This window comes from Prionailurus bengalensis, chromosome D1 (assembly GCF_016509475.1).
Source record: "Prionailurus bengalensis isolate Pbe53 chromosome D1, Fcat_Pben_1.1_paternal_pri, whole genome shotgun sequence".
In the NCBI taxonomy this organism is placed as follows: domain Eukaryota; kingdom Metazoa; phylum Chordata; class Mammalia; order Carnivora; family Felidae; genus Prionailurus; species Prionailurus bengalensis.
In genome coordinates this window covers 91,181,169-91,253,257 of record NC_057346.1, presented here as the reverse complement: position 1 = coordinate 91,253,257, position 72,089 = coordinate 91,181,169, and positions in this window count along the sequence as shown.

Genomic DNA, 72,089 nt, shown 5'->3' with positions numbered 1-72,089 from the left:
ATGCAAGTTATTCCCAATAAAGTTATCTCTATTTACACTGTGATTTTGTATATTTTACACAATACACTTCTATTCTCTGAAAATTTATGCTGTAATTCACTATGGAGTATTTTATATCTACTCATCACTGAATCTTCTTCTCGGAGTTTCAAAATGTAGCATACCTACAAAGAGATTAATAAGAGTATCAAAAATAGTTGTGGCCCTAAATTATCAGACTGTAAAATCTAGGTTAGGTAAAACAGGTTACCGTTATATCATATACTATTATGTGGGGCAGAAGGAAATAATAGGAATGAGGAGAGCTAGGCTTATGACTCCACCCCAAAGAGCGGAGGAATGCCAGAAAGAAAAACCGAAGGAGTATATTCTCAATAACACCAAGGAATAGAACTCTAGGGTAAAAGCTGCTTCAGAAAGATAACAGCAATAAGTAGAGAGAGGCCTCTCCCAAAACAAGGGGAAACATCCAAGTGATTTCAAAACATGTCTCCTTAATAATAAAGAATATATGAATTTCAATCCTAAGTTCAATATTAAAACCATCTGCATTTAAATTGTTGAGCAAATAGTAATCGAAAAAAAAATTTATTCAAGCTTTTAAAAGACATTTTCCCTTATAAGTTTTTCTTTTAATTCTTTGTCATCTTATTTTATGTATTATTTTTAATATATAAGCGAACTTATTTATTAACATCTTAAATGATTTTTAAATTATTTTTATATAATTATACTAGGTCATCGCTTTTTTAATGCCAAAAGATTTTGGGGAATGAAACCATCTATTCCCACATACGACTTGGAAACTAAGGAGCAAAACTACCTCCTCTCACAGAGCTGTCTACATTAACATGACTTTATTATTCCCATGTCTTCATTAGCATAAATTTATTATTCTATAAGTCTCTTGCCCAGGCAAATAACTTGGCTGCTAATTACAGAAACTTCCTGAAATATCCATCTACTCTTCCATAGAATACATTAATAGACAGTTATGCCCTAAGAATCTTCTGAACCTCTTGCCTTTAAATCGTTGCCTTCAAGTTTCTACCAATTCCAAATTGTTATATCATGGTACTTACTCAGTTCTAATTAAGCCTTCCTCATCCCCCCCAATGCTAACATCGAAAGACACACCTTAGCCTCCAATTATCAATAAATTCCAACCCTTCATTCTCCCCTGAGACACTACCAAAGCTTTGGAAGTTTTGTTTCCTCTTACCAAGAACAGCAAAACTCAGTTTTGCCTTATCAACAGGCTGTGATTATTTATAAGATGACATTCAATGATACTTCGGCTTAAATGACTAGAATTCCCATGCTATGAATGAAAACTTGAGCTCCAGAGCAGAGACAGGCTGCATCTCAAGGGGTCATGTTCCATCCGGCCACCAGATTGCTTCCAAAGGAGACATAAGTAGTGTTCCTGTCTAGCCACTGTTTTTGTCTCCCCAACAAATTCTTTCTTCCTCCCTTCTTCTCATAACAGAACACATTTTCTTATGAGAAACCCATCCCATAGAGTTTGGCTGAGATTCTCCCCTCTCTCATTAGTGCATGTGTGGCCCATGATGCCAACCTAGATAATCAGAGCACTGCAAGCCACAACAGTCCCAAAAGGACCAAATCAGAGGCCTTCCCATGATCATCTATTTTGGAAAAGGGATGTTGTCTTCTCTGGAATGTCAAATTATGTGACTGATTTACATTTAGAGTTGTCAGGGGCCATCTTTCCTACCATATGGTGAGAATTTGTTTGAGAAGGAAACCAGCACAAGGATAAGAAGACCCAGGGGTTAGGGGTGGGGAACAGACATGATCTCTGATGACTTGAAAATTCCTGGATCTAGTCATTACTGAAATATTGCCTTTGAATGTCTGTGTGAATAACTTCAGCTGTTAAAAAGTCAATAAATCCTTTTAGTTCAACTTAAGGAGGAAGGGTTTCTGACATTCGTAATCAAAGTTCCTTCTGTAATGGAAAGAAGAACAATGCTAATGGACTGGTCCCACTGAAACAAAAAGTATAATCCCAGATGAAGGCTATCCATGTTGCCATGAGTTATTATAAAGTTCACACGAGTTGCTCTGTGAGCACACCCACATGCTTCTGCTAATGTTGGCCGAGCTTCAGTCATACCTGAAGCTCCTTGGACTTGACTATCAGTTAAGAGTCAAATGAAAATGTTTCTGTTTTTATGAACAGGAAAACCTCTTCTCACATCCTGCCACTGAAAGTTTTATTCACAGCTTACAGATATGTATGCTCAGTGATCACCTCCTTTGTATAACTAGTAAGTAGCTTTTGATACTCATTCTTGGTATTTGTTCTCCTCACTTTGTCTAAGAACACTAGACCCACTATGCTGAAGAAATACATTTTGCTTTTCTTTCTTCCACCATACTTAAATAACTGTAACTTCTCTAAACCAGGATGTTCATAACATAAAAGAAAATAAAAAGGAGTAACTGGAAAATTATAAGGCAAAAAGTATCATTTAGTTTCAGGGAAAGAAAAGGTAATTTTGACTAAATTTTCAGATCTGAAAAAAGGAAAATATTTATTCTGGATTCCAAAAACATTTCACCCAATTTTGATTATGTGTATTACTTTATGTACTCCCCCTAAAGATAACTTATTTAATTGGTATACAATAGTTACTGTCAGGTATCGTAGATTCTGGGTCTAGAGTTCTTTCTTGTCCAGCAAGAAAGCAGGATGCAGGATTAAAATGTCCAGGAGAAGACAAGAGCCCCAATTAAGGGTCCTTGCTCTGTTTTATTAGGATCAGAAGGCTTACAAAAATGGTGATGGACGTGCACAAAGAGACAATGAAACTGTGAACATTAACTCATGGGCCTGAGGGAAAGGGGGTTTTGAAAATATGTGGTGTTAGGGGTTTGGATTAATACAAAACAAAATCTTAGTGCTGGCTGAAAGGTTGTTTACAGCAGGCATGAGGCACCACCTCTGTTTACCTAAACTGGTCTAGGGGACAAGAAAGACAGAGACTACCTCAGGGTCAACAAGGCATCTTTCTTTTGCAAATTAGCTCCGCTCTGGGCCACTTAGTCCCACAGGGGTCTTTAGCCCTATATACTTGTTTACCTAATTTGGCCCTTCCTTCCTGTGAAAGTAGCCTTTTGCTACAGTACTAAATTGGGGGGCGTTTCCACCCTAAAAACCTAATCTTGTTTACCTCATATACCTTTGTTCTATACTGGGGACTTTGCCCAGCCCTCTCTATACCTATTTACCTACTCTTGTTTACCCAAATTTGGGAGTGAACATTCTATGGCTTTCTAATTCTTTATGTCTTGTTAACCCATCAGTGCAGGGTCAGGGAATTCCTAAGCTTATTCCCCACACTAGGGCACCTGGCTGGCTCAGTGGGTTAAGTGTCCAACTCTTGGTTTCAGCTCAGGTCATAATACCACCATTTGTAAGTTCAAGCCCTACATCAGGCTCTGCACTGACAGTGTGGAGCCTGCTTGGTGTTCTCTCTCTCCCCTTCCTTTTACCCCTCCCCAGCTCTCTCTCTCTCTCTCTCTCTCTCTCTCTCTCTCTCTGAATATAAATAAACTTAAAAAAATAGTTTTTGTCAAATAAGTTTGCCTTTACTTCCCCTCAAATCTCCCTAAGTACAGTAAACAGCATAAGCTAGGTTATGCTATGATAATAAATATCCCCAATTTCAGTAGCATACAACAAAGGCTTATTCTTTACTGAAACCTTCTTGGGGCATCTTAACTCTGGGACTGATACTGACAAACCAGCCTCTAGGTGGAACATTACAGGTTATTGTGGCAGAACTTGGTAACACACACACTGGGAATAAAAGCTGCCACTCCCATGTTGTTAACCAAGCCTAATATCAATGTGGTAAGGACAGCATAATCCTTCCCCCCAAAAAAGCAGCAAATATTCCATTACAGTAATCTTGTCTACTCTACACATACTGATATATGGGAAACTGAATTTTTAAAAAATCAGAGATGTTGTTGGAAGCCCATCACCTAATCTGAAATGACTTTTAAAACTCAAGAAAAACATGCTTTAAGACATTGATTACAGATCTGATAAAAATTCATTAGGAATCTGTGACAAGCATTTTCATACCTATACTAGCTAAGGAGATATTTGCCCCCTGTTCTAGTAACTGAAAGATAGCAGAATATGCCACCACAAAATACACCTCTTTGGCATAAGAATTATTTTGAGCTGATAGCGACTGAGAAGAAGCAGATACAAGAAAAGCTCTCTGCTCTCCTCTTATTTGCCTAAAAGCAGAAGATAAATTTTCAGAAGTATCCCCACCCCCTCTCCACCAGGAGGAACAAAAGGTAGAAGACAAATTTTCAAAAGTATCCCTACTCCCCTCTCTACCAGGAGGAACAAAAGTTAATGACTAGACACAACTTTAGACCCTATCAGCTTGAAGAAGGCACTAAAGGAATCTATTTAACAAACTTTACTTAGAAACCTAAACTGCTTTCCTTTGTTTTGTCATTTCTCTACAAATTTTATTGTTCTTAATCAAAGATACTCTATAATCTGGAGTTCTAAGCCACTGCTTTGAGTTATTCATTTACCCTGGATATCTCCCAAGTATACAAGAAGCTAATAAACTTCTATTTGTTTTTCTCATGTTAATCTGTCTTTTATTATAGGATACTCAGCCAAGTACTCAGAAGAGTAGAGCGAAAATTACTATTCCCCTCCTAAAAACTCAATAGGAAGCTAAGAGAAAAATAAACCCAACATTATCAGTTCAAGGAAGATCTAGCCTGATAGCCAAGAAATTTTAACGAGCAATAAATTCTTCTATGCCCACCCTTACTTTGTTAAAGCACACAGCAACAAATATTTATTGGTTAAAAAGACACCATCAGTAACGCATACAGAAAACTTCTGAATTACAAACAGCTCCACTGACATCCATGTAGCACTCCTCCTAGGACTTTTCTAATGCTGAGGAGTTGATGCTTGCAGATGATAAAAAGTTATTATTGTTTTGTGCATTATCAATATACGATAGAAAAGATGATTTTCTTGTTCCTTAATATAATACTTTGTCTGAGGGAAATGGAGAAGAGAGAAAAATACCTCCTCTGTTGGTCAGATTTTTTTTACAAGAAAAAATATCTAATAAAAACGAAATAATTGCATTCACCTTGTTTTGACATTTTTAAAAAAAGGTTAGTACAAATTTCTCAGTTTCCATTGTTTTGTTAATATGGAGAAAGCTTATAAAATAACAATGGTCTTCCTTAGGAAAAATCAAATTACTTCAGTAATAAAGAGTTTCATTTATAAAACCCAAAGGAGGTAATAAAATATTAGAAAAGCACTTGATCCAGGGTTTTCGGTACTCTTAGTAGTTAGATTGATAACACGGTCAAACTAACCCCCTGGACAGAACCAGTCATTAAGATGCCAAAAACCACTGATTCAGGGACCATGAAAAAGTGACAGTACTGATATGGAGTGTTATTAGGTTTCTTGGTATATTTTGCAGCCAATCTGTTCACACACAGATTTCTATATAGACTTATTCCATAAAACTCACATCAGAATTCTACTTGGCATATAGTCTATTCCTACTTTCAAACATGCCAGGTTTGTCTTTGGAAAATTCAAATAAAATGTTTTAGTGGGGGAAAAAAATAAAAGAATTTGCACTAAAGATCCTAATGCATTACCGGAGGAAAAAGAGGATCCCTGAGACACATTAGGGGCCATTAGTTTTACTTAGTGCAGAAGTACATTTTAGTTGTTCCCTTTGAAATGACTATAAATACGAGAATTTATTTGGAAAGGGTCAAATAAACTGAGATTGGACAAATAAAATTGATATGGTAATTACTCTTACACACGGCTCATCATACCGACAAACATCATAAACACGGTAGCATGATGAATTACAAGTATTCAATCATAGGGAAGCTGGCTATATTAGCTTCATGGGCTTATTTAGAATGTGTTGCACTAATAAAATCGAAAGGAATAAGTGAATAAAAATTCTCCCCAGAAGCCATCATAAATAATTCATGTAAAATATTTCTTAAATTGGCACAAATTTCAATGTAAACTGGGTACAAATTTTTCCCACTATACCTCCAATTATTTAGCCTCTATTGTGAGACCAGGACAGGTATCCTGAGGTCTAGAAGTCAGTAATACATTGCTATTTCTATTAACAAAAGGCATTCATTCATTCATTTATTCATTCATTCATCATGGAGAGTATTCCTTTTAGTTTCCAAAATTTAATATCAATAGGGGTGGGAAGTCTTATTCTATGCCTTCATTGTTAAAATGGAAATAGTGCTCTACTGAGAAAGTCTCCTGATCCCAGCACATCCTACCATCCCACACCCCTAATCCATTTCTGGATTGAAACCCTAAGTTATGCCTGTCTAAGATTTAGAAGAACTCAGTGCACTTCTAATCCAGTCATGCACATTGAGTCAGTCGCTTAAAACTGTCAGGGTCTCGCTTCCTTCACACAATAAGAGGAATGGTATCCTCAGTGCTGGCAAGCTACAATTAATATTGTAAATAAAATTCAGATATCTTTGCAGACATAGTGAAGATAATTTGTTGTAGACAGAATTATAATCCATTGAAGTTTCCCATTCCCATTCACCAAAGTGTCTAGACAACTCTGTTGGGAGGAAAAGCTTTTTCCTCTTTCAACCTAGGTCTAGAACTTGGGGGTCTACAGATTAACTGAAAATAGACACATAAACAAAAGGAAAGAATAGTTTTATGTACACACGCACAAGAGAGTTGCTCTGAAATAAATAATTTGTGAAATAGCTCTAAGTAAAAGCTTATATATATCGCCTTAACAAAAGAGGGGTTTTTAGGACTTCAAAAGGAGGTTATGGAAGATTCTATTGGGTTTTCTGGGTATTCATGGTAATGAGCAGTCTGAATTTTCAGGAAATTCCCTGGGATGGGGGATTAAGGGTAGTTGTATTTATGGAGACTCTACTTCAGTCAGATAAGTGTTCTTCCTGAATATTCTGTAGTTCAAATGTTTCCACTTCAAAATAATCTTTATATATCAACTGCAGATTCCTAGGATTCAATCCTAGCTTCAGATTCCTAGGATCCAATCCTGTCTTTACTTTCTTTTCTAGAAAAATACTGACCATAAACAGGGTCTACTGATGGAAGAAAGATTTTAAAAATAAAGGGCCTTTTGCTTGGACTTTCATTTGCATTTGAAAGAGAGACCAACTAGGCTGTGCATGTGATTTGAAGATAATTACACAGCATGTGGCCACATTAAATTTTGAGGACTTGTTTTAAGTTACTTTTAGAAAAAGAAACAGTCTTGAGGCTTTCTTCTTTTTGTTTGTTTCTTATTAAAAGTTTTGTAGTCTTTATGTAATTATTTGTCTAGGAAAAAATTTAAATATATTTATAAATTGATTTTGCCTTTTTCATCATATTTAATTTTTCTCAGTAATATTTTAGGTTTTATCCCTATTTCTGAAAGATTAGGGATCTTGCCAATTAGGGCTTATTCTTAGGTCACTCTATAACTTAAAGAGCATCAAAGCTTTTCTGTTTTTCTTTTTCCCATTCCATTTTTCATTCCTGTAGCCCATAGATGAAGTTTCTACATCTTTTAATACATAAGGCATTTGTTTTCATACAAATCAAAGCTACTACTATCTTTTTAATCAAATAGTTGATATATGAAGCCACTACAGTCTTGTGCAATGATGCAGGAATCTGAGAAACTGAAAGACAAAAATACAAAAAGCAGGCTGCAAAACAAAAGGCAAATTAAAATAATGAGATTCTTAACTTTCAGGAATTTAGACCTTAAACGGATGCTAGTACTTCAATTTTTCTTGAAATCATGGGAAAGAGCTGATTTAAGCCTGAAGAGTAGCAGAATAGCTACCCTAAAATATGCCTCTTTGGTATAAGGATTATTTTGAGCTGTTTATTCTTAAGAAACTGCAGACACAGGAGGAGCTCTGAAAACATATTACTCTTTTGTAAGGGAAATATACATTTACAAAGGAAATCTCCATTTGTAAGGGTGTCTCCCAGCCTGTACCGGGAAGAGAAGGATGACTCTAAATCACAAGAAACTCTCATCAAAGGAGAAGGCACAGACTTGAATCTGCATAACAAACCTTACCATTGTTTACAGTACTTTTGCCGATAATCTCCCATAACTACACTCCCACCCCCAATCCCCGACATTTATTTTCTCTTTAGCTAAAGCCGGTATTTAAGGCAGTGGTTTGGGCCAATCTTATACGGAGTATTACTGTTCTCCTGGGTATCTCACCTGCATCACGAGGTATATATATTATTGAGTTTCTGTTTTGTTGTTGTGGTTGTTTCTCATATTAATCTGTCTTTTATTACAGGGGGTTTCAACTACAGAACCTAGAATGGTGGAGCAAAAATTATTTTTCTTCCTTTATAGTCTTCTGCTCAGATGGCTTCTTATTCAGAATTACTGCTAAGTTTTGGCCCTAAAGGTTAAAAGAAATGTTTAATACAATATTCCAAACAATGGAACATTTTTTTATGAGGTCAGTTCTCAAACAGGGGCAATTCTGGTCCCTGAAGACAATTAACACCTGGAGAATTTTTGGTATTCTACTGAGATTTACCAACTGGTGAAGTTTTAGGTGATGGTGAGGTGGTCCAGAGTCTATGGCCAAGAAAGAATTCTTGAAGACATCTTTGGTTCAAAAAGCTGATCTTATTAAAGCATGGGGACAGGACCTTTGGGCAGGAACAACTGCACTGGGGTCATAATAGGTAACTGATTATATGTCCTCAGGTTGGGAGGGGGTTAGGGATAGAGTAAGTCTCTAAGGAATTTTGGAAGCAAGGTATCCAGGACCTTGAGAGTTTAGGTGTTGTTAGGAAAATGCCATTTATTCCTGTTTACTAAAATCTCAGTCATGAAATCCTTCAGATGTATATCAGAGGGCAATAAGCCTAGAGTATAATTGCCAGCATGTATCTTGGGGCAGTGGAGATAAAGAAAGTTTCCAAAGTATTTTTATATGTTAGTGTAGACTTAGAGGATCCTCAAGGTTGCAATAATGTTAAGGTAAGATTCTCTTTTGCCCCTAGCAAAGTGTCATTATCATGGAAGCAGCCGAGTTCCTAGAAGGGGTCACTCTGCTGTTTTCAAAGACTTGTCAATGGGCTGTAGGCAGTAAGAGAATTTAATTTTTCATTTGTCTTTGTTTCCCACATCATCATGGCAAACACTTAAATCCCTTTCCTTTGTTCTTGGGTAGCCAGGAGTGTCTGAGGAATATCACACATACTCCATTGGGGAAGGGGGTACTATTAGACTGTATTTTGCCCTCATCAGGGACCAGGGATGCTGTTTAACATCCTACAACACAGGACCTCCCCTACAACAAAGAACTAACTGGCTCAAGATGGTCTACCACAGGTTGAGAAACCCAGTGATACCTTGAGAATATAAGGCTTGCTCTACAGACCCACACAAAATGGATGCTATCTTGAACTCTAGGGGAAAAATGTGTTTTCATAGATTCAAGTTATGAGGAATTTGGGATGTATAATTTTTTGTTTTGTTTTTTATTGCTTTTTTCTTGGAAAGTATAAACAAAAACTTTTGAGATTAACCACATGGTTTCAGATCTGAATTCATCTATGTATTGGGCCAAATGCTTACTGCTCCCCAGCTGGTAATTTAAATCCTGGACCTCCCATCTGTGATAAAAAAAAAAAAGAAAACAATTAAAGCTGGCATCTTATCTTAATCTAGAAAAGTGTATTTTGAAAAATGTATTATCGATGCTACATAATGATTTCTATCCGTATGAAGCAAAATGATTCTTCAAGAGAAAAACACAGCTAACAGTACCAAACTTACATCAAAGGGCACATGAGAAATTATGAACTTGATTATGCATCTGAAGATTCTAAAATCATAACTATAAATAAATAAACAATTCAGGGCATTAATTGAAGAACACCTCCGCCTAAACAAAATTTTATAATAGGTATAGTCACTTTCATAAGGAAAAGTATGAGGTACTATCTTCTTTTTTTTATCTTAATTTTTTTAACTACTTTTTTTTTTGAGAGAGAGAGCATGCTCACTTTCAGGGGGGAGTGGGAGAGAGAGAGGGAGAGAGAGAATCCCAAGCAGGCTCTGTGCTGTCAGCACAGAGCAGGATGCGAGGCTCTATCATGAACTAAGCCGAAATCAAGAGTCATACGCCCCTAGATTTGTATTTTAGAAAGATAGTTCCTTAAAAAATTTTTAATAAAAAAGAAAGGGGTTCTCTCTTGGGGTTCTCCCTCTCCCTCTCTCTCTTTTTCCCTCCCCAACTTACACAGGAGTGCACGCTCTCCCTCAAAATAAAAAATAAACATTAAAAAATTAAAAAATACAAATATAAAAATGATACTTCTCTAATATAGAAATCCATACTGTCTCCCTGCCTAAAAGGCCCTTTACAAAATAATTCAAATAACTTCTCCTGACTTAAATCTCTGTCTTTTTTCTCTTGTTTATGTCCTAATCACAATGTCCAATCAAAAAATACCAAATTTTTTTGTTCCTTAGTCCTTTACTAGAAAGGAGGCAAAGTTTTATCTCTATCCTCTTAGAGTCTTTGGCTGGGTCTGAGAACTTAATTGACATACAGCAAATTAATAGGAGAAAAAAACAGAGTTATTTAATAAGTGCTTTTATATTGAATTAAACAACCAGAGGCAGTTGTCTCAAAGTAGCTAAACTGTGTGGGGAGGGTAAAGGAAGTTAAGAATTATTTTGACAACATCTGTTTGTACAGATTCCTCTTGGCTTCACCATTCTGCTCATAGTGATGAGAATATTTCTTCCTTCCTGGCATAAGCATGACATCTTCCATATTGGAAGTCTTATCTCCTGCTTTGAAGAAGAAAAGGGGGAAGGGTCACAGTGCCCTTTCTTAAGTGCCCTTAGCTCAAAATAACTTTTATGTCCAAGTGGCATACTTTGGGTGACATATTTTGTCATCAATTGTCTTATGCCTTGTCAATATTTCCTGCTTTTCCACATTTTGAACTAAATTTCTTCTTGTCCTGAGACAATTTTGGACTCTTTTTCTGCTCACACATCCTCAGCTTCAGCAAGTCTTCCAAAGCTAACTCTGCCATTTCCCTTCCCAATTGTACTGGGTCATGTTTTCTTTGAGTGTTTAAACCTGGTTCAGTTGACTTTCCTCTCAAATTAGCACTGTAAGTATTTATAACTGTTTATGCACATATTCTTGACAGATCTATACGTAACTACTACATATAGTGACACCAAATATGCTATATTTGCAAATACATGTATGTATGAAGAAACTAATTTTGTGACAAAAATTTCAATGACCATAATCTGATCTTCCTTAAGGCATTTTATAAACATTTTATAAACACATGAAGGGGCTTATTACTTTGGGAGTGGGGGAATCATGAATATTTTAATTAATAAACATCTATTACATATATATGAATATATGATCACTAATTACAACAGTGATATGCAATTAAGAATCTAAACATATTCAACACTTGGTAATTCTGAAAGTATAAAATATGACCTCTGGCTTTAAGAAGCATAGAGTCAAATTCAAAGACAAGGTAGATACAGGATGGAAAATACAATTAAATGAGACAACCGAAAGTGTTTTATCAGTTTTGGGCATGTATTAGTGCTCAATGAATATTATCTTGATAATAAAGATGATGGTGGCAATGATGCTAAGCATCAAATGGGTTGTAAAGACATTAAGACACTTATTGGCATTAAGATAAAAAGATCCTGTGAGCAGAAACAATTTGGCAAGTCTTAATATAAGAAAGATAGAAATTTGATCATTGGAAAATAAAAGAAATTATGTGCAGGTAGTTGGTACATGATCGGTGGCACATAAATAAGAAGATGCATTTGTATTAATTGAGCAAGAAAAAAAGAACATTGTCTAGAAAAGCAGCAGTTAAAAAAGGATATAGAGAGATAGATAAGGTCAAATTTGTAGGATATTTGGAAAGTCTGGCTTCAAAATTGATGTTTACTCTGAACGTTATAGGGAATCATCAGAAGTTTATGAATGGGAAGGATGACATTTTTACAAAAGTAGCACTTAGAATGAGTTTCTTATTCAAAATTACTGCTAAGTTTCTCACGTTGCCAGACAGACAGAGGCAACACTGGTGTAGTGAGAGCATAGGGTCTTTTGAGTGGCAACTCACGCTCTTTCCCTGTCTTTCTCAAAAATATATAAACATTAAAAAATTTTTTTAAAGGGTATGCATAATAAGTGAAACAGTTCAGAGAAAAAGAACAAGGAAGTCATTAGGGAAGGCTTCAAGAAGGAAGTGACTTGAATTTGCTCTGGAATGATGAGTAAGATTTAAGTGGCCAAAAAGGATGGGAAAAAAAAAAGACATTTTGATGGAGACATATCATAAGCAAAAATGGGGAGATGTGAATGTGTTTAGCATGTGCTTGAGACAAAAAGTGTAAAGAATGAGTAGTTAATGAATCTGTGCAGGGTTTGAGAGAAGGGTGGATAAATTAATAAGGTCTAATAGAAGCCTAAATGGAATCATAGATCAATATGTGTTTACTATCAAATCAACTACTTAATGCTAGGTATTACTCCAAAATTACAAATGTGTTTGTTTAACACTCATAACAACCCTGTGGAGTAGGTATAATCCCCAACCCAGAGATACAGAAACTGAGGCCTGAAAAGCTTAAGTAAGAAAACAGGACTTTGGTTAACATTTTTGAGCTCCCACTATGTGTCCAAAGTGCCAAATCATCATATATATACATGATATGATTTTTGATATGATTTGATTTTGATATGATATGATATAATATATATATTGTATTATTATAGAGTCAATATTTGAATTTAAATCCATTTCACTCAAAAGACCCCATGCTCTCACTACCCCAATGTTGCCTCTGTCTATCTGGCAACATGAGTTCCAGCAGAGAATCTTGTATACGTGAGTGACAGGAAGACACTATGGTTGAAATTTTAAGTTCAGAGGAGTATCACATCAAGTTGCCTAACACATGTTTTTCATCTTTTAGATAACATAGTCATCCCTTTTATTGCATCCTTTAAAAAAAGTATTTTTTTAGCCATAAAAAGCAGTTTCTGAAACTAGAATTATAAATGGGGCCATAAGCCAGTACTTTGCAATTCAGATGAAATCATTAGAAGGCAGCACTGACATTCTGTCTTAGACTCCTCATGTGGAGGGCAGCTCTGACTCAACAGGATTCAAACCTGGGCTGAGACACATCAGAATGAGTGAGCTAGGGGGATACACTGTAGTGGTTTTAGGGGAAAAAACCACATAGCATCATGTCAGAGCTATTGGTAGAAAACCATAATGGGCTGAAATGAGATTTAAATTAAATGGATACATGCTTCCAGTGACCATTATAAAGACTTTCAAGCTAGCAAGAAAATCAGGCCAAAGAATAGCTATGTCTAAAACTTCCTACCAAAAAAACCCAAAAACCAAAAAACAAAACAAAACAACTTGGCAAGAGAGAGAGGCTGAAGAGTCTACCACCCCAAAATATGCCACTTTGGTGTATTGATTATTTTGAACTGTAGGTACTTGAAAAACAGCAAATGCTGGAAGATGTTCTCTCTGAACTCTTATCTGCCTAAAGACAGGTCCTTCAAAAAACACTCAATTATCATAAATCCCTTCCCCAGGAGTTTCATCAATTGGGGTCGGGGCGGGGGGAATCTGATTTTTATCACAGAAGGGTAGAGTTCCATAATCTGTCAAGAAAAATTTTGTCACGAACTATCTATCATACCTCCCATCTATTCTTCTAAAGCCCCATTCATCATTCCTAAAAATCATTTACTCTCCCCTAAGGGGCCTACATCCCCCTCCTCTTTCTCTATTAAGATTGTATTTATGCCACCTTGGAGAATCACTCATTTTTCCCTGGTCATCTCCCACATTATATGAAGCAACACTTGTTAATCAACTCCTGTTTGTTTTTCTCTTGTTAATCTGTCTTTTATTACAGGGTCTCAGCTAAGAACTAAGAAAGTTAGACAGAAAATTAATTTTCCTCCCCTACAATATCTATGTCTATAACTAAACACACACACACACACACACACACACACACACTCTACACACAGTCACTTGCTGCTGGTTGGCTACAAAAATGATGCCTTCCAAAATGATTACTTTAAAATGCACATACTAATTTCAGCCAAGCCAAATATAGCCCCAAAAAAGCTACTGATTCTAATATACAATATTATTATTGACTTATTAAATTGACTCTTAATGGGATGTTTGCCTTCAAAGTTCAAAGTTAAGCAACTTAATGTAGTAGAAAGAGCATGGAAGCTGGAGCTAAATGGTATTCAACAACCACTTACTACTTATGAATAATAGTTACTTTAGCAAGTTACTTATTATCTCACTCTCACTATTATAATTTACAAAATGAGGTATGATTACTAGGTTGCATGGTTTTTATGAGTAATAATTGAAATCAAGAGAAGTGATAGTCTGGTGTATGTCATATAGGATATTGAAGAAATACTAAGTCCATGTGTCTGGTTGCCTTGTTTGGGATGCCTGAGAAATGCTCTGAGACATGCTCTGAGACATGAATTGGAGTGTAAGTAATAATCTGGGAGGTGATGCCTGGAAATATAGTCAGGAAAGGGGAGAAGAGAGGTGGGGAAAGAGGCCAATAAAGGAAGTGTTAGCAAACCATCAGGCTTTGGGTAAATGGAGCAAGATGCCACTGTAGAAATCTGGGAGGCAAAGTAGAATACACCTTAAAGTTATCCAAAGTGAGGGGCAAAGAAGCTGGGATATTTATCCACTACTCTCCATCTGTCATGGTCTAAAGCATGCCTACATGGTCTAAAGCAATAACTGTCTGGCATTCCTGGCTTATCATATATACTGGACTATGGTTCTTCCCTTGACCAGAAAAGAGTTCTCAGGCACAGAGAATCACAGGTGTTTACAGAGTCGAACTCCTTTAGAGTAGAGAGAGGTGAGTGCCAAAAGCTTGTGCATCAACAGCATCTATTAGATGGATATATAGAAAAGTATTTTAGGGGTGCCCTGGCTGACTCAGTCAGTAGAGCATGCAACTCTTGATCTTGGGGCTGTGAGTTCAAGCCCCATGTTGGGTGTGGAGATTACTTAAAAATAAAATCTTAAATAAATACCACTCTTTCCAAGAATTTACCAAGATTCAGCAATTATCACTTCAATTTAACTCTTCCAAATTCTATATGTACAGCAGCCATAATGGTCTTGTTTACTGATGTATCCCAAGCTCCCAGGAAACAGTAGGCACTGAATAGGTATTTTTATTCATTTTATAATATGTAACATTTATTCTTCACTTATTAAGAACCAGGCATTCTGATAAGAGACATAGTTACATTATTGATATATTATTTCATTCAGTCTTCAGTATTTTCCTATTATCCTCATTAATAGAAGAGAAAACAAGAGAGGTTAGAAAATAAGCTTAAAGCCATACAATAGATCTGACTAAAAAACCTATATGCTTGATTTACATAACACTGCCTTCCTCCCGACACTCAGACCCTTGCAGACACATGTCCATTTTCATACCTTGAGCAATCACCATCAGTGGGTGAGACCAAGACCTAATCTCTAGTCCTCCTTCTTTGGATATCACGCCCGTCCCTTAAATTAAATCTCTTTAAAGTGAAGCCCTGTCTTCCACCACAAATTTATTTTGCAGACAAACTGTGTGGAAGGTATCAGGCTCAAATCCACCAAGCCATCCCTGATGCTGCTCACTAAACCTAGCATAGCATCGGCAAGCATATTAGTTTATAGCGATCCTAATACCAATCCTTTCATGGATCCTCTGCTAGGTATTAACGGCTTAAGTGACTTGGGTCTTATGAAGAATCCTCTTATGAAGATTTGTGTAAGTCCAGATGCTAATTTGGGCATACACATCATGAAGGAGATAATAGTTAAGAACCATACACAAGGTAAAAAAGTAATGATGTGTGAAAAGGTGAGATGACAAGATTATAAAATTCTCTGCAGTCTTTTTCTGACACTTGCCTGCAAAAGGCCCACTATTTCAGGATAGGATTCCATCTTAAAGAAAATAGTCTTTTCTTTGCTCATCGTGGCTGTTAACCATCCTTGTGGAATCACTGCAAGAATAAACTCCGTTTTGCAGTGAGTAGCAAGGGTAAATGGAGGTGAGGTTATTTCACTACTGCTTTAGGCCTGGCTAGAACTGCCCTGGTTCTCATGAAAGTTTGAGACAGTCATTATTTTTTTGCCAGTCTCTTTTCAGGCTCAGGTGTTGGAGGAACATATTGATTCAAGCTTTGTGATAATTCAGTAATTGATAATTTTAGGTCCCAAAAGGCCTTTAAATCCTAAACATACGGGAATTTACAAAATAATTTTTTATCTCTCAACTGGGGACAATGCCATCAAGATGAGACACATGGCAGTAATACAATGTTGTGTCGGTTGAGGACTTATTTCCCCAAACAATAGTTATTTATTGTCTACTATGAGATGAGAATACTGTAAGTGTGGTGGGTACAGAAGTAAACAAGATGTTGAGGCATGTCCCTGGAGGGGTGTGTGGGGGTAGTGGTTGCAGAGTGACTCAGTTTCCTTGCTGGAGGTTGAAGCCTAAATTAAAATTGTTCAAGGCCACTCTTGTCTTCCTTACTATTCAGAAGTTATAGAATTATCCAAGAGATCACTTAGAATCTGCTAAACAAAAGGAGGCCAGGAATCTACTGACCATTATAAAAGGCTCTGTCTAGAAATATATGTTTTTTTCTCTGAAATTGCGATTAAACAGCTCCAAACACAGGTGAGCACATAATCTATTGAAAGAAAATATGTAAAGCCATCCAACATCCAAATCTCAAAGATTCCAGTCTTAACATGCCTTGATATTAGGGGGAAAATGAAAGACAGCATAACCCAGGCATTCACTGAAGACAGATGTAAAACACGCCTCTAGGTTCCATGTGGTACAAGTCATTTCCATGCACTGCAAGTGAAATCATAAGGTGCTCATGTCTGTAAAGTGGTAAACCTTACTGCAAAGCACTACAAGACAGCTTCATTCACATTCCTCGCCTTGGAATTCATTCCACACTTTACCTTCACTTTCAAACAGAAATCATTCCACGCCAACTGAACATTATAGAGACAAATAGAATATTTGCCTTGTACCCTCCAGCCAAAATTAGCAAAGGTTGACATTCTATTATGTTGGCTTCATATATTTTTAGGGAAATAAAATTATAAGTTCAGTCAGAGTCTCTCTCATAACTCTTCCAAATACAATTCCTTTGCTCCCTCTCTGGAAGTCCATGTGCATCCCTTCTATCTTTTTCTATGTATTTTTGTATCTATAGATAACTGTAATAATTTTGTTTACTTTTATGTCTTACTTAAAATGAACATCTGGAAAAAAAACTCCAAACATATGAAAGTATCATTATACAGCTTGCTTTTTTCACTTAACTCCTTATTTTGAGATCTGTTCATGTTGATACATTTGGATCTGATTTTCATTTTATCTGCTGTATGGTATTCCATCCAGTGGGTTTACAGAATAAAAACAAAGCAAAAAAATCTATTACCATAGTGATATACATTACAATGTAGCCCTATATAATTTTCTGGCAAGATGCGGTGGCTCTTTTTTATTAAACAATAAAATTTAAAACAATAAGGTTTTAACTAAGATGGAAATTCTGTCTCCCATGCCATTTAGCATAGCAAATATTGTATGCTCACAGATAGCTACTAACTAGGAACTAGAAGTTGGACAGTCAAGTCCCAGATTTACCTGTAACCAATTATGTTACCATGAGCTTGTCACAGTCAGCTCTGGTTCACAGTTTTCTCACCTGTGTACTACTTGAAATGACTGAGTGTTGGAGGGGAAAACTACTGCATCCAGAACAATCACATTTCCCTTCCGTTTCTGAGTTGGTAGATATGAAACTTCAGAACCAAAAAAAACCAAAACAAAACAAAACAGAGGAGAATAAAAATGAATGGCACTTTCAGATAGGATTTCCTTGCTCCATTTAGGGCTGGAAAACAAAGACCATGGTGGCTGTTATTTACACTTAATTACTAATATAGACAGCCAAACTGTATCATCCACGGATGGAAAGGCATGTGATTTGAAGGATGACAGGAAGCACCACACCCCCCACCTCATACAAACACAACGCAATACCACCGCCTTACCTCCCCATCAGCTCACAAGAGATCTGAGTTTATCTTTCCCTAGAAATGTTCAGATAAGTCTTGGTGGCAAAATGGAGTGCAATGTGAAATTGATTGGATTGTAAAGACTTCACTATCTCAATAAAATATTCTTTGCTTTGATACCTCCCCTGCACATCTGTATGATCGGCCTCTTCTCTTCTTCAGCCTCATTGGTACCATATCCACTGCCACCCATTTTATGTCTTTTAGCACTTAAAACTTTGTTTTTCAATACATCAAGTTCCTTTTCAAGTCAAAGGCTTTGCTTATGGTATTCTCTCAGCCTGGAGCACATTTTCCCTGCTTTTCACCTGGCCAATTACTACTAATCTTTCAAATTTTAACTTAAAAACTCAAATCAGGTTAGGCAACTAAGCTATATAACTTCAAAACACCCCATACTCTACAGCAGTACTAACTGCGTTTGTAAGTAAATAGCTTTAGTGGAATACTTCAGTTGACACCTTTCTTTCCTAAGCAATTTTGAGCTCTGTCTCAAACCCAGAGTTTGTGATTCAGCATATTTGAAATGGTACCTGAGAATTTATATCTCTGATAAGTTCTTAGGATACGGTGATGGGGGTGGTCCATTTATGCACCTTGAAAACAGCTGCAGTAGATAGTTCACAGGTAAAGATGCTGTGAGAACAAATAAACTGTGTACAAGGGATTTATGATCTCAAAGAAAGTGTCTTTGCAAGATGACAGAGATGAGTGTTCTTGATGAAATGCTCAGTAGGATGGACAATTCTGGCAATGCTCCACTGAGGACTCAGGAAAATGTTTGTCTTCCTGTGCATCCCAGTAGATTGTACTTACTAGACCTTGCTTAAGAAAGCGTTTCTGCCATTGTTTCTCTATATTCCAGAATCCTTGGTATAGAAAGCAACTCTTGAGAAAACGTTTACATAATTTATTGAACTTACACTAGCCACAAGAAAATCCACATGAAAATTAAAGATGACAAAACAACAAGATTTATGCATTACAAAGTTATAACAGGGTAGGATCTGGACCAATTGCACTTTTAATGTATTTAAATAATTATTATAAAATCTAAATTTACAATTTATTTCACATGATCTTATAAAAGCTTTTCTTTTGGAATGGTTTATCTACTTCTGAATTGGTGTGTCCCATTATAATGAAGCTAAGATCTTACATTAATGTCATACAAAATCTACCTTTTGCTGAGAAGTATTCTCAATTATACTGGAAAGAAATTAAAATCTCAACTCAACACCCAAAAAACAAGCAATCCAGTGAAGAAATGGGCGAAAGACATCAGTAGACACTTCTCCAAGGAAGACATTCAGATGGTCAACCAACACATGAAAAAATGCTCAACATCACTCTTCATCAGGGAAATACAAATCAAAACCACAATGAAATACCGCCTTCCACCTGTCAGAATGGCTAACATTAACAACTCAGGCAAAACCAGATGTTGGTGAGGATGCGGTGAAAGAGGATCTCTTTTGCATTGTTGGTGGCAATGCAAGCTGGTGCAGCCACTCTGGAAAACAGTATGGAGGTTCCTGGAAAAACTAAAAATAGAACTACCCTACGACCCAGCAATTGCACTACTAGGCATTTATCCATGGGATACAGGTGTGCTGTTTTGAAGGGATGCATTCACCCCCATGTTTATAGCAGTGCTATCAACAATAGCCAAAGTATGGAAAGAGCCCAAATGTCCATCGATGGGTGAATGGCTAAAGAAAATGTGGTATACACACACACACACACACACACACACACACACACACACACACACTGGAGTATTACTCGGCAATCAAAAAGAATGAAATCTTGCCATTTGCAACTACGTGGATGGAACTGGAGGGTATTATGCTAAGTGAAGTTGGTCAGTCAGAGAAAGAGAAAAACCATATGACTTCACTCATACGAGGACTTTAAGAGACAAAACAGAAGAACATAAGGAAAGGGAAACAAAAATAATGTAAAAATAGGGAGGGGGACAAAACAGAAGAGACTCATAAATATGGAGAACAAACTGAGGGTTGCTGGAGGGGTTGTTGGAGGGGGGATGGGCTAAATGGGTAAGGGGCATTAAGGAATCTAGTGAAATCATTGTTTCACTATATGCTAACTAATTTGGATGTAAATTTAAAAAAATAAAAAATAAAAAAAAGAAGTAATCATACTGTGGTAATCATTTCACAATTCACATGTATTAAATCATCACACTGTACACCTTAAACTTACATGTTATAAGTCAATTGTGTCTCCATAAAGCTGGGAAGGGGCAGACAAAAACTGCTGCTTTTTTTGGTAAAACTGTATTTTTACGGTATAAAACTATGCAATATATTTTAATTATTTAAAACAAAAAAGAAACTAAAATCTGTAAGTTGACCAAAATTAAAAGAGGTAATAAAAGATGAAAGATGTTTTAATAAGGATTCGAGGCTTATGTTATGGGGGTGGGGGGGGTGGGGAACATGTCCTGTAACTCTACAGACTTGAGTTCAAACTCCAGTTCCCAGTTTATTAACTGTGTAACTGGAGCATGTGCTCGGCTCTCTGAATCAACTTACTTGTCATCACAGTGATTTATAGGAACCTTCTGATAAAATGACTTGCACACAGTATATGATCTATACTTTTCCCCTTATCCTCATGTTCTCACAACTCTGGTAAGCTAACTTGTGAGATGGAATGATGGGGGGAAATGCCCAGGGGTTCACCACATACTCTCTACAATGGAGTTCAGACCAAATTTTGTCTATTTCCACTAAAGATAATTTTTCAAACTCTAGCTATGATGAACATAAAATTGCATTCTTTCTGTTTCTTTAGCAGTAGGTGACTTTCCAATATCACTACTTTTTCTGAAAATAACTATTCTTGAGGAAGAATTTAAAAAATTTACAGCATTTAAAAGTAATTAGGGACAGAAGAAGTAAAAAAAAATAAATAAAATGAAAAAGTCACTAATAACATTATATCAGATAGTGATTTGAAATTTCTTTGACTCTAATGGAGAAAAGTTCAGAGTAAATGAGAAGTTAAAATCTTATCTTTGTATCCTCCAGAGCGCTGAGAACTTGCACATAAATTCTCAATCAATATTCAATAGGAAAGAATAAAAGTAAATTATATTTTTCTTCCATCTAGAGATTTACACTGTTCATTTCTAAACTTCTAATCATGGTCCCATAACAAGATTATTTTTTATTTTTTTGGAAGCTCAACTCATCAGCCACTCTAATAATCTTTTTCTTTTTAATATTTGATAGTGGAGATTTTAGAAAATAGAAGAAAAAAATGAGACTGTCTTATCGTTTCTTACTGTCCAAATCAGTCATCTTACTTATGACCTAGATGACTTCCAATAGTAATATCTCAGGATGCAATTCTACAAGCCTACCCAATCACTTTAATGAACTTCCACCATGTCTGAAAAGTAAAATGCCATTTATGACTAATTTAATGGTCAGAGATAAAGTTGTCTTGATTTCTCTCCTAAACTGCCTGGCCTAGCAGCCACAATCAGCTTCAACCCCCTTCATATAATGAGGAAAAAATTGAATTAAACTGGAGAGCCTTGAGCCATTATAATGGTTAAATCATATTTCTCTACTTTTTATGCCATGTATCTATATTTCTGCTATATAATAGCAAAGGAACTTAGAAAAGGGACAGCTAATAAATGAAGGAATATTGTAAGATAATAACTACAATTCTCTTTAAAGGTCATCTATAGATGAGAAAGTATAATGCTCTATTAATACTGCTTGTCATTTTATGAGTGGGCATCATTTCCTTATAGAAATGTACCCCAGATGTTACTTTTTCTCTCTCCCACACACACAAAAAACAGATTAACATCTGACAAAGTATTCATATTGAGAAATGCTTTGCCTTATAATGAACTTTAAAAATGAAAAAAATGTATTCTGAATGAGGAAAAATGTTCTCTTGCAAGTTGCCAAGAATTATCTCATTTCTTTCTCTTTGGTTTTCTCTGGTCGTCCAATCTCTGAAAAATATTTGTCAGAGCTTTTCATCATAAAACAGTATCCAACAATATCTTGCCCTTGCTATTAGTATAAATGAGAGTCAAATTGATATATTAATTTAATAATATATAGAGAATATTATTAAACATTCTAAAAATATATATTTGTTGTCTGAGTATAAATGTATTGTTATTTGTACATTATTAACACAGCATATTAATACATTTATATCTGTGTACTAATTAATAAGCATTACAATTTATAGCTAATGTTTTATTATTAAGCATTATATTATTTATTATTTTCTCTAGTATTGGACACTTAATTATTTCTATGATGTAAAATAACGCTCTATGAACATTCTGGTAGGTAGAGTTTTATGGATATCAGTAGTTATGTCTTCTTGCAATCATACTTTCAATACTGCAATCTGGCTCAGAGTAGTTACCCAATAAACACATATACAGTCTTACTAAATTAAGGAAAAAATGCATATTCTTGAGATAATAGGCAAAGAACTACCTTTGTCATATTTGATACAAAGACCACATATGACACAGACACTTCGAAGAACTATAAATCCTCACTGAGAACACTTAGGTCGATCTGAAACTTAATAACGAGTGTGTTTCTTTCATGTGTTTAATCTTCCATGTTCTGGTTATTTCTTGGTATATTCAGATTGCTTCTTGGTTCCCATCGTCATATGCCTCAAACATATGTGCCTTCTAAAGAATCACACCGCTCTTGAGAAACTTCTTTCCTCCCTTTACTTATTTTTACCTTTCTAACACAATTATCTATTTTCATCAGGGACTGATTCTGTGCTTTATCAGCCAGAATACTTAAAATAAGTATTTAATTAAGATGTTACTATGTGACCAGCACTGTGATGTACACTATGGGAAAATACTGAATTAGCATAGTCCTGTTTCATTTGAGATATGGTGATTTCTGTCATTAAGTAACTGACACTGTGTTCCTCAAACAGGAAGAGCCCTAAAAACAGCTCAGAGTTCAGATTAAGAAACAGGATAACACAGTATAGGCTAAAGTAATTGGGAAACTTTCATGGACGGATTGGGACTTGAAAAACCTGTGAAAAATTAGTGAAATTTGAAGGAAGAAAGGGAAGGTCATGTCTGGTCAAAGGAAGAACATAAGGAAAGGTATCACAAAACACCATCCATATAGATTTAAGACATTCTGTTAGGGAGTAGTAAGGAAGTGTTAGTCAAAGTTTGAAAAGCCAAAAGTAAAAAATGGCACAGGACAAAGGGGTTATATGATGGAATGTATTCCAATGACTCTAATATGCCAAGGTAGTGTTTCTCCAAAGTTTGCTTTTCATGGAACACACAGAAAATACCATTTATACAACAGAGTGGAAAATGTGATGAAGTTATAAATGGTTGAATCTGATTATCCTGGGGGTTGCAGCTACCCAGGTGCAGCCCTGCCTGCCTCAAAGACAGAAAGAATGAATCATCTCAGCAATCTAATCCTCAGATCAGGGGAAGTGTGTGTAAAAGGTCTGGATATGCTAAACAGCCTTAAGTCATGACTAACTTGTGTTCCTGTTCTCAAGGAACAAACTTTAATAAAACAGAGAACTGGTGAATAAAATTGTAGTACCAAAGGATATCTCTGATAGCCAACCAATTTTTTGGTTGATTGAGATTTTAGCAATATTCAAATCAAACACTGGTCTTGTTCATTTAGCATAGAGTCTTTCAAGACCTACACCTTGTCTATATAATTTGTTATAATCAAGTGGCTTTGTGTGTAAGTAGGCAATGATATAGGCATGGATAAATTGAATGACTGGATAAAGTGATCTAAAAAATTTGGAAGTAAAATATGTGTTCATGTCAGGGTCATGACAAGGTCACCAGTAGCTCAATCAATAGAATAAAGTGTATTCTTCCATTATATAAAATCTAGCAAATTTTTTAGTCGTCTGTGTCAACACTATGTGGAGTTCCATAATAAAGTTAAATGGGAATATGCATAATCTTACATCTTAACCCCTCATTTAAATATGTATAAAGGAAAACCAGTGAAGGGAGGCAATCTATTTAAAGTACCTTAGGAAACTGAATATCCAAGACAGGGCTAGAACCCAAGTTTCGTTACACCTAGCCCAAGACTCTTGATAAGATACCACACTGACTCATTGGCAATTTTATGTGAATATTAGAATACAATCTAGTCAGTTCCCAAGAGTGCCAAGTCATTACATTTGGAAGATTCGGTTGGAGCCAGTGTCCCTACACTCCTCTATCAGATGCTATAAAAATGAAAGCAAAATGTTATCAGCTATCACTGTGTAATAAACCAACCCAACATCAATAGTTAAAAGAACTATATACTTAGCTTATGATTTTGTGTATTGGCAACTTGGATAGAGCTCAGATGAGTGGTTCTGATCCTACTCAATCATGTGTCAATGATGTGGTACTGGAGGCTGGTTGGTCTAAGATGACTTCAGCTGGGATGGCTCATGTCTGTTCCATATGGTCTTTCATCCTTTACTAGGCTAGACCGAATTTGATAACATAGTGACTAGACAGAATTCAAAGAGAGACAGCATAGAAGCATTTAAGGCCTCTTGTGGCCTATGCACATAATTAGGATAGTATCACTTCTACTACATTTTATTGACTATAGCAAGTCATAAACCTAGCCCACATTCAAAAGGCAGATAATAAAATCCACATCTTGATGAGAGGAGCTGCAAGTCAGCTTGAGGAAAAAACTAGGGCCTATTTGCAATCTACTGCAGACAGGAGGGACTTTCATCAATATTCTTGCTGCATTTACAATATAAGAAATAACTGAATTGAATGGGGCACCTGGCTCCCTCAGTCAGAAGAGCACATGACTCTTGATCTCAGGGTTGTGAGTTGAGCCCCATGTTGGATGTAGAGATTACTTAAAAAATAACAAAATAAATGAACTTTAAAAAAATAATTGAATTTTAACTTAACTGAAGCTAAGTCAGTTCTTTGAGTTTATAGTAACTGAAGTCTTTTAGCAATAGAGTCCATATCCTTAAATGTGTACTTTTGGGAGGAAAAACAAACTGCAGAAAATCATTTTTGAAAAAAATGATTCAAAGAAATTAACAATATTAATGATTATGAATGAAAATCTAAACTAACAAATTGAGAATGTATTACTGCAAATAAAAACATGTGAGATCTTTCCTTCCTCCACCAGGCCTGCAAATAAATGTTGGGCTGCTACAGAATTCTGTCCTTGGAATTTTTCTTTTTTCTCTCCATATTTTCACATTAGACATCATCAGTCCTATCATCTTAAATATCACAAGTATGTCAATGGCTGTCAAATTCTTTGGCCAACTCACAGCTTTTCTCTAAAACCAGATTTACAAGCAATAGCTTACTGTCCATAACTACTCAAACTGACCTTGCACTAATCTACAGAATTGATTCTGTAACAAACAAACAAACAAATAAATACAATCTTTCCCAAGCTTTTTTTTTTCCATCAATTTTAATTACCCAGTGTGCAGGTAAAAACTATTTCTTTCCTAAATTCTTCATATTCATCCATTGTTTTTGTTTCTATTTACTTCTAAAATGCACCTTAAATCCAAGCAGTTTACTAACCTGCTGATTAGTTTAATGAACATTATTTTGTTACTTCCAACAAGTCTCTCACCATTCTCCCTGGTTCCTAAATCCCGTCTTCCAAGAGTAGCCAGAATAACCTTTTAAAAATGTATAATAGACCATGTCATTTTCCTACCTAAACCCTACTAGTGGTACCCCATTTTATTTAGGCTAAATCTGAACTCCTTGTTTACCACAACCTAAATGGTCACATCTAACCTGGACCTTGCCTCCATCTCCAACGTCGTATTTATTGTCCCTTATGATGCTGCATCTAGGCCTTTATACATGTTGTTTCTTCCACTTACAAACCTCTCTTTCCAAATTTCTGCATGACTGCCTTCTCATTGTTTGGGTCCCAGCTCAAGTAGAATCTCTGAGAGGTCAACCCTAGCCACACTAGGCAGAACCATCCCTCATCCCAAATACTCTACCATATTATGTTCTTTTATTTTTTAGCAGTGGAAATAACTGAAATCTCTACTTACTTTCTTAACTTTTTATTGTCTATCTCCCTAGAATGTAATTTTATTATTACAAAGATTCTATTTTGTTTACCACTGTTCTCATAGGACATGCTTGATAAATATCCATGAGCCTCTAATATTTTACAAAACTCTACTTACTCAAAGATCTAGGGCAAACCTCTTGTCACTCTCTACTGACACCCCTTTCAGCACTGACTCAGTAAGAATTCAATATATCTATTATCAAATCTGTTAGTGAAAGAAGTAAATCTAGATGTAGAGAAAATATTGAATTTACAGGTACTATGTTAAATTGTAAAATTTATCTATTCTAAAGTTTGTTGCTGCTGCTGTTTTTTCAAACCAAGGTAGAAATTAAATCTTTCATATCTCTTGGAATCATCATTCCTACCTCTTTTCTCACATTTCTTTTAAAATGACCATAAATGTTATAAATACAAGGATTAATTTACATGAATAAATATGCATATATTTGGCAGAACAATTAGACAAATTTATATGTCCAACTGAGCTAAATGTTACTCTAAATTCAGGTTATTTTGGTATTATGAATATTTTGTCTAAATAACATTAATGTTAATTTTTCTAGCACCATGGAAGTAAACCTGACTACCCAGGAAACCAAAGAAAGGGAAGGAATGAAAGTAAATTATCCAACGTGATGTCTTTTTAAAACTCAAAATTGCCAAAAACATACAGCAGCCTCATTTTGAACTGAATTTCATAGATTATAAATTTTTCAGATGGCAATTAACTTTAGTAAAATATTTTTATCTACTTTAAATGTCTTAAGTGTCTAAATATAAAATAAAACATGACAGGTATTAGCTAAGTGTTTTTTTATTCAGCGTGGCATGAAAAATTTAACACCCAAAGTATTTTCTCCTCTATAAACTACTGAATGGAATAGTTCAGATAGTGCTCTTATATTTGTTCATTTGAAAATTGATACTGTACAGATGGGGACTGGGACTGTTTTTTTCCTGTAAACAACTAAAGAAAATAGTGGGTTTATATTTGACAGTGCCTGAATCTGAATACGTTTAAATACTTGTCAAGATAAGACATGGCAATGCTTTGTGTCTTGTGACTATTTTAACCTGTGAGATCTACTGCAAAATCTATAAAGTAGTTTGTATTTCCTCAAACTTTGCTTTCATTATCTGTGTGATATCATTATACTTTTTTTCCTGTTCAGATACAAAACCATGCTACAATTCTTTGATATAAAGAAAGAAGAAGTATAGTAATAACTGAACTTAGTGTCTCAGCTCGCAAGATTAGCACATTCCAGACTTAACCAAATCTATTTTGTCAAAAAGATGCTAAGGTGTGTACCTTAGTGAGCATATTAAAGAGGGTAATTCTGCAGCAAATGCAACTGTAAAAATGTGGCATGACCTTAAAAAATAATACCAAAACAATTCTGAAACAGAAAACAGGAAAGAGGCAACCTGTCAAAAAAAAAAGATACTTCTTCTATAAAAGGAAATGAAGGAATTCCATTAATAATCATGGTGTAAATACAAGAAATGAATGTAGCCTACAGCCTTAAACAACTAGAAAACTGGAGAGAATATATTAATCAAGTATTCCCACACACTGGACAATGGATATAAATGACTATGATACCTGAGAGAAGGGAAGTAAGATGAATTCTGTAATTGTTTCAGGTTATTATATGGCCTGAAGGCAGTTTCCAGACTGTAGGGGAGAGATGGGACTCAAAAAGAACCCAGCAATCTAACTATGTTCAGGAGACAGAAATGAATGTTCATGGAAGTGAAGCAACCAGAATTAACAGGGCCCAACACTAGAGAAAAGAGAACTTCCCAGCAAACTCTGTAGATACACAGAGGGGTCCCCCCATGTCTTTAAGTGAGTACTGATCTGTGGACACGTGAGAGGAAACTAGCTGAAAAAGAACCCCTGGAAAGAAGTAGGCAGAGCAGTTTCCAGAGCTCACTGTGTGGATAATCTGTGCTTCTCCCAAACTTCCTATTTTAGGATGCATCAAGTAGAGTCCTCAGAATGTAGTGCCTTATATTTGGAGCTCAGTTAGTCCTAGACTAAAACGTAGTCTGGACTCACTCCAAAAGAACTAAAAACCAAGTCTCAAAAGGATCAAACTGAACCCAAATAATTTAACTGTCTGCCAGGACAAAAGTCAAATGCTAATGAAAAAATAAAACACAATCTAAAATTCAGCAATTTAAAATTCATAACCTCCAGCATCCATTGAAAAAACTGGGAGGCACTTGTAAAAGTAGGATATTATAACCCAACCAGGAAAATAGGAGTCAATAGACACAGAGACGGAAACAGTGGGCAAAAATGGAATTATTAGATAAGGATATTAAAGCCACTGTTATAAATGTGCTCCATTGTTTTAGAAAGTAGAAGAAAACAAGTATGATGAGAAAAATATAAAATATTCTTTAAAGACTGCCTATGACATCTAAAGATTAAAAAATACAATATATGAAATGAAAAATATACTAGATAGGATCAACAACAGCTCAGTTTCTTCAAAAGAGAAATATCAGTGAATTTGAAGACATAGCAATAGAAACCATCCAAAATGAAGCATGGAGAGAAAATAAACTGGAAGAGCATCAGTGACCTAAGAGATAATATCAAGCATTCCAACACACATGCAATTGGAATGTCTGAAAGAGAAGAGAGGACCAAAAATACGTGAGTAAGTAATAACCAAATACTTCCAAGAGTATCAAAAAAACCTAAACAAAAAATAAAAAGAATACCATGCCAAGGAACAGCAAAATCAAATTGTTGAAAACCGTGATAAAGAGAAAAACTTAAAAGTAAAAAAGTCAGGGAAAATATAACAATTTTTCTAAAAACCATAAATCTTGACTGTTTATGAGAAGACGTAGCATAATAATCACACATGTCTTCTGATTTCCAAATAAATAAAAATTCTTGAAGCAAATGAAGGGTAGCAGATTACGTCACTACAAAATATGCCACTTTGGCAGGAGGATTATTTTGAGCTGAGACAGATGAGGAAGCAGAAGCAGGAAAAGCTTCTTGCCCTCTTCTATTTGCCTAAAAGCTGAATATAAATTTGCAAGGTATTCCTCCTCCTCTCTCTAGCAGGAAGGACAAAGGTTAATTCCTGCAGATAACTTTAGATCTTATCAGCCTGGAGAAGTCACCAAAGAAATCTACATAACAAACTTCACCAATTAGCCTTTCTCTCAGCCCATAGAAGCCCTAAAATCTGCTTTCCTTTGTTTTGTCATTTCTCCACAAATGAACTGTGCTTTCTTAAAGATGCTCTAGGAGCCAGAATTCTAAGCCCCTACTTTGAGTTACATATTTTTCCTTGGGTATCCCCCATTTATACATGAAGTATACATATTCATAAATTTATATCTGTTTTCTCTTCTTCCCTCCTCTTAGTCTGCCTTTTATTACAGAGATCTCAGCCAAAATCTCAGAAGGGTAGTGGGAAAATTATTTTTCCTTCCTTACGCATATGTGGCAAGGCGAAGGTGCTTATAAAGAGAGTGAAAACCTATTCAGGGAGTAATAGTGAGATTAGGAGAAGATAAAAACTGTAGTGCCTGGTTTTATTTTCTAGTTCCCAATATTATAGCATTTCTACAGGATTTTTTAAACTACCTTGACTTTTAATTTTTTAATTTTAATTCTTGTAAAATGTTTATTCTTGAGAGAAATAGAGACAAAGAGACGCAGAGACAGAGACAGAGCCAGTGGGGGGGGGGGGACAGAGATATAGGGGGACAGAGGACCTGAAGTGAGCTCTGTGCTGACAATAGAGACCTCAATGGGAGGCTTCAGTTAAGAAATTGTGAGGTCATGGGGCATCTGGGTGGCTCAGTCTGTTGACCATCTGACTTTGGCTTACATCATGATCTCATGGTCTGTGAGTTCGAGCCCCATGTCAGGCTCTGTGCTGACATCTCAGAGCCTGGAGCCTGCTTCAGTTTCTGTGTCTCCCTCTCTCTCTGCCCCTTCCCCACTCACAGTCTCTCTCTCTCTCTCTCTCTCTCTCTCTCTCTCTCTCTCTCTCTCTCTCAAAAAATAAACATTAAACAAAAGTTGTGAGATCAGTACCTGAACTGAAGTCAAACTCTTAACTGACTGAGCCACCCAGGCACTCCTAATTTTTTTTAAAGTAATCTCTATACCCAATGTGGGCTCAAATTCATGACCCCAAGATCAAGAGTCATATGATCTACCAATGGCATAACTGTAGGATTTTACAGGTAAAAAATTCCATAGAGATTATCTAGTCCTATGCTCTTGACTTATAGAAGACATGTGATAACAAAGCAGGTAATTAAAATCAGACAGCTAGACAATGACAGAGATAAAGCCAAAGCTTAGTTCCTTTTCAAAGAAAACAACTTTCCTTTTAATGGTTTCCTACTTTACAAGAATTGCCTGAATGTTGTTAATTGAATATATATACAAACAAACAAAAAACCTTGACCTCATCTCACGCATACTAAAAAATGAGTTAGGATGAATCAGATACCAAAACATAAAACATAAAACAATACCACTTATGGCAGGGTGGGGGGGAGAATATCATCATGGCTTTGGAATAGGCAAGGAAGTTTTGAACAGAATGTAGGAAGCACTAATGATTAAAAAAGAATTGCTTAACTGGCTTTAGTGAAAATAGAGATTTTGCTTATCAAAAGATACTACTAACATCAGGAAAAACGCAAGCCACACACTTAAAGATAAATTTGGAATGCATATTTCTGATAAAGGAACTATATTCAGAACATATTCTACAAATTAAAAAACAAAACAACCCTGAGAAAAAGACAGGCAGGCACTTCACAAAAAGAGTGTATCCAAGTCACTAATAAATATATGAAAAAGATACTTGGTATCATTACCCATTAAGGAAAGACAAATTAAGGCTACTATGAGATACATCTACATACCCACCATGATGTCTGAAATGAAAGAACTCACAAGGATCTGGAATAGCTGGATTCTCCTACCTTATGGGAGAGTCCATTGGTACAAAATTTTGGAAAACTGTTTGCAGTGTCTACTAAAGCTAATTGTACCTACGCCTTAGGATCTAGCAATTCTACTTGTGGTTACATAATCAAAAGAAATTAAAATATATTTATAAGAACCCATATGCATTTTTAATCATAATATCCCATCTGGCAACAATACAAATGTGTCAGTTCTAGAACCGGTAAATGAAGTGTGGTATTTTCTATTTAAAAAAAAATTTTTTGATGTTTGTTTATTTTTGAGAGAGAGTGCAAGTGGGGGAGGGGCAGAGAGAGAGCGGGAGATACAGAATCTGGAAGCAGGTCCCAGGCTCTGAGCTGTCAGCACAGAGTCTGACGCGGGTTCACACTCACGAACTGAGAGAGATCACGACCTGAGCTGAAGTTGGACACTCAACCAGCTGAGCCCCAGTTGCCCCCGAAGTGTGGTATTTTCAAATATCAGAATAGGATACATCATTGAAAAGGAACATAATTACTGGTACACACAACAATGGATAAACCTCACAGGCATAAGCTGGAACAACAAAAATCCACAGTGCACTCTTCTGCACAGCCATGGTGGAGAACAATCCAGAATGACTTTGGCAAATTATGTTTAGACATATCACAGGATGCAGCCATTCCCCTGATGATCTGTCCCACTAACATTCTCACAGGTTCATAAGGGATCAAGTCTGAGGATATTCACTGTGATACCACATATTGTGGACGGGAGTAGGAGGCTACCCAGTTTCCTGTAGGAGAGTGGTAGGTAAAATATTGTAGATAGACTGTGCAATCACAAAGTACACTAGATTACGGTACAAAGAGCAAAATGAAATATATATATATAAATATAATGCTGAATTTAAAAAATGAGGAATAGAATGAGGACAGTAGTACAGTTCCTCTTCTGTAAATGATGTGCAGTAAAACAATAATGCATTTTGCTAGGGCACCTGCAAATAGAATATGCATTAAAAAAATAAAGGGGCCCGTGGGTGGCTCAGTCAGTTAAGCATCTGACTCTTGATATCGGCTCAAGTCATGATCTCAAGGTGCTTGAGGGGATTCTCTCTCCCTAACTCTCTGCCCCTCCTCCCTCAGGAATGGGCACACACTCTCTCTCTTAAGATAAATAAGTAAACATTAAAAGAACATGTAAGAATGTTTGGGGGGGGAACAGGTTAAATATGAATAATTGGGAAAAGAAATTAAGAAACAGGCTTTGCATGGACAAATAAGGACAGTGTAGCTTGAACTGAGGTGTGTGATTAATTCAATGCTCTTCACCCGATGTCCAAAAAAGTTAGAAAAAGAAAAACACTAAAGCCGAGGGTAAGACGACAAAGGTGAGAAGTGTAACAGCTCTATGAGCATCGAATGCACATGGCAGTGCATTTTGTTTCATTTTTTAACATCCCTTTGCAAATAGGCTCTGGGATCCAGCGGCGAAAACTGAGGCAGACACTGTGAAGAAAATGTTGTGTTATAAAAATACACCTCTGTTTTACTTCTACTTTGATTTCTGAGGCAGGGTCACAAAGTGAAGAGAAATATGATTCTGCCAATCGTCTGGAGCAAGCCAATATAAAAGTTCCCAATTTAAAATAGGAAGGGAGCCCAGGGTTCATTTAGCTCAATTATCTCAATTTAAAAACTCCAGAAATAGTGGACCACAGTGAAGTGACTTGCCTGAGATACACAGCAGGTAAGGAGAATAATTGCAGCTAGAACCTCACTGTCGGCCCCCAATCCATGAGGTTCCTTTGGTTTGCTTCAGTGAGCTCACTGCTCTCCTGAGGAACATACCCGACATAGGGAGGCTACAAACCATGGTGATAAAATACTCAAAGATCCGTATAAAATTACATCTCAGCCAGTCTGAAACTATTTAGAATACGTTTTTTAGGGTGATTGATTTTGAATTGCCTTTATGAAAAACACAATTTCAGTTTGGGTACTTACGAAGTAGACTGTTTCTCCAAAATATCATTACTCGCTTTTTGGCCTGGGTAGACAATTTGAAGAAAAATTTAATTTATTTTCACTTAAATGAAATATTTCATGGTCCTCATTTGGAACTCAAGTCACTGTTTGTAACCATAGATGAAGGAGGTACAGAAGATTCTGCCAGATCAGTTCTTATCCCAAAGCTATTAGCTGGAAATTCTGCATTTTGATAATTTTCTTGCCATATGCCACTTTCTCTGAAAGTTTCAGTATTAATAATAATGATTTCAGTCACCGAGTGTTCTGTGAATTAAATTGGTGTATCTAATGGAGATTTCACAGTTACCATTTTGGGTAAGTTGTTTATTATAATTAATAGAAGGTAATTTATAGAAAATGTATATATGGAAAGAGATGCCACATTGCCTCTACCAGCATTGGTTTCATCTCTTCTTTATCACGTGGCAACCACAGATTTTGCCTGGGATTGACCTCGTTCCTCCTCCAGAATTGTCTCTGAAGTAAACGGGTCAGTTTGATGCTTCTCATACCGTAGTGACTGAGGCACGGATGGGCAACAACATCCAATCAACCCAACCCATTCAGTCTGGGTGTTCCTTTGACCTCGGTGTCTGCCTCTACCTGGTCAAATCACATCAAGAACAAAACTCCTTTGTTATGGTCAAGGCTAAGCTAAACTGCCATGTTTGGCCAAGAGCCACAGCTGACATTGTGCTTCATGAAGCAAGCAGGCCACACTGAGGATCAGGCCTTCACACAGAAGAGGAGGCAGAGCTAGAAACATCTGAGAGGATGAGAATGGACCCCCTGATGTAACTATGCCAGGAAGCCACTCTACTCTGAGGCTTCCTATTCCAGTATGCAAGTCCTATTTTTTAAGCCAATCTGAATCAGTTTTGTGGTTATGTACAACCCAAAACACATGAAATGAGACAACCTGTAATTTTACTATTTAGAGATAATCACTGAGAACAATTTAGTTTAGAGACTTTAATGCTTATGTTGTGTTTGCCTATTTGAGTTAAAATATCTTAAGACGGGCATCTGAGTGGCTCAATCAGTTAAGCGTCTGACTCTCAATTTCGGCTCAGGTCATGGTCTCACAGGTCATGAGTTTGAGCCCCACATCAGGCTCCATGCTGATAACATGCTTGGGATTTCTCTCTCTGACCCTCCACTGCTTGCGTGTGCTCTCTCTTTCTCTCTCAAGATGAATAAATAAATAAAATTAAAAAAGATTTTAAAACAAAGTTGGGAATCAATAGTACATACAGTTCTGTAGGCTGTTATTTTATTTTAATGAAGATGTTATGAATATATGTGCATGTCATTAAATTTAAATCACATTATTTTTAATGACTTCACGCTATTACATTATATATTTGTGTCATAATTTATTAAATAGAGACTTTATATTTGGACACTTAGGTTGCTTCCAATTAAACAGCAACATAATGAACTTTGCAGCTATATTCTCTGTCATATCCATGCTTACTACTTTCGAATAAATACTAAGAAATGTAACAATTATAGGGTCAAATACTGTGCATAAGTCTAAGAATTTTGATTTACATTCCTAACTTGTCCTCTAAAATCACAATTTCAACCTCAAAAAATTGCATAACAGTGTTCATTTCAACATTACCTCCATGATACAGTCCTTGGTAGGAAAATGATAAAAACTTCTTCAAAGGTATGAAAATTATAATTGACACATTATATATTATAAGCAATATCTATGATATTAATATCATAGTTAATAAAAATATCTATCATTACTTGAGCAATTTATTTTGTGCCAGGCTCTTTAAGGTTTTCCTAATTTAATCCTTCACAATATTCCAGAGAGTTAGGTGTTATTAAATTTATTTTAAATAGGAAAAAATAGGTTTAGAGTGCAAATAAGTACCTTGAGATGGCATAGCTAATAAACTGCAAAACAACTCAATTTTACTATTATTCGACCCAACAATCTCTGGAGAGGAAAAGAATTCAAAAGATGCCCTGGAGAAGTCCAACCTGGATAAGAAATGTGATGACCATAAATTTTGTCACAATGTGAATACCAGCTTGTTCTCTATACTTATAAGCCTGATTTTTGTTTTGTCTCTGCTTTTCCTTGTTTGTTTTTTTTTTTTTTAATTCCACCTATGAGTGAAATCCTATGGTATTTGTCTTTTCTCTGGTTGAATTATTTCACTTAGTATTATACCTTCCATATCCATCCATGTTGTTGCAAATGGCAAGATTTCACTCTTTCTTATGGCTGATTATTTTCCCATTATATATATATATATATATATATATATATATACATACATACATATATGTGTATATATACACACATATATATATACATATATACATATATATATATATATATACACACATACATAATGGAAACACACACACACCACTTCTTCTTCATCCATTCGTCTATCAATAGACACTTGGGTTGCTATCATATTCTGATTATTGTAAATAACGCTGCTGCAAACACAGGGATGCAGGTATCTCTTCAAATTAGTGTTTTCATATTCTTTGGGTAAATACCCAGTAGTGGAATTAGTGGATCATATGGAAATTCTATTTTTAATTTTTTGGAAAACCTCCATACTGTTTTCCAAAGTAGCTGCACCAGTTTGTATTCCCATGAACTGTGCATGAGAGTTCCTTTTTCTCCACACCATTGCCAATGTTTCTTGTGTTGTTGATTTTAGATATTCTGACAGATGCAAAGTGGTATTCCATTGCAGATTTGATTTGTATTTTCCTGACGATTAGTGATGTTGAGCATCTTTTCATGTGCCTGTTGGCCATTTGTATGTCTTCTTTGGAGAAATGTCTGTTCATGACTTTGGCTAATTTTTAAAAAATGTTTATCGTTTTTATTTTGAGGGAGAGAGCATGTGTGTGAGCAGGGGGAGGGAAAGAGAGAGAGGAGAGAGCGTACCATGCAGGCTCCAAGCTGACAGCACAGAGCCCCATGTGGGTCTTGATCTCACGAACCGTAAAATCATGACCTGAGCCTAAATCAGAGGTCAGACGCTTAACTGACTGAGACATTTTTAAATTGGACTGTTTCTTTTTATGTTGAGTTCTATAAATTCTTTATATATTTTGGTTTATTAACCTTTACCAGATATGTCATTTGCAAATATCTTCTCCCATTCAGTACACTGTCTTTTTCAGTAAACCTTAATTTTTCCTTGCAACCATCTACTGGTGTGTAAATTGCACATACAGTGAACATAGTTCTCACTTTAACACATGGTTAAATATGAACGGAGACCACAGTTAACACACCTTTCTTTACCAAGGCCCATTGCTGACAGAATCTGGTACCCTTTTTGAGGCAAACACTGAGCACTCACTGATTAAACAAAGTGTGCTCAGATATGAGCAGTTAGGGTCAGCTTACACTTTCTGACCTCAGCTGAAAGTAGAAAATTTATTTGACGTTCTTGCTAGGAATTTGGTGAGCAAATAGTTGTTCTGTGGGACTGGCTGTGGACAGGCCAGTGGGGAACGTGGGCAACATGAGGGACTAGGTTAGGTGTACATGACGTAAATGCAACAAATAAAGGCTAACCAGTCCTACCTCTAAAGAGTGATCTGAAAACCCTTGCTACACTTGTTCTATCATATATTAAATAGTACAAATAAAGGACTACTTTATTGTTAGATGATACTGTCTAAGTTTATAGTAAGTTGTTTCAGAGGCAATGAGCTAAAAATAAAGAAAATATTTTTAAATAAAAAATTAATGACTAACTTTTGTCATGTAAAAAAGATGATGAGGTGCTCAGCTTGCAACAAATATGTCAACAATTATTCTCGATCATAAGAATAGTGATATCATTGACCTCATCTAAGCATGAAGACATGAATTTATAGAAGATATATCAGCACCTACCTCAAAGGTTAATATAATTTCAAGAAAATGTGCCCCAAGACAATTTAAAATATGCAGCTGCAGAAGATGTTAGGTATCATGGCTTTTCATTTAGATCAAATAACTATTTCTGAATTCATTTTGCTAATTTTCAATTCCAAAATTTCGTACACACAAATGAAAAGTGAATCAGTTGCTGTAAATGGCTAGCTCCATTAGTAGCATGTATGCCTCGTAAATAGTTTAATTATTTGAATTTGATTTCAGTGTCTCATATGTTTGAATAGAAATCAATTAATTCCGTTAATGGAGTTTTAATTCAATTTATGAATCCAACATAAAAACGTTTCAAAAGTCATTCTGTTGAAGGTGAAAGATCTAATATTGTCATTGATAATATTAAAAATGTGCTTAAAAAGTTTAACATTTGTAATATAAACAAAATTTTTGCGGGAACAGTGTTATGACAAAATCAGCATTTTTACTAATTTGTTTCCAGTTATAGTATCTATAGGAAAATATCCGCAAAAATATCTTCCATCCCATATGCTCTTCTTATGTGACCTTGACACTCCTCTAATAAAGTGGTTGGAATATGTTTCCCCTGCCAAACATTTGTTAATGCTCTATTAGAGTATGGCAAATGTCATTAAGTGACTTCTAAATTCTGATGAGAAACACCATGTATTTCTGCTTTGCTCCATTGAGACACCTGCTCTTGTCGTCTAGCTGCCACGTGGTAAGAAAATCCATATAAGTTTATTCAAGGAGACTACTTGATGAGGTGACATGCAGATGTTCCAGGCAACAGCTCAACTAAGGTCCCAGTGGACAGTCAGCTTCATTCACAACATGTGTGAATGAAGATTCCTCCAGATGACTCCAGCCCCCAGCTGTTGAGTTACTCCAAACATACAAGTCTTCCTGGCTGTGATCCTAGACATTGTGGAGCAGAAACAAGCCATCCCTGCTGTGCCCTGTCCAAATTATGGACATTAGGGAATCTATAAAAATAATAATGTTGTTGCTTTATGCTATTATGCATTTGGATAATTTGCAGCTAATCAATGCCTTAAGAAACCCATGGAAAAATGTATTTGCAATTGATTATGATACATACATAATTCAAAAAAGTTTTGAAAAAATTATGATATTCTAAAAATTTAAATAGAAGCTATAGTCGTCCAAAATTTATGAATATTTTATATGTATCATTTAGAGTAAATGAAATATAAGATTTCATGAGGGAGTTGAAATTAATATAAAAACTGTTAAGTATAGTGGTATGAGGGCGGGTTCTACAGGAAGATGGTGGCGTAGGAGGACGCTGGGTGCACCGCATCCTGCTGATCACTTAGATTCCACCCACACCTGCCTAGATAACCCAGAAAACCACCAGAAGACTAGCAGAACGGATTCTCTGGAGCCAAGCTTAGACCAGAGGCCCACGGAAGAGGGTAGGAAGGGCGGAGAGGCAGTGCCAGCTACAAGGACTGGCGGGGGGGCGGGGGGGGGAGCCGGGGTGGCGGGGCAGCCCACCTGCAAAGTAGAGCCCCCGAGTCTGGCTTGCAAAAGTGGAGAGATCGGACAGAGTGTGTTGGGACAGCAAGCAGGACTTAACATCTAGAAGGTTATAAGCTAACAGCTCTGCTCAGAGAGTGGGAGGGCTGGAGGACAACGGGAGGGAGAGTGTTGAGCCCTGGATGACAGAGCTCAGCTTGGCAGGGAACAAAGGTGCTCGCCAGCGCGATCTCCCTCGCCCATCCCCCAGCCAAAATCCCAAAGGGAAACAGTTCCTGCCAGGGAACTTGCTTGCACCACGCAAACACCCAAAGCTGTGCTTCTGCGGACCCATCCCTCCGGCGGGTCTGACTCCCTCTGGGTGCCGCAGAGCCCCTCCCCAAGCAGATCTCCAAAGGAAAAGCAAGCTGAGCCTACGCCTCCCGCACCTGTGCACCTTGCCGATCCACCCCAGCTAATACACCAGATCCCCAGCACCACCAGCCTGGCAGTGTGCAAGTAGCCCAGACGGGCCACACCACCCCACAGTGAATCCCGCCCCAGGAGAGGGGAAGAGAAGGTACACAACAGTCTGACTGTGGCCCCAGCGGTGGGCAGGGGGCAGACATCAGGTCTGACTGCAGCCCCGCCCACCAACGTAAGTTATTCAAGACAGCACAAGAGAAGTGGCCGGCAGTTCTGCACCACTCTAGGGACTATCCAAAATGACGAAACAGCGCGGGGGGGGGGGGGGGGGGGGGCGCCTGGGTGGCTCAGTCAGTTAAGCCTCTGACTTCAACTCAGGTCACAATCTCACGGTCTGTGAGTTTGAGCCCCGCGTCGGGCTCTGGGCTGATGGCTCAGAGCCTGGGACCTGCTTCGGATTCTATGTCTCCCTCTCTCTCTGCCCCTCCCCCATTCATGCTCTGTCTCTCTCTGTCTCAAAAATAAATAAACGTTAAAAAAAATTTCAAAATGACGAAACGGAAGATTTCCCCTCAAAAGAATCTCCAGGAAACAGCAACAGCTAATGAACTGATCAAAAAGGATTTAAACAATAAAACAGAAAGTGAATTTAGAATAATAGTCATAAAATTAATCGCTAGGCTTGAAAACAGTATACAGGACAGCAGAGAATCTATTGCTACAGAGATCAAGGGACTAAGGAACAGTCACGAGGAGCTGAAAAACGCTATCAATGAGACGCAAAATAAAATGGAGACAATCACAGCTCGGATTGAGAGCCAGAGGAGAGAATAGGTGAACTAGAAGATAAAATTATGGAAAAAGAAGAAGCTGAGAAAAAGAGAGAGAACAAAATCCAGGAGGATGAGGGGAAAATTAGAGAACTCAGTGATGCACTAAACAGAAATACTCTACACATAATTGGTATTCCAGAGGAGGAAGAGAGAGGGAAAGGTGCTGAAGGTGTACTTGAAGGAATCATAGCTGAGAACTTCCCTGATCTGGGGAAGGAAAAAGGCATTGAAATCCAAGAGGCACAGAGAACTCCCTTCAGACGTAACTTGAATCGATCTTCTGCACGACATATCATAGTCAAACTGGCAAAATACAAGGATAAAGAGAAAATTCTGAAAGCAGCTAGGGATAAAGGTGCTCTAACATATAAAGGGAGACCTATAAGACTCGTGACGAATCTCTCTACTGAAACCTGGCAGGCCAGAAAGGAATGGCAGGAAATCTTCAATGTGATGAACAAAAAAGATATGCAGCTGAGAATCCTTTACCCAGCAAATCTGTCATTTAGAATAGAAGGAGAGATAAAGGTCTTCCCAAACAAACAAAAACTGAAGGAATTCGTCACCACTAAACCAGCCCTACAAGAGACCCTAAGGGGGATCCTGTGAGACAAAGTACCAGAGACATCGCTACAAGCATGAAACCTACAGACATCACAATGACTCTAAACTCATATCTTTCTATAATAACACTGAATGTAAATGGACTATATGCGTCAACCAAAAGACATAGGGTATCAGAATAGATAAAAAAACAAGACCCATCTATTTGCTGTCTACAAGAGACTCATTTTAGACCTGAAGACACCTTCAGATTGAAAGTGAGGGGATGGAGAACTATTTATCATGCTAGTGGAAGTCAAAAGAGAGCTGGAGTAGCCCTACTTATATCAGACAAACCAGACTTTAAATTAAAGGCTGTAACAAGAAATAAAGAAGGGCATTATATCATAATTACAGGGTCTACCCATCAGGAAGAGCTAACAATTATAAATGTCTATGCGCCGAATACAGGGGCCCCCAAATATATAAAACAATTAATCACAAACATAAGCAACCTTATTGATAAGAATGTGGTAATTGCAGGGGACTTTAACACTCCACTTACAGAAATGGATAGATCATCTAGACACACAGTCAATAAAGAAACAAGGGCCCTGAATGATACATTGGGTCAGATGGACTTAACAGATATATTTAGAACTCTGTATCCCAAAGCAACAGAATATACTTTCTTCTCGAGTGCACATGGAACACTCTCCAAGATAGATCACCTACTGGGTCACAAAACAGCCCTTCATAATACAAGAATTGAGATCATACCATACATACTTTCAGACCACAATGTATGAAGCTTGAAATCAACCACAGGAAAAAGTCTGGAAAACCTCCAAAAGCATGGAGGTTAAAGAACACCCTACTAGGGGTGCCTGGGTGGCTCAGTCGGTTAAGCGGCCGACTTTGGCTCAGGTCATGATCTCGTGGTCTGTGAGTTCGAGCCCCATGTTGGGGCTCTATGCTGACAGCTCAGAGCCTGAAGCCTGTTTCAGATTCTGTGTCTCCCTCTCTCTGACCCTCCCCGGCACATGCTCTGTCTCTCCCTGTCTCAAAAAATAAATAAAATGTTAAAAAAAAAAAGAACACCCAACTAAAAAATGAATGGGCCAATCAGGCAATTAGAGAAGAAATTTAAAAATATATGGAAACAAACAAAAATGAAAAAAACAACAGTCCAAACGCTTTGGGATGCAGCGATGGCAGTCCTGAGAGGAAAATACATTGTAATCCAGGCCTATCTCAAGAAACAAGAAAAATCTCAAATACAAAATCTAACAGAACACCTAAAGGAAATAGAAGCAGAACAGCAAAGACACCCTAAACCCAGCAGAAGAGATATAATAAAGATTAGAGCAGAAATAAACAATATAGAATCTAAAAAATCTGTAGAGCAGATCAATGAAACCAAGAGTTGGGTTTTTGAAAAAATAAACAAAATTGATAAACCTCTAGCCAGGCTTCTCAAAAGGAAGGGGAGATGACCCAAAGAGATAAAATCATGAATGAAAATGGAATTATTACAACCAATCCCTCAGAGATACAAGCAATTATCAGGGAATACTATGAAAAAACTATATGCCAACAAACTGGATAACCTGGAAGAAATGGACAAATCCCTAAACACCCACACACTTCCAAAACTCATTCAGGAACAAATACAAAGCTTGAACAGACCCATAATGAGCAAAGAAATTGAATCAGTCATCAAAAATCTTCCAACAAATAAGAGTCCACGACCAGCTGGCTTCCCAGGGGAGTTCTAACAGACGTTTAAAGCAGAGATAATACCTATCCTTCTCAAGCTATTCCAAAAAATAGAAAGGGAAGGAAAACTTCCAGACTCGTTCTATGAAGCCAGTATTACTTTGATTCCTAAACCAGGCAGAGACGCAGTAAAAAAAGAGAACAACAGGCCAGTATCCCTGATGAATATGGATGCAAAAATTCTCAATAAGATATTAGCAAATTGAATCAACAGCTTAGAATTATTCACCATGATCAAGCGGGATTCATTCCTGGGATACAGGGCTGGTTCAACATTCGCAAATCAATCAATGTGATACATCACATTAATAAAAGAAAAGATAAGAACCATATGATCCTGTCAATTGATGCAGAAAAAGCATTTGACAATTTCAGCATCCTTTCTTAATAAAAACCCTCGAGAAAGTCGGGATAGAAGGAACACACTTAAAGATCATAAAAGCCATTTATGAAAAGCCCACAGCTAACTTCATCCTCAATGGGGAAAAACTGAGAGCTTTTTCCCTGAGATCAGGAACATGACAGGGATATCCACTCTCACCGCTGTTGTTTAACATAGTGCTGGAAGTTCTAGCATCAGCAGTGAGACAACAAAAGGAAATCAAAGGCATCAAAACTGGCAAAGATGAAGTTAAGCTTTAATTTTTTGCAGATGACATGATAATATACATGGAAAATCCGATAGACTCCACCAAAAGTCTGCTAGAGCTGATACATGAATTCAGCAAAGTTGCAGGATACAAAATCAATGTACAGAAATCAGTTGCATTCTTATACACTAATAATGAAGCAACAGAAAGACAAATAAAGAAACTGATCCCATTCACAATTGCACCAAGAAGCATAAAATACCTAGGAATAAGTCTAACCAAAGATGTAAAAGATCTGTATGCTGAAAACTATAGAAAGCTTATGAAGGAAATTGAAGAAGATATAAAGAAATGGAAAAACATTCCGTGCTCATGGGTTGGAAGAATAAATATCGCCAAAATGTCAATACTACCCAAAGCTATCTACACATTCAATGCAATCCCAGTCAAAATTGCACCAGCATTCTTCTCAAAGCTAGAACAAGCAATCCTAAATTTCATATGGAACCACAAAAGGTCCCGAATAGCCAAAGTAATTTTGAAGAAGACCAAAGCAGGAGGCATCACAATCCCAGACTTTAGCCTCTACTACAAAGCTGTCATCAAGACAGCATGGTATTTGCACAAAAACAGACACATAGACCAATGGAATAGAACAGAAACCCCAGAACTAGACCCACAAACGTATGGTCAACTCATCTTTGACAAAGCAGGAAAGAATATCCAATGGAAAAAAGACAGTCTCTTTAACAAATGGTGCTGGGAGAACTGGACAGCAACATGCAGAAGGTTGAAACTAGACCACTTTCTCACACCATTCACAAAAATAAACTCAAAATGGATAAAGGACCTGAATGTGAGACAGGAAACCATCAAAACCCTAGAGGAGAAAGCAGGAAAAGACCTCTCTGACCTCAGCGGTAGCAATTTCTTACTCGACACATCCCCAAAGGCAAGGAAATTAAAAGCAAAAATGAACTATTGGGACCTCATGAAAATAAAAAGCTTCTGCACAGCAAAGGAAACAATCAACAAAACTAAAAGGCAACCAACGGAATGGGAAAAGATATTTGCAAATGACATATCAGACAAAGGGCTAGTATCCAAAATCTATAAAGAGCTCACCAAACTCCACACCCGAAAAACAAATAACCCAGTGAAGAAAAGGGCAGAAAACATTAATAGACACTTCTCCAAAGAGGACATCCGGATGGCCAACAGGCACATGAAGAGATGCTCTATGTTGCTCCTCATCAGGGAAATAAAAATCAAAACCACACTGAGATATCACCTCACGCCAGTTAGAGTGGCCAAAATGAACAAATCAGGAGACTATAGATGCTGGAGAGGATGTGGAAAATTGGGAACCCTCTTGTACTGTTGGTGGGAATGCAAACTGGTGCAGCCGCTCTGGAAAACGGTGTGGAGTTTCCTCAAAAAATTAAAAATAGACCTACCCTATGACCCAGCAGTAGCACTGCTAGGAATTTACCCAAGGATACAGGAGTACTGATGCATAGGGGCATCTGTACCCCAATGTTTATAGCAGCACTTTCAACAATAGCCAAATTATGGAAAGAGCCTAAATGTCCATCAACTGATGAATGGATAAAGAAATATTGGTTTATATACACAATGGAGTACTATGTGCCAATGAGAAAGAATGAAATATGGCCCTTTGTAGCAACGTGGATGGAACTGGAGAGTGTGACGCTAAGTGAAATATGCCATACATAGAAAGGCAGATAGCATATGTGTTCACTCTTATGTGGATCGTGAGAAACTTAACAGGAACCCATGGGGGAGGGGAAGGAAAAAAAAAAGAGGTTAGAGTGGGAGAAAGCCAAAGCATAAGAGACTCTTAAAACCTGAGAACAAACTGAGGGCTTATGGGGGTGGGTGATGGGTATTGAGGAGGGCACCTCTTGGGATGAGCACTGGTTGTTGTATGGAAACAATTTGACAATAAATTGCATATATTAAAAAAAAAGTATAGTGGTATGAACTTTCTTTACTGCTCAACACCAATTTTTTAATTGCACTTTTTATTTTTTGGTATGAGCACTTAACATGGGCTCTATTAACAACTTTTAAGTGCACTCATACAGTATTCTTAACTATATACAATGTTGTGCAATAGATCTCTAAATCTTATAAATTTTGTATAACTGAAACTTTATAGCTGGTATGATAGCAACTCTCCATTTCTCCTTCATCCTAGTCCTGGTCACCCATCATTCTATTCTGTTTCTATGAGTTTGCCTACTTTAGGTACCTAATATAAATAGAATTGTAGTATTTGCTCTAACTTCACCAAGAATAATGTCCTCCAGGTTCATCCACACTGTCATATAAGGCATGATTTCCTTCTTTTTTAAGGCTGAATAATATTCTATTGTATGTATGTACTGAATTTTCTTTATCCATTCATCCACTGATGGGCAATCAGGCTGTTTCCAAATCTTGGCTATTGTGAATATATGCTCAGTGAATACGGAGGTGTTAATATCTCCTCAACGTAGTGATTTCAGTTCTTTTGGATATATACTCAAAGGTGGGAATGCTGAATCAGATGGTAGTTCTTTTTTTAATTTTTTGAGGATTCTCATATTGCTAGAGTGGCTGCACCATTGTACATTTCCACCAGCAGTGTATAAGAGTTCAAATTTCTCCTAAAGAGCACTTGTTATCTTTGGTTTTGGTTTTTGGTTTTATAAGAGGCATTCTAACAGATATGATGAGGTGATATGTTGTTGTGATTTCTATTTGTATTTTTTAATAATTAGTGATATTGACCATCTTTTCATGGATTAATCGTTCATGTGCACATTTCTTTGAAGAAACATGTTTAGGTCTTTTGCCCCTTTTAAATTAAAATATTATTAGTATTTTTAGTATTAAGTTGTAGGAGTTACTTATATTGTTTGGATTATTAACCACCTATCAGATATAAGGCTCACAGATATTTTCTCCCATTATGCAGGTTGCTTTTTCACTCCATTGCTTATTTTCTTTGCTGTGCACAAGCTTTTTAATTTGATGTAGTTCCTCTTGTCTAGTTTTACTTTTGCTATGCTTTTAATGTCATATCCAAGAAATACTTGCTTAGATCAATGCCATAAAGGCTTTTTTCTTGATTTCTGCTAGGCATTTTATAGTTTCAAGTCTTACTTTTAAATCTTTAATACATTTTGAAATAATTTTTGTGCCTGGTATATGTTAAGGGTCTAATTTTATTATTTTGCATGTCTATATCTGGTTTTCCCAAGACTATTTGTTGAAGAGGCTATCTTTCCTTACCAAAGATCAGTTGATCTTTTGTGCATGGATTTATTTTTGCTCTGTAATCTGTTCCTTTAGTCTATATGTCTGTTTTTATGTGAGCTTCATACTATTTTAATTACTGTACCTTTGTAATATACTTGGCAATTGGGAAGTGTAATGTTTCCAACTTTGTTCTTTCTTAAGGTTGCTTTGGCTATTCAGGGTCCATAGTGGTTCCATATGAATTTTAGGATTTTCTTTTCAATTTCTGTAAAAAAATGTCATTGTGATTCTTATAGAAATTACAATGAATTATAGATCACTTTGGTAGTATGGACATTTTTTCCATATTAAGTCTTCCTAACAATGAACACAATATGTCTTTCAAATTACTTATATTTATATATGTTTTCATCACTATTATGTAGTTTTCAAGTACAAGTATTTCACTTTCTTGATTAAATTCTCTCGTATTTACTTTATTCTTTTTGATGCAGGTGTAAGATTGTTTTCTTAATTTCTTTTTTGGATAGTTCATTCTTAGTGTATAGAAACAAACTGATTTTTCTATGTTGATTTTGTATCCTGCAACTTCACTGAATTTAGTTATTAATTCTAACAGGTTTTCCCCCATTTTTTGGTAGTCTTAAGGTTTCCTATGTATAAGATTATATCATCTGCAAACAGAGATAATTTTACTTTCTCCTTTCTGATTTGGATCCCTGTTATTTCTTTTTATTGCCTAGTCCCTCTGGCAATAAAAGGAAGTAATCCTAGAATCCTTAGGATTTCTAGTACTATGTTGAATGGAAGTGATGAGAGTGAGCTTCTTTACCTTGTTCTGATCTTAGTGGAAAAGCTTTCAGTTTCTCACTGTTAATGTCAGCTATGAGTTTGTCATGCATGACCTATTATGCTGAGTTTAAATGCCTTCTAACCTTTTTTTTTAAAGAGTTTTTAACATGAAAAGGTGTTGAATTTTGTTAGATGCTTTTTCTGCATCTATTGAGATGATCATGTGATTTTATCCTTTATTTTATTAATATGGTCTATTATATTAATTGATTTGTATATGCATCTCAGGAATATATCCCACTGAGTCATGGTGAATATTGTTTAAAGAACTACTTTTGAAACTGGACTAAATATCATATATAGGATGAAAGTTTTATAAAAGAACTCTTAAATTTAGGTTGCTTTTTGTGAAAATCATTTGTACATTTTTAATATATATTCAAAGTATTTAGAAGTGTAACACATAAACACAGGACAGCTTTTAAAACTTTTAACAAAATGTAAATATTAAAAATCAGTATTTGCTTCTAAACAGAAAGATAATGAAGTTTGTATCAAAGCAAAGTATGAATCTTAAGATCGATAAAGTTGGTAATAATATACAAATATAATTCTTAAATTCTATAATTAAACTTTGGAATATCTTAAATTTGAGCAAAAATATTTCTGGAGATTCTATTTTTGTTAAAAGCATTTATATTCTAAATCAGCACGAGGTTGAAATCCACGATTTTATATTTTACCTTAAAAATGTTGTCTTTAAAAATAATTTTTCAAGCAAGAACTTGGAATGGAGTAGAGAAAGCATATATAAAAATTTTGTGTAGTTACACTTCCACATTTCAAAACAAAGTAAAACTTAGTGAGAATATTCTCTATTTAGTAGAATTTGATCTTATTTAACAAGGTATATTAGCACCTATAGTGAAAACATTTCCTCAACTAAAAAAACATTATGGCACATCAATCGAAGATGTCAATATCAAATATATTAATGATAAAATACAACTGTGAAAGTGATTGAAGTCAAGTTAATTTTACAAATAAAAGCATGTTGTAAGATATCCATTTTTTAGAAAAATACTAAATTATATCAGAAATCGATAAGCCTAAAAATGTGGTTAAAGCATACAAGCACAGACCATTATTATTCTGTTTGTTATTTTAATGTTCAGCTCATTAAGAAGAAAAGTTTTTTATTTTTCTCCAATGTACACTGATGTTACTTTAAATTTTTATAAAAATTTTTCGTTCATAAAATAATTTTACATACATCTTTTTATATCTACTGATATAATAAAACCAATGTTACTCAATAAATACCCTAATATATAAACAGAGGAGACAATACATTTTTATGTGTCACAAATATATATATTCAAATGTACATATATGTGTATGTATAAAATTGTAATTATTAAAATATTGTAACCATTTTTAGTATCCCTTTTATTTTCAGAAGTGTGCTAGTGTGGGCAAGAAGTTATATGGCTACCCTAATAAAAAGAGTCCAGGGACAGCTGGGTGGCTCAGTTAGTTAAGTGTTCAACTTGATTTCAGCTGAGGTCATGATCCCAGGGTCATGGGATTGGGCCCCACATCAATCCTGAGCATGGAGCCCACTTGGGATTCTCTCTCTCACTCAAAATAAACAAACATTTTAAAAAAGAGTGCATTTTAAATATTATTCAAAACTGAGCAGTGTGCTTTCATTGCAGGTCAGTAAAGTAGGTTTAATTCTCATAAGGTGGGAAGCTTTGGGGATCGAGTCTATTTTTGAATTGGTAAACACAGTTGAGAAAGTGAATGGCTCTATGGCAGTTCCTAGGCTTACAGATGGTGGGTCTGATCAGAAAGCTGACAGAGGAAGTTGGTTTCTAAGTAGCAACACCAAGCAGGGTAGGGGTGCGTGCTCCAGCACTCAGTGGCAGATACAGGCAATAGTCAAGTTGTGATTTGGTGACTGTTTTTCACTTCTCTTCTCCTCTTACCCTACTGACTTACCCATCTGCTTCTTACCCATGGGCTTCCAAATAGCACTGCAAGTGTTCTAGAAACTCAATTAATGTAGCAGAATCAGATGGCAGAAACTGGGTATTCTCTAAAGTAGGCCAAATGTTTTCAGCTGTGGTCAGCCCTACAAAATTTAGAAAGGACCTTCATTTTTCTTCTACATACAGTACCAAAGTAGGGACCTTGTAATTTAAATTATGTTCATTACAAACTTACTCATTTAAAACTTCACAAAGTCAGATCGCCTGTGGAGCAGGGAAACTGTAATGAGCTAGCGCCTGCCAAAGTTAGGGCAATAATGATTTTAAGGTCATGGACTGACAGAATGCTGAAGGAGAAATGGCTGGCAAATATCAAAGATGCAGAAGAAGGAAGTGTATTCCAAGGATTTGTTGAAATGGTGCCACAGCTAGAAGTTGCTTAAGTAGGTTTGAGAGAGTAACATTAGCAGGGTTGGGAATAAATGCTGCTTTGTGAATGAGTCTTGTGCATAAGTAAACCAGAATGATTCTACAGCTAATCTGAAATGGGAAAAGAGAGCAAGAGGTTGGGGGGGTGGGGTGCAGATGGAGAAAGAGAAAAGAGGAAATGATTGTCTTTCCTCGTTACTTCCTCGGTCAGAGTCATGAAAGAAATAATAGCCATATCTCACTGAGTAAAGAACTCTTCCCTTTAATCCACAGCCCAGAGGAGAACCAGCTAATAAAAATATGTAACAATTTTTCACGTTTTCACATATTTCCGAGTGCCCAGTATGAGACAAATGCAGTTCGTGGTGTAGGTGATTCAGCAGAGAACAAAGCAAAAACACCTACTCCCATAGGGGTTCATATTATGGTAGACACCAGGTTAGTATCTGAAAGAAAGGGATCATCAGAAAAGATAGCTGAGCAAGAGATCATAATAAAGTAAAGCAGCTAGCTGTCAGAATATCTGGGGAACGAGTGTTTCAGGGCAAAGAGAAAAGCCACTGCAAAGGCACCATGTCAGCAGCATGCTGGGGAACACTGAGGGACAGGAAAGAGTGCAGCCAGCCCTGGAGTGGACTGAAGGAAAACAACAGGGATAGGAAATAAAGGAGGGATTTACCATGTAAGGGACCATCCCAAAACACAAAAATCTAGTTATCTGTTGGGCTAGTATTTTAGAGTTTGGGAAGTCATATGTGAAAGTATTGCTAAAGCCTTCACTGTGGTTGAATGCTGAAATCAGCATTTCAGACATTTCACGTGCTTTCAATGTCCTCACATGGCCCATAAGCCTTTCTTGACTGTCTGCTCTGCCACTGCCCTTTAAACAGAGCTGCCTTCTCAGGATCCCCAGGAATTTGCCAGGGCTTTTTTCCACCTAGCAATTTAGTATCTGCTTTCCTAGCTCATGGCAGGCCACCAACTATGGGTTCTTCTTTGAAGAACACCACTGGACCCTGCTTTGTAACTTTACAAACACACGCCTGACTCTTTTGGCTTCATTCCACCCATTTTTCTCTCACCTCAGTCCTGAAAACTGCTACACCTGCTGTTGCCTGTCTCTAATGTGTCCGCCCATCTCTCCCCCAAAATCCATTTACCCCTCACACACCAGGTTGCTCCAACAGAATGATGGCTATGACTGGGTATTTGAAAGATTAAAATAATGAATCTTGATGGCAACATTGCGGAAAGAACCCGAAGGACATAAATTATTTGGTCTTTCTTGATGTCCCATAGTAATATTTGACAAGCTCAGTGAAATCTATGCATCACTTGGACAAGGTTATCCCATGTTAGGTTCCATTTGGATGCTCACAGTTGAAGTTCTTCTGTGATGTTCTTATTTTCATCTTAGTTACAACAAACTATTTCCCATGACAACAAAAGCATATTAAAGGATTATGTGTGTGCCTGTGTGTACGTTAGACTGACAGAAAAGAATCTTATACTTCATCCCTGCTCACCAGTGCCCACCACCCCTTCAAAACGTTACCTGTTTACAGAGCTCTTGCAAAACTCTGTAATAGGAAAGTGGCCACTTTAAAGGTCCTACACCTGATAACAGATAAAACACTTTCATCTGATCTTTAAGTCCCCACTCTGTCAAAAAGGAGTGGATAGCAATTCTCTAGAAACAATAAACAATGTTGTAGCAATTAAAATTGAGGCAACCAGATAGCACTTAAGAACCTTTCTTTCCTTCTTTTCTTTTTCTTTTCTTTTTTCTTTTCTCTTTTTTCTTCTCTTTTCTTTCTTTCTTCCTTTCTTTCTCTTTCTTTCTTTCTTTCTTTCTTTCTTTCTTTCTTTCTTTCTTTCTTTCTTTCTTTCTTTCTTTCTTTCTTTCTTTCTTTCTTTCTTTCTTTCTTTCTTCTCTTTCCCTTTCTCTTTTTGAGATAGAGAGGACACAAGTGTAGAGGTGTAAGTGATCTCCTTAAGAGAGGGAGAATCCCACAAGGGCAGAGAGAGAAAGAGAGAAAGGCAGGGCTCACCCAAAGCAGGGCTTGTGCTCACCTGAATTGGGGCTTGAACTCATGAACTGTGAAATCATGACCTAAGCTGCAGTCAAACGCTTAACTGACTGAACCACCCAGATGCCCCAGGAACCTTTCTTTCCAAGCAGAGGAAAATATGAATGAGCTGGCATGTTTACCCCGGAAATCAAGGATTAAATTTCCAAAAGCCCAGGTCTCAATTCTTTGCAGAGGCTACTGGAATCTAGCATCGTCATCTTTAGTTATTAATAAGCACATGAAGCGCACTGCTTCCTATGTCAACCCCAGGGCATCTTCCCATTAACCTTACTCCATTCGAACAGAGCACCCTCCTTTCTGAGGGCTTAACCAGTTTTAATCTATGTCGAGATGCTGCTTCTTCACTCATCATTATTTATTTCCAAAATAACTCATTTATGGGAGACCTTATCAAGAGCCAAATAAAACAATAAGAAAGGAAAAAGAAAACTACGTTCAAAAATTATTATCCAGTTTTATTAAGCTTTTGTTCCTCTTGGAAATTCCCAATAGGTTAAAAAAACCCACAAGCTTCAGGAACAATCATGTGGTTTAACCTTATTAGATAATGCTTACTCTGAGGATTATAGTGTTAGATTTTCAAATGATCACATCACTGTTTCTTAATTAAACCTTCTCATTATTTTTAAACAGCTTAAATGAAGAGCCTTGGTCTGCAATGCCTGAAATTAGGTTTTTAAAAAAGTGTTTTCACATAGACAAGGCAATAAGAAATGAATAACTCTCAAGCATTCCTCTATCAACCCAATCTGTAATTTTGTCACCTGAAAAAAATGCCACTGAGTTATGTCAAGTTGATAGGACCATCTTAAATTTTTCTCGGGCTTCTTGTAAATTGTATCTCTCTTATGAAGCATCACCTGATTCATTTCCATTCAAGATTCTTTTATTAAGATAAACATCCTTATATGGAAAGAATTTAGATTATCAATGTCTGTTAAAAACAAACCAAAGCAGACAAAACAAAGAAACCTACTGGTGTTGGCTCAGCAGTCATCTACTTACCTACTCCTTCAAATAATAACCCTTTTTATAAAAATATGTTAATACCCTTTGTTTTATTCTTTTCCTTTCTTGCTTTATTGTTAAGTAATTTTCTTCACATTCAGCAACTGACTTTGGTTTGCTTCTGACAGTGGGGACATATGTAGTAGTTTGAGATTTTGCATTATGGAGAACAATATTAGTAAGAAAATTAACTTAAATCTCAGGATAAGATGTAATATATAATCATTTCAACTATCCCTTGGAATGTGACTCTTTGAAAAATTGGTCTAGGTTGTAAACCTTGATATAAAAAAAAAGTGATCTTCTCTAAGTGCTTAATCATTCCCAAATGGACTTCTGAACACATTTCACCTGGAAGGTTAGATAAAAATGGCATCAATTAAGTGTCCACTAAAATTCAGCAAATGTTTCTGAACATGAACTGTCATTTGACAGGTTGCCCCTTTACACAGACCAACCAAGAGAAGCTAAGCAAGCAATGCATCTACCAGATTCTCTCCTCTGGGTAGGCATTTCCTCTAAAATAAAAGTATCCCTGAAGGGAGATGGAATTATTCTCAGGCCCAGATTTTGACAAAATGACTATGTTTGAGATGCACTAACTACCCCCAAATTCACTATAGACATAGGAAATGGAAATATGTAGAAGTTGGAAAAACACTAAACTTAATGTAAAGTTGCTGACATTACCATATAGCTGTGAGGAAAAGCAAAATTACAGAGAATATTAGTAATGTAGTGGAATCTCAAAAATCTAAAACACAACCAGCACTCTCAATTTGCCAGTATTTTCCAAAAGTTAATTACTCAGAGGACCCAAATAAAATACCTGGAGAAGTCTGCATCAGAAATTTAGGTGGTAGTAATAGTTTGAGTTTAGAATTAAGATCAATTCATATTCAGTCACTGGTACCATATGAAACTATGAAACTAGATAACAAAATTTAATGGCTCTTAATTTTAATTTCTCAGTCCCCTCCCCTCTTTCCCTCTCATTCTCCCTCTCCCCGTCTTTCTCATATGATCACACCCCTCTTGAAAATCTCTCCTCTCCAAACATCCATTAGATGTCACACTTTTGGTTCTCAACGTTACACTTTGATCACTCCTTCTTGGGTGTTTGCAAATGACTACATGACATCTTGATCTGAATGTTTCATTAGTACCTTAAAACTCAGTATTCCTCAAATGAACTCTTCTTTTGCCCACAGCCTGCTCCTATTGCCATGTTCTTAATCTCCAGTGGTGTAGATGTTATTTTCTTGAATCACCAGGATGCAAATGTTGGCTGTATTTGTAACTGATTCCATTCACACTTTACCCCATCTGAAATCAACTGTCAAGCCCCTTTTAGTGCTATCTCTACAGTATCTTACACATTCATTTTCTTCTATTTCATCCCATTCCCTCCACCATTGCTTAGACCTTTTTCAGCATTCCCTAAAATATCAGAATAGCTTTCTACTAAGCATCTTCCTGTCTGTCTTCATCTTTTGTTCATTTCACACACTGGAGAATTGTTAATTATCCTATACCTTTTAACAGACTTCAAACTTTCTTAAGGACAAAGTCTTAGCTTTATTCAATGTCTTCCCTACTCTGTGAAACAGGCTGATGGAGACCTCATTGTAGCAAATGTTGCTGTAACATGGGAAAGGAAAAAAAACAAGACCCAAATGAAGTGTGCAAATCTCATGGCCACACCTAACTTCAAGGCAGTGGGAAGGCACAATCCAGCCATGTGCCTAACAGAATCAGACTGTTTGGTGGACAGTACTGATGATGACCACAGAGCTGCTCTCACATGCTTTAATAACCAGAAATTCTCTATGAGCCCCTACAGGAAAATTATAGTTTAACTTGCTGTAGCTCTTCACCACGACAAACAAGGATTTTGCTCCTACTACAAAGAGAAGCATCTTTTGTTATTCTGCTGACATGGATTTATTATAACAAATTGGAAATAGCCTTATAAACAAGGGGATTTATAATAGATCTGTAATCTGAAAGAATAACACCATCAACTAGCTAGGTTTTTAATATTTCATAATGTTAGAAGATAGGAGACAGTATTTACATATATTAACTTATTTAATCCCCCCAATATACCCTAAAACAAGCATGATTATTATCAACATTTTACAGAGAAGAAAAAAACACCAGAAAAGTCAAATAATTCATTCAGGCTCAAAGAGCAAGTGGGTGAAACAGAGTAGAAATCAAACCGAAGCAGTCTGACCCCACAGTTAGCCCTTTTAACCATGGCAATGTACTACTTTAGTTGAGTATCTTTAATGATTTATTAAATTAATTATATGGTCTGATTCCAAGAAAGAAAAAAAGTACATGTAATTATCAAATGCTGAAATAAGAAGAGTTCATTAATCCTCTTTAAATGCAGAAATACTGAGTTCAAAGTACCTTTATCTGAGAAGTTTAATCATTAATTCTTTGAGCTTATGATTTACAGCTATCATATCTTGGCACAAGTCTGAAGTCTTCATCAAAAGCAGATCACATGTAGAGTATAAATGAGGTCCTAGCAGAGTCTTGGAAGCCAATTGGTTAATGACTATCCTTAATAGTTTATTCAGGTCAGAACCTCTTCTCCCAAGCAAATGAGATAGATGCGTAGGATCTCAGGTTCCTTAGCCAAATTCTTGAACAAATTCAAAATTATTTTTTGGAAAAAAAACTACCTATTTATACCTGGCAGCTTTTATTCCAAATGGGAGTTGAATGACCCTCTGTCAAGATCAGAGTGTGAGCCAAGTTTCTCAATATTCAGTTGAGAATGCCAGGCTTTCTGCCTGCATGCCACACACATAAAGCATATGGATGGTCCCTTAATTGACAACACAGAATATCTGCCCTGCAGCATTCCTGAGAGGGTACAGCTGAGAATTTATTATAGTCCAGCATTTGAAAAGAGCCCATTTGACATATTCTAAAGGGCATAATAGCTGTTCATTCCTCCAGGTGCTTCAAGTTCCATCCCTATATTAGATTGGCTCATGAGATAATAACTTTTGTTGCCTTTACTATCTTGAATTTTTACTCCCCAAAAATCTTAAAGACTTTGTTGAGTTAACATCTAGGTTTATGAACTTAGTATTTATAGAGGGCTCATAGATAAATTCACTAAATCACATTTCTCTAGCTCCAATTAATTTATTGGCAAAGACTTCATGTTGTATAATAATCCTTGTCTAGAGATCTCTAAAAAATGCTACTTCCATAAAAAAATAATTTAACTTGTCTATTCATTGTCTAGTGCCATATAACAAATTATCAAATAACATACATGTATCATCTCTCAGTGTCTGTATTTCATGAATGTAGCTGCAATGTAGTGGGGTCCTCTGCTTTTTGCTTCTCCTGAAACTGTAATGTTTGCAAGATTAAGATCTTATCTGAAGGCTCAACTGGGGAAGGATTCCCTTTAAGCTTTGCTTACATGATAGTTTGGTTGTATTTGTTTCCTAAGAATTGTTGGACTGTGGCTTTCACTTCCTTGCTAGATATTGTCTGGAAGCTGCCCTATAGTTCCTATAAATGGATCTCTCCAGCATGACTATTTATTTCATCAACACCAAAAAGAGAGAGCCTACCACTCAGAAAGACAGTAGTCACAAATTTATGTAGTCTAATTATGGAAGTGACATCCTCTCCCCTCTGTTGTATCTTATTGTTTAGAAGCAAGGTACTCATCCAGGCCATACTTAAGAAGAGCCAATCTCAGAGTCTGCCTGTCACATCTTGCTAGATGAATTTTGATACGTTACATCATTATAGTGTTCTTTGAATGTTGATAAATAAACTTTTAGGGCTAAGTTTCAATAATTAACTCTTCCAAGTTTTCTAATGTATTTTTCTCTTACCACTAAATGTTTCCTAATCTTCCTTTAAACTTTTAATTTTCATTTGCTTTACTTGATTTTATTACCTCACTATTGTTAGGAAACTCAAATATAGTTTGGAACAACATGTGATACAGACTAAGTAATAATAAATGGTGACCTGGTGTCTTAATCTGCTTGAGTTGCTATAACAAAATACCACAGACCAGGTGACTTTATAGAGTTTTATTTCTCACAATTCTGGAGGCTGGAAGTCCAAGGGTGCCAGCATGGTTGGGTGGGGGCCCTTTTCTAGAAAGCAGACTTCTCATTGTGCCCTTACATGGAAGAAGGGGCTAGGGAGCTCTGTGAGCTTTTGAAAAGTACTCATGCCATTCATGAGGGCTCTACCCTCATGACCTAATCATCTCCCAAAGGCCCCACCTTCTAACACCATAACACTTGGCATTAAGATTCCAATGTAAATTTGGGGAAATATACAAACATTTAGACCATAGCACGTGGGCTACTTAGATCAAGGTCCTAATACATAAAGTTGCTGATACCTCAACTCAGCAACATAGTCAGGTAAATATAAGTAAGCAAGATTTTTGAATATAAGTAAGCAAGATTTTTGAAGAGTGCATCCCCTTCTTACCCCCTCTAATTGGTTACTGGCAACCAAATAATTTCTCAAGTCTGAATGTGGAAAACAAAAAAAGACTTTGAGTGCTGAATATCATGTTAAAGAAAATTATCGCAATGACATTTAGGGAAAAGGACAACCTAGTCAATAATATGTAATCACAGCTACAGTAGAAATCTTTTCCTAATGTTATAACACAGGTTTTGAAATCATACGTGAATTTGACTTAATGATTCTGCCATTTCGCTGTGCCTTTATTTACCTTTTAATTGGAGTTGTAAAATAATTCATCATTTACATCTTAATGTGTTGTATTCTATGCCAAATTTTATGCATTAGTTAAAGAACCCCATTTAGTAATCAAGACACTAATTTAAAGCTTACCTCACTTCCCATGCAGGGTAACAATCATAAATAATTTTAATGACAACATCAGGAATGCTTGAAATATCTGAAGGGTCATTTGTCTTGCCTGAGCAATATTCAGAATCGGAAAAAAGAAATGATTTACATTATAGTAATTAGGCCCTTTTTTAATTCGTTTCATTCTTTAATCAAGCTATAACCTGATGAATTAAAATTATGATATGTCAGTGCCTTTCAATGTAACAACAAATATTTTCTGGCATTTCTCTGGCTTGAACAAAACTTTGGTTTCCATGGATGCCAGTTATACAGCTTCCAGTTGTTCAGCCTCACAACAAGGAAAGAAAAAAATTGTTTTTAGTGCTGGTCTTTTAACATGAAGCATAAAGGGAAACCACGGAATGGAGCATTGGTAAATGATTGTTCTCCCCAGGAGGAACATCCTTTCAAGACGATGCTACTAGCAGATTCATGCAGGAAGGACAAGGAGGTTCAAATGGAACTAATGCTTTCACGTCTTCTATTTAAATGGTTACAGCTTCACTGGAGAGGAACTGGGTTCTGAGCTCATCCTCTAGTTAACTGCTGGATAATTGCATGAAATACTCAGTAAGTTCACCATGGTCATTTCAACAGAAATTTAAAGACTTCTAGGCTGACCTGGAGTTGGCTATAAGCTTGGGGAAAAAAATCATTACATTGTTTTAACAGATCCCACAAAATAGATCCCCATAAAATAACAGATCCCACTGTTCCTGTTGCAACAGTGTAGTATGCATGGAACTAATGAGCTCCTTGAGGGCAGAAATCAAGACTTTTTTTTAATTTTTGTATCTACAATATTTAACATAATGGCTGACCCATTGTAAGTGATTTTTAGAAAAGATTTTAGAAGTCAACCACAATGCTTTGCTTCTACAAATTATGTAGTCACTTCCATTTATTGTCATAAGTATTTTCTTCTTGATATTTAAGCGATTGGTCATTAACAATCTACAAAATGGCCAGAAAAACTTAATAAAAGCAGAGGTAATTTGTGGAATGTAGAGTGCTTCAGCGAATGAGTGGAAGTCAATAAGTACTCCACATGAGCCTATTGTATGCTGGAAACATTGTAGAATTCTATACAGGAGACTACAGAAGGAGTTTGCAATCTCAAACACTAAAGTTTATAATCATATCAGATTAACTTTATATTCAATGGTAAAAGTCTCTATAGAGATATCATAATACAAATTACATTAATTTGAATGTACCTATAATTATGTCCATTTGTGTGTGCATGTGTATATGTGTGTGAGATGCCTTAAGGTAAGTTTTAAACCAAGGCTGTACCTAATTTAAACAAAAAATACACATCAGATCCATTTCTTCCCAAAGTGATTTTACTTTCAAAACTAAAGAGTGGTGCTACACAGACATCTATGTGTGTCTAATAATCTCTTTAGGAATGTAAGCAGCTTAGAATCCAAATGCTTGAGTTATTTTGGGGTTACATGAATTTTATTACCTGATATGATAGACAATAATAGGTAGCTCAGCCTAGGTTTCAGCAACTCGAAAATGACTACCTAATTAATTTAAAAAATAGGTGAACTATCTAGTGAACTGAATTAACATCAACAAATTGCTACTGATGCATAGAACCAACATTTGGAAACTCGGCAGATGAGGCTCTTTCTACAACAGGAAATATAAAAATGTCTGGTTCTCAGTTATTAAATCAGTAGCATTTGGTTAAAAATCATCAATGCAAAGTATGTTCCCAAGTAAATGTGTAAATTTTCCCTGAATTATAAGCGTATATTTTTTTGGAAAGTGGCAGTCATTCCTTTTTAAAAACTTGGTCTGTTTTTAAATTCAGAGAGGTAGAGAGAGGCAATTAGAGGCCATATTAAACAAAATACAAAATTTTATAATGGAAAAATTTGAATGTTCCTATCTCAGGCTTAGTGGAAAGGTCGCTATGATAAATTTAGAATAACATAACCAGAATTTAGAATAACATAACCAAAATAATTATTTTAGGTAAACCTCCTTGTCTTTAAGGAGGACTAAATCTAAACTGTTCTACAAAGAAAATTATCTGTCATGGTCTTAACATTTTCTAGAGAATATTATCAATGTTCATTGGCAATATAACCTATAATTGTACAACTTTCTGCAAAATATCAAGTGAAGAAAAGTAGTTAAGAAAAAACATTTTTAAGCAAAATTATCCAGAGGAGTAGTTTGCAGTATTCTAGTTTAATTGAATTATGATTGTGATGTATTTGTCATGAGAAGCAGAATTGTTTTCTTAATGTGTCCCTTAAAACTGAAGGGTAGACGAATATGGAATTTCAAAATATACACCACTTTGGCATAAGAATTATGTTGAGCTGAAGAGAAACTTGGAGTTTACATGTAGCAGATACAAAAAAAAAATGTTCCCTGTCCTCTCCTATATGTCTAAACCTGAACATAAATTTACAAATGCTCCCACCTCTCCCTTCTATGAGGAAGAAACAGAAGTTAAATTACCAGAGAAAACTTTAAACCCCAGCAACCAGGAGATGGCATTTGAGGAATCCACATAACAAACTTGAATGAGCATTTATCTCCAACTTTGGAAACCCAAAACTGCTTTCATTTGTTTTATCATTTCTCCACAAATACACTGTTCTTTGTTAAAAATGCTCTGGAAGCTGGAGTTCTAAGCTACTACTTTGAATTACTCATTTTACTTGGATATCTCCCACATATATATGATATGTACATGTTAATAAACTTCTGTTTTTCTCGTTAATGTGTCTTTTATTACAAAGTTCTCAGGCAAGAACTCTGAAGGGCTGAGGGAAAATTATTTTTCCTCCCCTACAAAAGAGTAAATCACTAAACTGATCTGAAAAAATATTTATAAGCTAAGCAAACTTTCCTTTGGTAGAAGGTCACTAAACACATTGGATGAATAATGGATTTCCATTTTGAAATAGCAGCAAACCTGGGACAATCCCATCAAAATGTGAACGTAATAAGGTATTGGGTATTGGAATGTAACTGAAATGTGGTAAAAACAGTTCAAAAATACCATTTGTTCAGCACTCACTATTGATGTCACCATTGTCAGGTATTACCCTAAACTCTTACTTGATTAAACTACGACAACCTTGAGAGGTGTCCCACATTTTAAATAAATGCAGAACATGTACAAATTCATATCCAGCTTCATCTGACCTGAAAACCTATATTCTTAACCAGTGGTCACCATGGAACATAGTCATTGATTTGAAGCAGTAATTTAACATCCAGAACTGAGTCAACTGACATCTACATGTTGATCAGCAAGAGAACGAGGGCTCTTAGATTTTCATCAGTAGAGGAAAATATGCTCACCCCTATGGTTTGTTGTGGAAATCAATTTTCTAACCTAAAAAGTATATATAACTGAGGATTTTAGAATTTCAATTTCTAAAAGGTGAATACGCCTAGAAATAGGCAGAATAAAAGCAAGCAGAAACGAAAAAAAAGAATCAATAAGACTAAATAAGATAGTAATAGTCATTAGCATTGATTTGACCTTTCTCATATTCTGGCAGGCATTCTATACCTACTATCTCTAATCCACATCAGGAACTTTCAAAGTAGATATCTGTTGAGGTGAAGGCCTAGCAGTATCTGTTATGGCATCCTCCCTTATTTCATAGAGGAGAGAGAAAACAGAAACCTTGGTCAGTAACTTTGACCAAGGCCTGGAACCCTAAGTCAGGTATGTTTGACACCAAAACCCCAGCGTTTTCAAACATTATATTCTCATTCAGTTACAGGTGATCCTTGAACAACAAAGGTTTGAACTGCATGGGTTCACTAAGATGTGGATTTTTTTTAAATACAGTATAGTACTGTTGATACACTTTCTCTTTTTATGGTTTTCCTAATAATATTTTCTCTAGTTTAATTTATTGTAACAATACATATAATACATATAACATACAAAGTATGTGTTAAACAACTGTTTAAGTTATTTGTAAGGCTTTGTTCAGGTCCATAGTAGGCTATTAGTAGTTAAGGTCTGGAGGAATCCAAAGTTTTATGGAGATTTTTGACTGCATACGTGGAAGGTATCCCAACCTTTGTATTGTTCAAGGGTCAACTGTCCTCTTTGGCTTTAGTTGTTTGCCATTCCTATTTTCTGTTACTCAAGCATTGTCCACTACTAAATAGTAGCAAAAGGTAGCATACCACATGCTGATGGACTGATGGATTCCACAAATCCCCCTCAATTAATCTTCTAGTTTTGCCTGTGCCAACCTTTGCTGAGATCAGCAGTTCCTGCCACTCAGTGCTTTGGGAACACAATGTTACATTAACCAGAAGAGCCCAGAGACTCTACTTGGTCCCACAGAGTGTTATATAATAGAACATTCCATTATAGACAGTCTCGGGTTTAAACAGCTTCGAAAGATTGTATAGAAGAGCGGCATGGGGAGAAAAGAGCAGTCTTAGACATTGGGTGTGCAAACTGCAGAGCTAAATTTTGCAAATTACAAACAAAATATCTAGATTTAAACAGATTTTCGTCCCACTTTTAAGACTGCATTTTGGCTCCATTCGGACCAAGCCCAAAGCTGACCTTGATCAAAGCTGCTTTTGTTCTTTTATCCCCAGTGCTGACTGGGAGCGGGCAGGCTACTTTGTTTCTACATTTCCTATGGCTATGTCTCCATTTGCATCCTTTCTCTCTAGGCAGTTTGGGCACATCTCTGCTCATTTATTAATATCTTCATAAATGTAAAACCTAGGGCCCTATTTATCTAGTCATTGTAAGTCTATAAAACAGTAATGTGGAATGTAAAATATTCAGTGATTCTAAAGGGAAGAAAATTCTATATTTGACCTTATTTCCATTGGTCCATTCATCAATGACTCAAAAATATTATCAACTTGATCATCATACATAAATAAGAACTGAATCTCTAATGAGGGATTAAACTAAAATTACTTTAAAAGCAAGCATATCCAAGTCAATGTTTTATAAAACCTTGACTTGGATCATAATTTTGCTTGTCATCTTTTTCATAAAAGAAGATTTACACATCCTATGATAGCACTAACCTTTTCAAGAATGGCAAGTACACTTCATATATTTAAGTAATTATGAATTATGACCACTAAATTATGGTATCTAAAAAAATCAGAGAAAATGTGGGAAAATAGGAGAACTCAAATGAAAAGAGAGGGTGACTTTATTCTATTTTCAACCTTTTTGTGTTTAATTCCGTAATATTACCATATCTGGTGCTTTTAGTTAAGTGATTCCTATTTCCTTTTATTTTCCAGATCATAAATAGGCATATAAACAAATTAATTAGACAATTCAAAATTATTTATTGAGTACCTACTTTTGGCCAAGTGTAAAAGTGTTTCGGTACACTAATGTTGGTTAGTTTATGAGGGAGAGCATAGTGTATCCATAATAACATCCATTCATTAAATCACGCAACAAACATTTATCAAGTACCGTCTCTGAACCTGGAACAGAGAGGTGAATATTATACTACTGCCCTTCTTCAGGGAGCACAGGAAGGGGAGGGAGAGAGGTGAACACACAGAGCTGTATACAGTTGTAATATAGTGTAGGAAGCACTTTGTTGAAGTGTATATGAGGTACATTTGTGGCACAGAGGAAGAATGAATGCCACCCAGGGATCCAACAGTTGGGTCTTGAAGGACAGTATGTGGCAAAGTGAAGGGTAGAGGTAGAACAGCTACTTGCATTCAAGACAGAGGAGAAAAACATGTGCAAAGATCTGGAAGCACAAAATGTAACTGCAAGTGGTGTAGCAAGAGCCTGGTGTTGGACAAGAGGTCCAAGGGGGCACAAGCTGTCATGTTATAGCCTGTGAATGCCATCCTGCAAGAAACTGGGAACGATTACAGGATTTTAAACAGCAAACTTATTATATAGTTTGGTCTGCAATTTAAATAATGTCTTTCTTGGGCCGCCTGGGTGGCTCAGTTAATTTAGTGTCCAACTTCAGCTCAGGTCATGATCTCATGGTTCACAAGTTTGAGCCCCATATTGGGCTCTGTGCTGACAGCTCAGAGCCCGGAGCCTGCTTCGCATTCTGTGTCTTCCTCTCTCTCTGCCCCTCCCCTGTGCATGCTCTGTCACTCTCAAAAATAAACATTAAATTTTTTAAAATTTTTTTTTAAAAATGTATCTTTCTGGACGTACTATGGAGGAGGGGTTTAGAAAAGGGAAGAAGAGGTTTTGAGTCAGAGAGATCAATTAAGAGCCAAAATTTGATGAAAACCTAAACTAACCATAAAAATAATAAACAGCAAATATCTCCTAAGCACTCTCTATGTACTAACCTCCACACTAAGCATTTGAATGGATTCTCTTACTGAATTTTTTTCATCAATCACAATTCACTTCCCCTAACATTCACATCTTCCACATGTGCATTTTACAGATGAGGAAATGTGACCTAAGGAGGTGAAGAAATCTGATCAAAGTCACACGGCCAATAAATGATAGACCAAGAATCAGCCCAGGGAAACATTTAAGAGATTGTTAGGAGGCATGATCGACAGAGGTGAATAACCCAATTAGATTCAGGAGATAAGAAGAAGCTACAGAAAGTACTCCACAACCAATCATTCCCTTTTCCCTATTATACCTAGAATATTGGCATGGCTGGAGAGGGCAGCCATTATAATACTTGTAAAGGCGACCTACAACCTGACCATAGTTAGGACTTCCCTCAGATGACCTATACGATTGGGAAGGAGTAACTGTTATACCCAACAGCCACAGAATCTGTGGAAAACCGGTACCTATTTTGGCAGTTATTGCTCCTATATCGCTCGTGTAAATATCCTCATTCTAGAAGATGCAGTAAGAGACTACATAAAAATTCTTCCACAGATTTTTGATTGTAGGCCCAGTAAGAGATTCTTACATTGATAAACTGACAGATAGAATTGATTCCAGCAAATCGAGGATGCCATATAGCCATGATTAGAATGGCTTATATTTCACATCCTCCATAAAATTGATATCCCCACACTCTTTACAGAATTAAAAGCTAAATAAAGAAAAAAAACATGTGGTATAAATTAGAGAAAAGCAATGGTGCCATCACAGTGAATAAATTTAAACCCTCTAGCTGTAGCATGTACGTTCCATATGTTTTATGTACATATAGACTACGTTACTGTGGGGGATTTTAGGTCTACATGGCTTTTAACAAATAATTTCTATAAGAGTTGAGAATGTGAACTCAATTGGCAAATGTTATTGAGGTACATTTAATTCACAGGCTGATAGAAAATTAAAAGACTACTGGACAGTTCGAATACATTTCTCTGTAAACCTATGTCATCTATATAAAGGCCTTTATGATTTCACTCATACACCTAGCCTTAATTCATTAACATGTTCCTCTAATGATCCAGTAAGAGATTATTTTTTCCATATGAAATGAATTTTTAGCACCACCTGGGTGGCTCAGTCGGTTAAGCCTCCGACTTCAGCTCAGGTCATGATCTCACGGTTTGTGAGTTCAAGCCCCGCATTGGGCTTTGTGCTGACAGCTCAGGACCTGGAGCCTGCTTCGGATTCTGTGTTTCTCTCTCTCTCTCCCCCTCCCCTGCTTGCTCTCTCTCTCTCTCTCAAAAATAAATAAACATTAAAAATTTTTTTTGATGATTTTTAACAAGTAATACTCTGTATAAACCATCATCTAACATGTTCCTTGAGGGCAATTACTTAGTTACAGGGTAAGCAACTATTAGAATTATAAGGAGACCATAGGAAACATTCTGTATAGCATTTCCTTTTTTTTAATGTTTACTTATTTATTTTTGAGAGAGAGAGAGAAAGAGAGAAAGGCACAAGTGGGGGAGGGATAGAGAGGGAGACACAGAATCTGAAGCAGGCTTCAGGTTCTGAGATGTCAGCTCAGATTCCAACGCAGGGCTTGAACCTATGAACCATGAGATCATGACCTGTACTGAAGTTAGACACTTAACCGGCTGAGCCACCCAGGCACCCTATCTGTATAGCATTTCTAAGTTGACTTAGATGAAAACGTTTAGCAAAATGGGGTTTTTCATGAATACTGGATACTTGTGACAAATGCTTGGGAAGTTGGATTATATAAGTTCAACACATTACTGAAACCACATTAAATCATATTTTAATGTGCTAATAAGGAAGATAAATTCCCAAGAGATATGTTCAGAGACTTTTTTAAAATTTATTTTAACACAGAAATCTTTTATTTTAGGAATAATTATCAACACCAATGTTTTTCAGAGCCTGGTTCATATAGCTAACCTAATTCCATTTTCTCATTTTATATATAACACTGAGGTATACAAAGGATAAGTGAAGTTTCTCAAGGTCATAAAATTTCATACTAACAGAACCAGGTCTCAAAACCTGTTTTTTAAATATTTCATTCAACTCTGATTTTTTGTTTGTTTGTTTGTTTTTACTTTCACCTTTCATGTGTTTAACATGTGCCGTATTTTTTTCCTCTGGCACATTACACACATACAAATGACAAGGGTGAGTTGGTAATCAGTATATAACGAAAAATACTAACAATGGCTACTATTATTGAGTGCCTATCATATGCCAGATAAAATCCAAGGATTTTAGAGCCTGGCTTTTTTCTCACAATAATCCTGAAACATATTGAGATCCATATTATTCTCCTCATTTTACAGTTGAGGAAAGTGCCTCAGAGGCATTTGTAACCGGTCAGGTCACGTAGCTTAAAGGGATGGAGCAGGTCTGGCTGACTCAAAGCCTCTGCTTTGGCACCTGACCACCCATCTTGCATGTTAGAAAAAGTAATGCTCTTCATAGGACTCACCCAGACTATTTCCCAGCGTAAATTTTGCAGAAGTAAAAAAGTGAATGTGCTTTCTGAAACAGCCCTTTTCTCTTCCACTATAGCACCTTGGAATCCATCAAATACTGACTTTTCCACATTATGGAAAAACCTCTACTCTGGACCACTTTTGTCCTCTCTTAGATTTCTGGTTTTGAAACCTAATGGTCCAAGATATTTTGCAATTGAAAATGTTAAAAGTGATCACTGAAGCATATTCTAATAGTTAAATTATATTAAAAAATAGCCAAGATATTCTAGGTAAAATTTCATCTAAATCTACTGATAGGTGACTTCAGCTAAAGTAACTAAAATAATGAAATATAGTCTAATCATCAACACAATAAAAGTATATTAGAGTTTAACAGAAAAAGCCAATATAATCTGGTTCTGCCTTATACGAAGAATCCATTGATCCAAGATTTCCTAACAAAGTTAAATTAATTTACCACTATTCCTCTACATACCATATATACCTATTATGAAACACAACATTAGGATTAAATCCATTATAATCCAAGTCAAAACCCAATTCTCACTTATTTACTTACCTTATAAGAAAGGAAAAAAAAAACCAAATAGATCAGACACTACAATCAACAAAATAATAGTAATAATAATGACCTTCAAAATTAGGCAGTTAAGGCACCAAAATATAAAATAGGTATTCATCATTCTGCTTTGAAATTGACAAAAATAACCAGAGAGAATAAAATGGCTCCTCTCTTACTCTCTTTACTGATGACGATTAAAGAGGAATACTAAAGTCTTGAAATATCCATTAGACATTAAGTAGATAATTTGATGGCTCTTGCTATTTTGTTGCCAAGTTGTAGCTTTATTAACAATAAGACTGAGCCCACCAGCAAGGGCATGGATGTGACTGATACCAATAGTAATAAAAATATTATCCATTGAGGCTTGTCAACTCTTCTTGCTTGCGGCAGCATGAGGAGATCCCTTGACAATGATTCATGGCTTGAAACTCAGAACCATCTGCTCTGTTGGAGAGTTCCTCAGCCAAGGTGAAGAGGGGAGTTTTCACAGCTGTATTCTTTTTCCTTCTAAAGTCCATGGAAAAGCATCCAACATACCACAAAAATCTGGCACTAATTTGAACATGGCAGACATTATCCTCCATATGTTCTTGTTTCAATGGACTCTTTTTACAGTAACTATCTCATTTGATGCCACTTCTTTTCTCTCTTCACCATGTGAAGTGTCAATTTTGCTCACTCTATAAACTTCCTAATATCTTTTCCTTCCCAGGCAGTTCAATTATTTGTCCATCTATATTTTAATGGACAGTATTTTTTTGTTGTTGATAAAATTTTAGGATTTAACTGAATTTCATCAAGTTACATCACTTATTTTATATTTCAGGAAACCAAGGCAAGGAAAGGTTAGATTGTCACCCTAACGTGCCATAATTTGACAGTAAAAGAATGAGGACTCAATCATCTGTCACCCAAAATACTTTGCCCAGCATTTACTATTTTATTGAAGGGAAGCTTTAGCGTCTCTGCTATTCTCATTTAGATATCTTAATAAGAAATTGTTTTTGGTTCATTTATTACCTAACAAACCACAGGGAATTTGTCAGGTGAACCAAATAATTCTTATCAAACCAATATGAACAGAAATACATGCAATTCTAAAAGTCTGCTTTCCTTTCTTATATAGAAAAGATAAAACTTTTAAAGTTAAAAGCAAAAATTGGTTTTAAATATCTTCACCTCATATTCCAAAATGTGATTCCAAATAAGTTCTAAGAAAATCTAGCATATGTAAATTAGATGATTACATGATAGAGACAAGTCTATTGCTATCTACAGATACCAAGTGAGCTATCGCAGGATTCAAATACCCGAGACTAGACAGTGGGTATGGTTAAGCCTCAGTCTTTTAGGTATGAATAGGTATGAGATACTCCACTTTTGAGAGAATGAATATGGAGCTACTGTAGCAGATATGGAAAAGATTAAACAATTCAAAAAATCATTCTTATAAGCCATTTATTTATGCTACAGCTACCAAGGGTATTCCTTTCACATGATGCAAATAAGAAACTCAAAAAGGTGGATAGAAACTTGCCTTGGCTCAAAAGTGGTAACTCTCTTCTTCCACATTCCACTGGCCAAAGTAAGAGAGGGGCAATTGTCCAACTTCAGTCCCCTCTAGCCAAGACCAATATCAATGTGGTGTATTAAACCATGAAAAGAGAAGGGAAAGAAGAAAGAATCATGAGCAAATAATTCACTGTTACAGGGAGAACAGCTGTTTTAGTGGAATAGTGTAGGTAGAACCCAAATGTGAGTGTGTTTTAGAAAAAATGGAAGGAGCAGACATTGGAGAGAGTGAAAACAAAATTTCTTTCAAGAAATTTGTTTCAAAAGACAGCAAGGAATGAGAGTGGGAGCAGGAAGGGCTGAGAGTTTTATTTAAAGGAATGTCCTATTGTTTTATATAATGGGGAAAATATCAGTTACTTCTGTCCTGATGGAAATGATCCTAAAGATAGTGAAAATCAATGGTCCAGGAAAGATGATGTGGGCATTTCTTGTGTGATAGTCTTGACTAAGCAGGAAGGCAAAAGTGCTGCCATGAAAGAGGATGGGTTACCCATAGAAGAGTGGTTGAGAATTGTATCTATGATAAACAGGAGAACAAAATATGTTCTAATACAGGCAGTTGGTTCAGTGTGGTGATGAAAACTGGTGAAAGTTCTCTTCCAATTGTTTCAATTTGCTCAGTGAATTAGAGCAAATGTCATCAGAGAATAAGGATGTCATATGAAATGTTGAAGATTTGAGCAGGCAAGAAAAGATACAAAGTTTTCATCCTAGAGAACTGGTGAGTGAAAGAATAGAGAAGGAATAGAGAGTAGAGAAAGAGTGAAATAGAGTGAAAGAATAGAGAAAGAAAGATAGGATTATCAATGTCGACTGATACTGAAGAATTATAGATAACCTAGGTACACAACCAGAAGTTATGGCTGAAATAAAAAATATGAGAGATTTCAGCTCTAATAGGTAAAGAACTTGGCAGTCATCACTCCCATCCTTAAGGTAAGAAATTAATGGAAAAAAAATGAAATTCAACAACCTTTCTTAGACTCATCAGAGAGTTAAATTCATAGGGCAAACTGCCACCCCAATGTCTGATAGTAACAAATACGGACAATCACAGCATTCTATAAACTGAAGTGTTTGTAAACTTTAAATCAGAGCTACAGACTGTCAGTTTATGGTAATTTTGACAAATTACTGGAGGTTGAGTGTGCACCACCTTGAGAGTGAGAACTCTCAAGGGCCTCGTCTTACAGGATTCCCACAAATTCAGGGACCCTACGGTTTCTCACAGAAAAGACTAAAGAAAAAATCCTTTGTGTTTATAGCATGGGAAAGAGAAAAATAACCATTTCAAAATATGCCCAGAGTATTCATCATAATGAAGGCCTACTCTCTAAGGGAAAAGATTTTACAAAATCCTTCTATGATCTGGAGAGGGGCAATTGTCCAACTTCAGTCCCCTCTAGCCTTCCTGTTTCACCTTAGGGGAGAAAAAAGAAACACTTGTGAAGGTCACAGCCCAGGGACACAAGCCCATAAAAAGACTAAGGCTTAATCATAAGTTTCCTTCCTCCACATCTTACTACAACACCAACACATCTCCAGTATAATAGTGGACTACAGCTGAATGAGCTATAATATACAGATTTCTACTTGAGAAGGAACTTCGAGGGAAGCCCAAACACAATAAGTGAAACAAAATAATGACACTAGAGGAAACAGAAGCCTTTGGCACATACAGCTGAAGCAAACATTAAACACATTCCAGCTCCCAGAAATATTAACACCGAAGGCCTATTTACCTGTTGTCTAACACATCTCCAATAGCTTTCAACATAAAAATGACAAGGCATGCTAAAAGATAAATACAAACAAACAAACAAAACACAGTCTGAGGAAACAAAGTATTCATCAGAAATGGTCTCAAATATGGTACAGATGTTAGAATCATCAGATAGGGTATTTTAAGTCACAGTGATTAATATGTCAAGGGCTGTCATGGAAAAAGTGGAAAACATGCAACACAGATAGCTAATATATACAAAGATATGGAAAATCCAAGAAAGAATCAAAAGGCATGCTCAAAATAAAAAATACTCCAACATATTGAAGAATGCCCTTAATGGGCTCATTAGTAGACCATATGTGGTGAAAGAAATAGTGAGCTTGAAGATATATTAATAGAACTCCCAAACAAAAACAGAACATCAAAGAACCATAAAATATTTTTAATGGAGTAACATATATTATTTGGAATACCAGAAGGGGAAGAATTGATCTAATATATAACTGTTTATATCAAATAATAATAGTAACAATGCATCAGGTGATTATATAATATAGGCAAGTTAAATGAATGGCATTAAATGAATGTATCTGTACTTCATTCCTTTTTATGGCTGAACAATATTCCATTAAATGTACATACCACAATTTGCCTATCCATTGATTAATTGTTGGGCATTTGAGTTGTTTCTATCTTTTGGCTATTGTGAATAATGCTGCTTTGAATGTACATGCATGTGTATTTGTCTGAGCACCTGTTTTCAGTTCTTTGGAATACATACCTATGTCATGAGGAACAAAATGTAAATGCTCTGTTATAAGGAACCTGTACTATACTTAAAGTAGTTTAGTGTTACTTAAAGTGAACTTAGGTTTATTGTGAATACATGTTGCAGACTACCACAATCACGAAAACAATTTTTAAAAGAAGTGTAATTGACATGATGAGGAAGGAAAGAAAACAGAACCTTGTAAAATACTAAGTCCAAGCTAGAGATGGCAGAAAAAGAAGCAAAGATCATATAAACAAAAAAGAAGGGATGCATGGAGGAGAAAAAAAGGAGCAATGAACCTGTGCAAAACAGAGAAAACAATTACAAACATGGTACATGTTAATGCAACTCTATCAATAATCATTTTAAATGTGAATTGTCTAAATACACCTACTAACATATAGGCATTGTCAGAATAGGTTTAAAAAAAAAAAGGACTCAACTTTATGTTGTCTTTCAATGTCCAGTCACAGATTAATAGTAAAGGTATGGGTTGAGAGTTACTCAATGTTAAACACAGAATCAAGATTTGACCCAGCAATTCTACTCTGTCTTGGTCCATTAGGGTAGCTATTACAGAATACCATAAACTGAGTGGCCTATAAACAACCGAAATTTATTTCACACTTTTCTGGAGACTAAGAAGTCTTAGATCAAGGTACCAGCAGGTTCAGTGTCTGGAGAGGGCCCAATTCCTGGTTTATAGATGGCCATCTTTTTGCTGTGTCCTCACATGGTGTAAGCAACAGGGACCTCTTCAGAACCTATTTTATCAGTGCACCAATCCCATTCCCGATCTCCCAAGATAATTTGGAGGTCTCACCTCCAAATAACATCAGAGCTTGGATTCCCACATATGAATTTTGGGAGGACATAAACATTCAATCTACAGCACATTCCTGAATATACACCTCAAAGAGTTGAAAACAGGTAGTCAAACAAATGTGCATGTGTGTGCATGCACGTACACAGCAGCACTATTCACAATAGTCAAAACATAGAGACAACCCAAATGTTCATCAATGGATGAACAGATAAACTGTGGTATATACAATACAATGAAATATTGTTCAGCCATAGAAAGGAATGAGGTACTGAGGCATGTATGCCACAGTGTGGCAGAACTTCAAAAA